This window comes from Thermobia domestica, chromosome 11, assembly GCF_964235325.1.
Source record: "Thermobia domestica chromosome 11, izTheDome1.hap1.1, whole genome shotgun sequence".
In the NCBI taxonomy this organism is placed as follows: Eukaryota; Metazoa; Arthropoda; class Insecta; order Zygentoma; family Lepismatidae; genus Thermobia; species Thermobia domestica.
The window spans coordinates 268,681,296-268,753,384 of NC_137464.1; the positions used below are offsets into that span (position 1 = coordinate 268,681,296).

The following is a 72,089-nucleotide window of genomic DNA, read 5'->3' on the forward strand; positions in this document are numbered from 1 at the left end:
ATCATGAACAATCATAGTGCAATTTTTCAGGTGCGGAGAAAATTTAAAAAAAAAAATTACAATACGTCATGTGCAACTACAATCAATACGCAATAAAACGATTAGTTACTGCACTCGCTTGCATGAAGTCACTTATTCTCAAAAATCCATTTTAACGGCCTTCCATACAGCGAAATTAAACTACCATTAATTTTAGTTATTCTGTAATAGCTTAACTTTTGATTTTATTGCAGCTGTTAACTCTGATTGTTCAGGAGGACCAAACAAGTTGGGGGATATAAAACTTTATATATACAGATACATGACAAATAATTCTGAAACACTCATAGAAGCCTACATAACGTATGTTCTCATAATATAAAATGCCACTCTAAGACCAACTTTAGGATGTGAGCTAAAAGTGACGATCAAGTATATTGATACGATATTACAACTGATGCAAAATAATAATAATAATAATAATAATAAAAAAATAAAAATAAACTTTGAGTTTTACGTCCTACAGTTATGTCGGCTAGGCTAAAGGAGACGGTGATGATGAAGACTGAATGAAATGGTGGAATGAAGAGAGTGGGAGAACCTCGAGGAGTAAACCCACGCACACTGTGTTTGTCCACCACAAAGTTCACTTTGCGGGGACTGGGATCATAACTGATGCAGGCTGATGTAGTAAGAATAGTTTTTATGGTATGAAACAAAGAACTTTCTAATAATAAAATAATATAGCTACTCATTTATCAAACACAACTAGACAACGATAGAAATTACATGTATTATCTTTCACTACTGCTATGTAACCCCCAAAATAAAGTCAAAATTTCGCATTTACATATCGTGACAGAACTGCGCTATCGGATGCAGCAATCTGACAAGCTGTACACAGGTGGAACTAACCAGAAAAGGTATCCTTCTACTGTGATAAGAAATTTTATCCTGATTGGATACGATTTGGTAAGTTAAATTTATGATGCAAGACGAAACATATATTAGCATTTCAAAATATGACAAAAAATAAAGTGAAAATTACAAACAAAATGGTGTATAACTTATGTATTCCGAAAAATAAAAAAATTGTGAGCAAACGCCCCCTCACTTGTTACTGGAGTATTTTTAAAAAATAAGACCTAGAACCAGAATTCTGTCACAAGCAGTAGGGTGAAAATCGTCACATTATTTGTTCTGAGCAGGGTTAGAAGTTGCGGCAGTTATTATTATTATTATTATTATTATTATTATTATTATTATTATTATTATTATTATTAATAATAATAATAATAATAATAATAATAATAATAATAATAATAATAATAAAAATAAAACTTCTCTTTGGTGAAAATTATATTTTACCCCTCTGTTGAGAAAAATATTTTCGGGAGGAGTACTTTTACCCATTCAAAAAAAAAAAAGCGCGAACACTATAACATGTGATACATTCCATAATAAAGCTTTGCTTATATATAAATAAGTCAAATAAAATAATTGCTGAAGGAATAAAAATTAATAAACAAGGAAATCTTTAAAAATCTAAAATAATAAATAAATAAATAGAGTGTATCTGAAGAAGACAAGGGTAGTTGCTGAAAGTTACACTTAAATAAAAATTGGCGCAGCTGTGGCTCGGTGATAGAGCGTTCACCTCTGGTGCCTGGGGCCTCTGGTTCGATCCCAGCTCACTTCAAGCGGCTTTTCTTGGAGTTCTCCAATTTTTTCCCATATTCTTCATTCCAGCATTTAATTCACTTCTCATCATCACCGACTCCCTTAGCCTCAGTGCCTGATCGTGGAACGTTAAATTGAATATTTCGTTTACATAAAAGTATTGCCTTGTTCAACAATTATTTTATTTTAGTTAAGTACTAATAAAATATTACTACTTTCTTTCTTTTCTTCTTACTCAGCATTTTTTTTTTTTACATGGGTATTATAAAATAACATGTCAAAAACTCACCTGTCGCAACTTTGGTATGTATGTCATCCTCCACAGTGATATTTCTAGAGCAGCTCGACGAGCAGAAAGGGGTCAGAGTTACGGCTTTCAAGTTCAGTTAAGAAAGATTCCGTGCTAGGTGGTCTGCTGTTGATCAATTCATCATTTGCAGGAGTATTGGCCACACGCTCTGGAAAGTGGGAGTACATGCAAGGCTTATTTTGGCAAATAACATGTATTTACAGCTAGGCTTATTACAACGACTAAATACATTTAACATGAAATGAAGCAGTTTAATTTCATGTAAACAGTAAAGTGAGTATTTACTGCATTTTGTATTTAAAAAAAAAAAAAAAAAAAAAAAAAAACAGAGCTTATAGAGGAAAATGAGTTGGCAGGAAAATATCAGCCATAAATTTCACATGCTTTCTGTTCTGGATATTTTCAGCGTAAAGGACGGTGTGATGAAGAGTCTGAAATCGTCTCAACCTCGGTGCAGGAATAGTCACTTCTTAAATGAAGGGTAAGGGAAAAAAACAAGGAATGTCCATGCATGTGCTTTACAGGGTGCTTTGTCCTATCTGTTGGTGACTCTTGGTACTATTTGATTGTATATGCCATGCACGCGTAGATGTAGAAATATCCATGTAAAAAGGGACGAAAGATTTAATAACCCTATTCTTTGTACGTGATTTTCAATATTAAAATGCCGTTTTCTCAAAAATGTAATTTTGTGACATTCCTTCTTTTTCCCCCTTACCCTTCAAATGGAAAGATACGTAAAATAAATATTGACAAACTTGTGGACAGATAGATTTTATGGATTATTGTCTGCCCGTTGTTAACAAGAACGAGGGATCGGAAAATCTTTGAGTTTTACGTCCCACGGTTATGCCGATTAGGCTAAAGGAGACGGTGATGATGAGTAATGGATGAAATGGTGGAATAAAGTGACAGGAAACGGGAGATCCCCGAGAAAACCCACGCACACAGTGTTTGTCCACCACAAAGTTCACTTGGCGGGGCTGGGATCGAACCCGGGACCCCAAGCACTAGAGGTGAACGCTCTACCACTGAGCCACCGCGGCCCCATAAGAAGCAGAGATCGGATTTGAGAACGGAGTGAGAGCGTAAAATATCGCATCTTGAACACAAAGAACACAAATGACTACCTGCGTTTTCGCGGGTAGTCAGCAGATATGTAAGCCCCGATCAATGAGGTATGTTTTTCTTTTTTTTTTTACTGATGGGGCTGCAGTGCCTGTGGTAGAGCGTTCACTTCTAGTGCGTGGGGTCCCTGGTTCGATCCCAGCTCGTGCCAAGTGGGCTTTGTGGTGGATAAATACCATGTGCCTGAGTTTTCTCGACATTCTCCCGTTTTCGCCCACTTTCTTCATACCACCATTTTTCACATTTCATTATCACCATCTTCCTTAGGCTCGGTGCCTTTCCTGGGGCGTGAAACTAAATATTTAATTTCATTTCTTTTTAATGATGAGGAATTGGTGTTCTACCTGAAAGCAGGTTTTTGACCCAAAGAGACTTCCATTGTTAATGCGCAGCCTCCAACCACGGTCCCTTAATAAGACATTTGGTTTCCTTTGAATCGTTTCACGCCTATAGTCATCTAAGGATACTTAATTGAGCTGGAATATATTTTTTTGAACTTCAGTGGCAACATTGATAAGTATCCATCATCACATGCTGGCACTGGAGTAAGTACTGTAATCTAAAATGCGAGGGAGCTGTCTACTCAATTAATGAACAAAATATTCGAACAGTCAAAAACCCGTTACATTATTGATTTCCACACCGAATTCTGTAGCACAGTTACAGTAGCCAAGTGTCTTGTGAGGGTGTGTAGGGCGATGCTTGCAGTTTGAGAGTGCTCTCAACTGGAGTAATATCCTCCCACTGATTATGCACATATACAAGGGGGGCACTACTTTAGCAAACGGGTCGACCAAATATTCATCGATTTTGTGGATTTTTTCACTAAATTTAAAACAGTAGTGCTACAAAAGGCTAAACAAACATAACTGAGTGAGCGAAGGGGTTAGAACTTCCATAGGGCTCGTTGTTTCTAACTCTGAAGTCATACACGATTGGCATTGCAACAATTGCCGAGGGTCATTTCCCAAAGGGGTTCACTCGAGCAGTCGATTCTACCTAACAGGAAATTCATAGGTAACATACGATGTGAAACATATTTTTATGAAGGAATGAAAGTGTGAATGTAAGTAATTAATGTCGGTACACAGCAAATTGAAATGAATTTTGGGCATTATTCCGGCAGACGGTTCTATCAAATTTTGACATATTTCTTACAGTTTCATATCAGGTTAGAACAATGCATTTCTTTTTGCAGAGCATTAACTAAATCAGAAGCTCCATTAGTGCTTGCAGATTGACTTCAGGCCTCAGTACAAATACTGCGTGGACGTAAAGCGTAACAATTTCAGTGAATAAAACATGAACCAATTTATATCAACTCCCCACTAAAAAGCAGGAATACAGCAACAGGGTCCGAGCGGCAGCGACGGGATGCGTCCGTAGGGAACAGGCGCGTCAGCGACGGGGAATATACGTCTAAACGAGAATAGTGGAAGAGCACACTTACATATACAATACTTTCACTGATCACTTAAAATTCAATTCAATATGCTGTACACTGACAGTAATTACTTATATTCACACTCTCATTCCTTCATGAAAAATGTTTCTTATAATATTTTACCTATAAATTTTCTATTTGGTAGAACCGTCTGCTCGAGTGAAGCCGCATTTTGAGTGATAGTGAAAGCATTGTAAACGTAAGTGTGCTTTTCCACTATCCCTAGGAACGCACCCCCTCGTCGCCGCTCGGGCCTTCTTGGTGTGCTCCTGCACTGATTCCAATAGAATGCATTTGTGCTTTTTAGTGGGCACCTAGCAAAAGTTGTTTCGTGTTTTATGCACTGTACTTAATATGCCACGCGTCGGGAAGGTTCTAGAACACAAGTCCCCCCATATAGGTTAACAGCTAGATTGGTTGTTTTCTGTACCAAAGTTTAACATTTAATTCACATGTATTGTTGAGCGAGCGTCAGCGAGTGAAGGCGGGTTAGAGCCCCGCACGGCACGTTCTTTTCTGTCTTTGTTACAATTAAGTGGGAAGGGGAACCTGTGTTCTAGAACCTTGCCCCATGCGTCTACTCTATATTTATACTAACCCCCGTGAAGGCAATCTGCAAGTAGTAATGGAGCTCCTCATTTAGTGCATATTCTGCGATAGGAAATACAATGCTCTAACCTAACCTGAAAATGTAAGAAATGTATCAAAATTTAGTAGAACCGTCTGTTTCAGTAATGCCTCCAAAAGCATACATTTACTGTCATCTCGTTGTTTCCTTGTATTTAGCAATATTTCGCCTTGGCAAATAGTACCACAATGCGTGCAGTTTTTATTATACGGATCCATAGTATAAGTAGTAGTAGTAGGAACGGGTTAGAAGAAACCCCGCGGAGGTTGGTTGGTCCTGTTCTCGACATGAAATAGGCAAACTTTTCGTACATTTTACAATCTATGGATCTGTATAGTAAAACTGCACCACAGAATGACATACTTTCCCATGCATACTCACTCCCATATACGGTTTATTGAGAAGAATAAAACATACATTATCATGTTACTACATTCACTACTAATATATTATATAGTATTCTACCTAAAATATTTGATACAGGCGTCTGCAAATGTTAACCTAATGGAGGTATCATCGTTCTTTCTACGGCATTTTAATACACTGTAATAAGAAACCATAAGCAACGCTGTATGAGGAGCTAATCTTCACAATTACAATACTCAATCTGCTGAATTTTACACAGAATGCACTTAGATAGGAATATGATAGGAATTTACTTACTTGTCTTAAAGCTGACCTTTGAAAAATGAAATGAAATCTTTAAGTTTATGGTCCAATGGTTATGCCGGTTAGGCTAAAGGAGATGGTGACAATGAGAAATGAGTGAAATGGTGGAATGAACAAAGTGGGAGGAAACAGGAGAACCCTGAGAAAACCCACGACCACGGTGTTTGTCCACCACAAAGTTCACTTGGCGGGGGCTAGGATCGAACCCGGGAACCCCAAGCACCAGAGGTTAACGCTCTACCACTGAGCCACCGCGCCCCCAAAAGCTGACCTTTATCACAGGTGCCTTTAACAAAACACATTATGTATATTCACACATAATACCATCGAAACACGATTCTGCAAATGGCTCACGATTCCCAGCATGCACTGCTCGCAGTTAGGCCTACAGTACGGGGAACGTCCGCGCTTTTTAGCACCTAAAAAAGACGTCTATTTTTGGTGATGTTCGACACGTGAATCTTTGTACCATTCTGGCACGTGATAAACACGTACAATTTAGGTCATGTTTGACACGTAATTTTTGTTACCATTTTGGTACGTAATAAAGACGTTCCAAATTTTCAAAAGACGTCATTTTGAATTCGAACCCCAAAAAAAGACGTGTTTATGACGTGACTGTGCTACTTGGGAAATTTATGATATATTATTTTATAATAAAAAACATTTTTCAAAGTTTATAATTTTACTAATTAACATGGTCACAACATAGCTGTTCTACATTATGTACATAAATATCGTATTGACGTGTTTTGAAAACTATTTACAAATTCGAAACATTCTTCCTAGAATCACAATCTATTTCTAACAACGAATTTGCACTGCAAACGATCCAATACATAAGCAGAGCTTCCAATTTTAACAACGAGTGTTATTATAAATAACACGAACGAATAAAGTAATCTCAATTAACGATTGTTCTGTTAAGAATCAGTTGTAGGATCTGTTCTTATGAGATTCCATTATGAATAGAGCAAACTAACTAACAAAAAAATTGAAAGTGATCTAATAAAATAATTTTAACAATGAGTTTCCAAGGAAACGAAATTTTTGAAAGTTCACAATCTATTTTAACAACGAACATTTTTTAATATTTTCACAATCTACGATTGTTCTGAGTATGTATAACATACGATCCGTAAAGATAAGAAACGATCCCATACATAAGCAGTTTCCATAGGAAACGAAACGTAAAACGAAAATACGATCCGTAAAAATATGAAACACGCAAAATTTTTAAGATACGCGAATGAAATCTACAGAAAGTTTTTTTCACATACACAAATTGTAAATCGTAAGAAGTTTTTTTTTCATATATGTCAATTGGAATTGCAATTTTTCATATGTTCATTTCATTACATGAAACTCATTGATTGCAAAATGCAATTCTTCTTCATATGTTCGTTTCATTACATGAAACTCATTGATTGTAAAATGCAATTATTCTTCATATCTTAATTTCATTACATGAAACTCTTTTATTGTAAAATAGAGAAATTTGTTTTTAGCATACACGAATCAAAGAAAGAAATACAGAAACTTATTCTTCATATACGTTATACTTTTAAACGCATGAAATAATTTTTCTGAAAATCTTTTAAGTATGATAATGTAAAACAGATTTACATATTTTACTATTTTTAAAATTATTTGTAGGTTCACATTTTTTAACATTTTCACAATCTATTTTTAGCAACGAGTTTGCACTGCAAACGAAATTTTTGAAAGTCCACAAATAAATTTGTTCAGAGTATGTATAACATACGATCCGTAAAAGATAAGAAAGCACAGTTTCCAATTTTAACAACGAGTGTTATTATAAATAACACAAACGCACAAATAATTAGCAAGCGATCATACAAAAGGAAAAAGGTATGAAAGGAAACAAAAAATATATAAATAATAATAAAAATTATTCACAAATTTTCATTAACATATTCCTTAAAATATTGTTTAATACATTCAAGATTTATATTATTATTATATGCACAATTACACATTGGCCAATTTAATGCTGAAAGTCTTTTACTTTTCTTTTTCTTAATTTACACAAAATGGTTTGAAATTGATTAACACAAGAGTTTTCATTTCCCATTACAACATTTTTTTAAAAAATGCATATTATATTGTAAATCTTTTTGTAAGAATAATTCAGTAATTAATTGAATGTTGTCTTTGTTTAACAATATGTTATATAATGCATATGTAAATTCCCAGTCTTCAATTTCGATATTACTATGTAATGTTGTAAATTCTTCATATAAAGCATGAAATGTTTGCATATTAACTAATACACGCCATGCATTATAACATATATATCATAGTCTAGAGTAATACATTCATGCTCATCTACATTACTGCGATTTTGAAAACATATATAGCACGAAAGTTTATTTTCTGGTTTCTATCTTGCAATACACATTAACACACATTGTTCATTTACAGAAAGAATTACAATTATATTCGCAATGGTCGTATGTATTTAGGGTAATACAATGAAGCTCACACTGACGATTGTTCATACACATATTTATCATGCTCAAGATTAGGGATAGCCAGATCTGGGTACGGATCTCGGATTTCGGATCTGGGTCCGGATCTCAAATCTCGGATCTGGATCCGGATCTCGGATCTGCATCCGATATCCGGATCTCAGATCTTGATTTTTATCCAAACCCACATCCCACCCAAATTGTGATAAACTTGAACATCAAAAATTCGCCAAAAGTAGTTTCACGAAGTCCTGACAGTGAAGAAGAAAACAGAAAATTAAGACGAATATTGGCAAGTCTATTTGTCTCCTTCATTCTACATTAAAGATCAAATGCTTGCCTTACTAAAAAATAATCTGATTTGACCCGGATGAAAGTTCGAATATTGCAGGACCGAGATGAAATACACACATATTTATATTTGAAACCAGAATACAAAACTCAAATATTTAAAATTCCTCAATACACCTATTTCATTGACAGTTAAGAAAACAAACAGTTAAGACAAGTATTGACTAGTTTTTACGCATATTTATCTTGCTCAGTCTGCTCAAAATATCAAATGTATACCTTACACTTTGATTTAATAATTATTTAGTAAATCACAATATGAGCACCGAGAATAAACTATGAATTTTAGTGCCCCTTATCTAGATTTGAAATTTTGGATTCATACATAGAATCAGACTGAAAGATAAATATTTGAGATCTGGACACCGAAACAAGTGGTAGTACCAAGATCATAGCCCTTTTACCTAGGTAATGCGAGCGGAAGGCACTTGCTAATTCCGCATGTACCGGTATTTTGGGGAACACGAGAAACTAAAAACAGATAAATATTCGTTTTCAGGGGCAAGTCGCGCTTTAACATGACTTTTCATGAGTGTTGTGTTCAAATACGAAAACTGTAATGGCGACTTGTTTGAAATAAATGCCTTTTTTTAAGCAATAAAGTTAGGTACTTCCACATTGAATAAAAATTAGCAAAGAACATTTCACTGATTAGAGTGCTGGTTCTTATGGAAGCTTTCACACTGAACCGAAGATTTCCTGATGTGGGTATCGGATTGCAACAATTCACCTTGCTGAAAGACGTGGTTTATCAGGAGGTCGGCCAAGAGTCTTTTGGACTTAGCCTGTAGACTGCTTCTGGTCTCAATTATTCCCATATAACAAGACTAACCATATACAAAGTTGGTTCGAAATGATTTAAAATATCACTAATTCACCTTAAGGGGATAATCGCGATTTAAGTATTCGTAAATCAGAAGAGATGTAAAAGTTAAGCGTTAAAATAAATCCGATATATCCTAATGCAACATAATGGTAGCAATAAAACTTTTTATGTAACATTTTCAAAGCTAAGATTAACAGTTATGTTCTTGAAGAGGGTTTATAGCAACATACAATATTATAAATCCAATTATCATAACTAGTACCTCTGACAGCCCCGCATTTCACATCACCATCGCCCTTCATCCTGAAGAGTGGGCAATTCACTAACCCACAATGACTTTTCAGGCATTCCAGTGACATCAATATCTCAGTTTGGGTTTGGGGTCATGTTTCAGTGAACCTTGACTATCACCATCAGCAGCTATTAGAGAATCAGAACTTATTTCTGTATTAGACAATGTGGGTAAATATAGCTCTTCGTTTATAGAAGACAGAGAGCGGGCCTTCGGTGTCCGTGGTCATGGGTTCAATTCCCGGAGAGGCACTCAACAATTTCGATGTTGACACAGCATCGTGAGGACCAATTGGGGAGTTATCTTAAGTAAAAGGTTACGGACTCCAGTCTAGAAAGCAGGCATTAGGGACTTCGGGTGTCGATGCATTGACTACACATCCCCACTTTGAACGTAAGCCCGCTGGTAGGAACCAAAGGACTGTCGTGCCAAGAATTTAGTTTGTTTTAATTATCATAAATGCCTTCTTTATTATTAAATTTTATCCAATATTTTCTTTTCAACTAGTTTGCGAAACACAGAACTAGCTACTTGTTTTCTTTTTAATTCATGTTCACAGTTAGCACAACTAATCGCTAAGGAAAAACAATATTTTCAATAAAATTCGCCTCGCGTCTTTCGTAGCTCTAAGTTTAGTTATTTTTAGTTTTTTTTTAAGTTGAAGGGCGGTGTATCATTTTTCCCTCGCTTTCCCTATTCTTTTTTCTAGTTTTACCTATGTTTCTTTGCACGGACATTGCGCCTGTACTCACGCGCTTAGTGTGTTCATTTACAAAAGCGGGCCATTTTCCTGCCACTATAGAAAGTAAGAGTGCACTGTATCAGAGAAATATTAATTGACGTATGTAAGTGAATATATCTGTGACGAAATCATAATTACTCAGTTTTTGCATCGTACATAGTTTCGTCATCCTTATTAATCTCTTCACCTCCGCTTCCTGAATTCCAGTTCTAGTATTCTTTCTTGATGGGGACTGATGTCTCATGCAGGCTTATTAAATATAACATCAGCAATAATACGGAGCGAGCTCAAGCTACTTGTTAAGATTCTTGCTTCGCAATTGGATAATACCGGGTTCGAATTCGGAGATCAGTCATCCTGACAGGATTTTCCAGGGTTGTTCCTCAGTTATACTGGGCAAATGCTAGGTTAGTACCTTGATCTAAGGCTCTGGAGACCATCATTTCATTCCTTTTCCAATGTTTTCATCTGTTGATTACTACAGTGTAAAGTGGCCTCTGAGGATGTATCTGGTAGCTTATAGTAAATAAAAAATAACGACGAAATATATCTTCACGAATCGTGTGGGTTAATTAACTACAGCCTTCAGTCCCAATAGATAGCTAAAGTTTTAATACCAATTTCCTGACTTTTATATACTATTTTCATATTGTTTCAGCTTTCAATTTTCTCATGTATGTTCCCTCCGAGAATTGAACCTGAGATCACATGAACAACTGCAAATATGTTAAATATTTTTGAACACTTTAATATACAAAACACAAAACGCTTCAATGATACGATGCATGGATTTGTTTTGGTTACGTCCTGCAATGTATGATTAAGGAGGCCAGCAGGGTAAAGAAAAAATAACAAATCTCTTTTATATTTACTCCTTCAACAAACTCCCGACTTCAGAAGGGCAAGCCATAAGTTAGGTAATAAAGTCATACAACGAACACAACCATATCGCTCTTATGAAATTATTGTGTATATGTTTAAAAATCTACTGTTGTTCCACGCCAACCAGTCAATATTTTTTGTTGTATATACCTTCGTTGTGAAATATATTCATTATTACATATGTCGGTGGTTGGACTCGTGAGTCAGAAACTACTATTAATAAAGAGTTTGTTTTGTCTACTATCGCTGCGATTAGAAGGGCCTTATCTGAAAGATATTTCATTTGTATATGAGAAAATAAGAAAGTTTATTTTCTAAGAATAAAATAAATATTTTCAATGTGAAGCTAACATTAAGTTTCGAAGAGGAGCTAAACAGAAGAATTTCTTACCATTTACATCAGTTTTCAGACAGTTGACTATACTCTGAAATGGGAAGAAATCAAACTTGGAAACATTTTACTAAACAAACTTCGACAGAAAGTGCAACATGTAAATGTTGCAAGGTTAAAATAAAATAAAGAACAAAGGTAACACAAACGTGTTATGGAAACATTTAAAAGCACAGCAATGTACTATATCAGTGAATCCTAAAAAAGTTTTAACGAACTTTAGATATTCAATTTTATCATCACAATTTCAGATGTAGGTTTGGATACGAATCAAGATCTGAGATTCGAATTTCGGATCCAGATCCGACATCCGGATCTGAGGTTCGGATCCGAGATCCGGATCCGGGATATCCGGATCCGAAAATTTTTGGCCATCCCTACTCAAGATATGTTTCTCTAAAATCAGAAATGTGATAATCATTAAATGTAATTTCCTGATATGTATAGTTAAATTTGTTTATAAGATATGCAATAATGTTGGTATCGATATATTTCACATGAATTTTTAGATATCGTTTTAATATTTGATCACGCGTTGATTTACTAATTAGGAAATTCCACACAACAGTATTTAATTCTTCATCAGTTTCACTTGCACATTTATGCACAGTTTCGTTTTTACTACGAATTGCACAACTTTGACAAAGTAAAGGTTCAGAAAGTTTATAATTTTCTAGTAGTTGTTTTACACAAACTTCACTTACTTCATTACGAGTACATTCACACTTTAGTTCGTTGAATATTAAAATGTCTTTATAAATTATATTTTGATCTACTACTTAACCTTCAAATGGTATTTCATTTGGATATCTGAAACTTCGCTTGCAAACAAAGGCTTTCATTGGCTCTTGCTTAGAAGAATAATTTTCTTTTGTTTTTCAAGTTCGAAACGTTTTTCACGTGGTGAAATATACTTAGAGTCTACACTATTACTTTTGGATAATAAAAGATTAGTTTGAATTTCACCTTTTCGTTTTTTATTATGAGAAGTTGAAAATGGTTTTATATTTAATGATGTATTTCTTTCTCGTTTTGCACTAACGGAAACAGACTGCCCTTGACTGTACATCTTATCACGGTAGAATCTGCTTTATATCAGTATTACCCATGACCTGATTTATACTCACAAACCTGCTCAGAAGACTGCGCATTACCATATTTAATTTTCTACGTACATTGGTTTTTATTTTCAATGAACTTTATGAATATTTTTTTGTGTGAAAATACACATTTTGTAATAAATTATATGATACTATTTTAGTGACACATAAATATTGTACTTATAATACACTAAACCATATACTATTATTATTAAGTTTAGTATTGTCAAGATACAACTTGCAAGGAAATTTTGTTGGAAGACAACATTAGAAACTCTGAGGAATATGTACATACATTTAGATGAGGAAAATATCAACAATTGCAAGAGTGATCGTGCCATTACTGACACATTCTGTACCCCAGAATTGCATAGGGCTATAAAATACTCCCAATAAAGGAAATGTGGGAATTCCAACTACTTGGTTGTAAGAAGAGAAAAACTCGGATAGTCTGTTTAAAGACTATGTGAATTCATTCCTCGGAATGAAGTACGATTCATCATTTTAAGATTAATGCCACAATAAAAGAGACAAAGAAAAATATATTGCAGAAAATTATTGTACTCATGAGGACATACAATTAAATGAGAAAAATATTGGAACAAATAATTAACACCGAGCTTCTGTTGAAGCGAACCATCAAAAGATACAAATGAACCAATTTAAAATAAATAACACGAACGAACAAATAATTAACACAGAACTTCTAATGAAGTGATCGAACAAGAATAGAAATATTTACCAATTAAAGTTACGAAATAAAAAGCAAAAGATAATTAAAAAAACGTTCAAAGCAAAGGAAAAACCGAACAAATAGCTACATAGCCAGAGAGAAAGATACAAAAATAGCTATGAAAAAATAGGTAGATAGAAAGAAAGGAAATACTTGTGTATGGTACAGGTAAAGAGCATTGAAGAGAAAAATAAATATGCAGACGAGAATAGATACAAAGGAAGAGAAGTAAAGAGGGAATACTACAAGCGGTGGAGAAGGAACAAGAGCAGAAAAGCCAGAAGATAAAAAAGGAAACAGATAAATAGCAGAAAACACAGAGCAAAGTTAGCTTAGTTTAGATTTAGAAGTTAATGAATCAAATAAATAAAGGGAGAGCAAACAAGAACAAAGAAATACCACCACATATTCATCCTAAACGCCTAATAAACAAATAACTAGATATGCAGGGAAATAAATAGATACATAGGAAGAAAACTAAGTAGCAGCAGAGGAAAGAGAAATAAACAGAATACACCTACGTAAAGAGAGAGAGAGAAAAGGAACTAAACAATGTTGGAAATACACAGATGATCATGTAAGAAGTAGAATAAAGAAAATCTCCAAGTTGGAGCGTCCACTGAAAGGAATTATTTACAAGTTCACAATGTAGCGAGACACAGACTGAAACGATGTTGTACTATAATAAAGATAGAGATTTTTTTTTGGTTTTCAGACCTAATAACTGATGTATATACTGTCTTAAATAAATCTTGAAATGCAATTGTGAAATCTAAGTATTAGCACTTTTCGTGTAATAAAATTCTGTTAAAGGGAGGAAATCACGTTTCATCATTACATGTTGGCTCACAATTGTGGTCAATTAATAGTTTTCATGTTCTACAGTATTGCTTTCCATACTTAGTTTATATTTGCAATTCTTTTCAAACACTAGCATATGTTTAATGAACCCAATAAGAAATGTTCTTTAGTTCGTTGATGGTTTGCATTCCAATACTACGACAGTGTCGTACCTCATTGCCTAACCCTGTAGGATAAAACCGTTGGACACATTTGAGTCCCTATAATCTTGACAAATATACCTGTAGGGCACTTGACATCCTCCCGCTGCAAAAGTTATTATATATCACCCATGTAACTGTACTCGCTCAATCAATTCTAAAACAAAACCAGTGCCAAGTCACAACTCCATCTTCACATGTGTCAGTAAACCTATTTTATTCCCCAACACTTTTTTTATCTTGCGACATCCCTGTAATTTACTTTCACAGGATAATAAATATTTAACGAGTGTTATAAATAACACGAGCGAACAAAAGGAAAAAATAAGAAAGAAAACAATCTTTTGCTACAGCTTAGTCGAGGATCGAACCCTGGACCTTTAATGCGTGAGTCAATCATTTTACTCGTTTTTCCACAACGGAGGCGAACGTGCTGAGTCAAATGTGTGCCGCGTACTTGTACAATAAATACGATAGTAAATTCCTTTTTCTTATTAGCAGCACTGTTCTATAAAAATTCCCTACTCTCATAATTTTTACAAATATACCTATAGGTCCTACCACTCCGAAAACATACAGTCCACTCCCTCATGTCTTTTCAACGTTCATAACCTACAATCCCGCTCTCACAAGCACAGTAAAAATTATATCCGTTTTCTAACATCGCCCACTAATCCTATTCCATTCTCAATTAACTTTATGAATCCTGCAAATTTTCTTCCGACATTCACCTGTAATTTACTTCTGTCACAAGTTTTCTCGTGTCTTCCGTGAAAAAACTTTTACAAACTTCTACCTTAATGAACTCATTTTCAATCCTTGAAATTATTTATCCACGGAATAATATATAGAACACAAAAATTTTGTTTCAAGATACAATTAGTAAAAAAGAAAAAGAAAAAAATTATCACAGCTTGACCGAGGATCGTACACCGGATCTTTAGTGCATGAGTCGAGCGTCTTACTTGTTACTCCACAATATGCCAACGGAAGCTGACGCTATCTCAATGCCACGCTTCCTGAGTACCACATGTTTGTATCAAGGTATCCAAGTTCAATATTTATTTTTACTACTGTTAGAATTGTTTCAGTATGCTAGTCGAATTATATATTTTTGCTTGCAATATAGTAGTACATCTGGTTTCTACGATATTTTCAAACATGGAATGCTCCATCTAATTTTTCATTACGATGCATTTAAAAACTTGGAAGAGAAGTTTGCACATTAAATATGTTTCAATTAATTTATTTTTCTCACCATACGCAAATTAATTTGATATCCTAGAAAAGGATACAGTATATTATTTAAATAAATATTATTAAGTTTCCCATCACTGTAGCCCACGCCCCCCCTTTCCTTACTTCTCATGTCTGAGTTACTCTTTTCATGAAATTGGAATTTATCTGTGTGGATATGTATTTTCAAACATGTATGTGTATATATAATACTGACACTCTAATGTGGTCGTCCTTCTACACTTGTCTAGTTTCACTTGCCTACAAAATTTCAATCTAGTTTATGTATGAGACAATTCATCTTGCTAACATGTAATGGATTTTAGCTATATGGCCTACAATATCCGTCAGCCGTAACATTGTGGTGCAAAACAGAAAAGAACTTCCAAACATTATCATTATGTTAGCTATAACACGCCACGGCTTTCAGGATTTCAGTTTCGATTAATTTTCGAAATAAATGTTGTAAGGTATCAAATTGTTATACAGAAAAATACGTAAATATTTAGGATTCGGGCGTAATAATATACTAGGCATTGGCCGTGTGCCCACCATCACTGCCGTGTTAAGTTGTGAACAAGATCATTAAAACCTGTAACAAAGTACATAAAATGGGATCCATATGCTAGTTCAACACCAGATGAGCAGTGGAATACAAAATAAATGTTTGGTTTGATTCACTTTAGAGATATTATAGCTTATTTAAATCCTGGATCAAGTGAGTACTAATTTAAGATGATATCTTTTAGCCACTAAGAAGAAAGCACGAGATTATTAAATATACATATGGTTGGATATTTTTACTTTCAAAAAATAAACATGATTTGTAGGTAAAATTTGTATTAATATCCACTTTCACAAAACAAATCACATATGACTTTAAAACAACACAATATTTTAAATATTTGCAATTTTCACTTATCAAGAACTTGGCCCATAATATAAACGATTACGCGACGATACCGTTGACACACACGATATTTGCGATCGGCGAATGTGGTGATTCGAATGACGATAAAAAATCACGGTAATTATTTTATTTCCATTAGGATGCGTAAAGATGAGTTTATTTGACATTTTATTATCTGGATTGTAGTAGTTCTCTTCTGAGTTTCTGCATTCATTTTAAATTCAAAAGATGTTAACTGAGGGTGTACGATGAAAACACATTGTTTATGTTACAAGATCACAACATATTAGAAGTATACTAATTTATCGTTCCACTATTAGGAAAAATACTTAGTTACATTTGAACTAATTTTATGAATACTTCCATTTTTTGTGTTCTCTGGTGCGTTTTCTTCCACGAGAGCAAGACTCCTTCACGTCTTAGTTTCTTGGAGTTTTGAAATAGCTCTGACGTTTTTTCTAATGCGTCACATAGTTGCCAGTTAAGCAGCGTAAGAATACACTACCAGACTGAAATATAGTTCGCATAGAACATTAAGTTTTTGCTTCATTGTTTTATTAATAATACATAATGGATAATTCACAAATTAATTAAAACCATATTGAAGACACTGATAATCCCAATAAAGTATGAAATCAATGATTATAGGTAAATTTTGCATTATCACGTAAAATCTGTTGTCACTGCATGAGTCTATACTGCGTGGGCGTTCAGCATGAGAGTAGCGGAATTCCTCACCTAATTTGGTCTGACGGGAGGAAGTAGGCCTTTTGGGTGACAAAATTCCTGCGCTTCTTTCTTCTCCAAATGTTAGCTGGTTGCGTTTTACTTCTAAGAATTGACGTTGGGAAATACGAGGGTTGATTTAAAAGTTTATATCTATCCATATCGTTATACTGGAAAAAAATAAGTGGACCTCTGATACTTGGGGTTACTGATTCGATCCCAGCTCACGCCAATTATTTGAACATTTTCATGACAAGCATCAAGTTTGGATTTTGTGGTGTGAAAACACTGTGTGCCTGTGTTTTCTCAGGGTCACTTTCTATTTATGTTTAAGAGCTTTTATAAAAGCTATAATACAACAAATTCCGTCTCCTTTAGCCTAAGTGTGGGACTCCATTTCATTTTTCAAGTTTTTTTCTTTAATTCAACTGGATAAATGTAATGTCAATTGACACACATGTTATAGTTTGTCCTTCTACACTGAAACCCTTCATGTATGACATCGATACTTTACCTTAGAAACCTGGATATTATCGTGTTTTTGCACATTTCATCTTAAAGTGATTTCATATAAAATAACCTGGGTCGCAAATCCACATCTTCAAACCCGAAAGAGATACCTAATTAATTATTCAAAAAATGAAAAAGCTGATCTCATTGTATGTTCCCTGTTACCAAGTAAATTTTAGTGTTCACAGAAGAAAAAGTTTTCAAATTCTTTAACTTGTCTGCATAAAATTTCTCGAAGTTCCCCGTTTCCTCCCAGTTTTCACTACCTGAAGTTCATTCATTCATCTTGAACTGATCTGGTCTGATTTAACCAAGAATTAAAAATCAAAGATTTCATTTTTTCCTTTCTTTCTATCAAGATTACTGTATAGTAAACAAAAACCTTGTTTTCCATTAATTATCTCAATGAGTTTGTTTCACCCTACAATTATGTATGTATGTTAATGAAGAAACTACATGAGAATCAAACTAGTTACTGCACACACTGCATCAAAATTTAAAAAAAAAAAATTGGTAACTGTTGGGGGTAAATTTTATTGGTAACTGTTAACTTTGGGTTAAGACAAGAACAGAAATAAAATATTTTCAATGAAGAATTAACTAACATCTAAAGAAGAATATATTCAATGAGCTAGTTTCACCCTACAATTTATATATATATATATTGGTCAAAAATATAAGGAAAACGAACTAGTTATCCTGAAAACTCAAGTGCAATTTAAGAACTAGAGGGAAATCAAACTAGTTATGGCAGACAGTACAGCAAAGCTGAAAAAACTGTTCCCTGCTGACTGTTAACTAAATAGTGCATCGTAATGAAAAAGCATGAAGATTTTTTAAATTCTAACGAGAATTCTTATTACTCTATTATCAAAATTTCCTGCAGTTCTTTAAAACTTTGTTGTTAATAAAAGACATCTATATGTTTCATTACACAATATTTAACGATATAAGCTCAATATGACCAGGAAGGAAAAAAGTTACACATTTATGAACTTTCTTAGGAAGGTCTAAAAATTCAAAGGAAAGAAAATTCAAAATTTCAACTTTTACCCAAAAAAACACATTTATTTTCACTTTTTAAATGTTTTCATGCGCTCTTCAAGCGCTATATATTTTAAAACTGCGCCAAATTGAATTGTGCGATTTTCTTGATTACAATATTTGTCAAATATAGTAAATATATTTTCAATGTCCTTTTTCGTTAATTTATAAGTTTTCGTTTTGTTATTCCTGCTCTGTTTCTTCTTCCTCCCTACACATGAAGTTGGTTGCTGTTAGGATACACTTTTTTCAATTTTCCCCACAGACAATTCTGTTTGGTGTTGAGATTCTATTTTCTTCTGCAAAATAAAGAATTAAAAATGTTATTAGTACAAATTATAATTAGTGTCTTCAATGTTCAAAATATCAATATATATACAGGGTGGGCCATTTTAATCAATCCACTGAAATATCTGAAAAATGATGAAACATAGAAGAAATTTTTGAAGTACACGTTATATATTGCTAAGGGGAAAAACCAGTTCCGCCAAAAGTACCCCTCCCCGCCCCCCGTAAATGGGGGTAACGGAGAGTAACTTTGAAATGTCAAATGGGAACATGGGTCAAGTTCTTGGAAAACTAAGTAACGCTGTACCAAAAGATGTTTCATATTGTGCACCAGTTTCAAAATGGCCGCCGTGATATGATTCGGAAACTCCAGTACCCGTTGTATGAAAACCATGGAAGGTAAATGAATTTTCCCTAGAAAATCCAAGAACTTTTTTGTCGCTACTAGTCTATGTTAAGCATCTCGAACTCACAGTTTATCATACTCACATAACGGCATTTAACAAGAAATGAATATAGAAAAAGCATTCAGAACTTACTTTGCTTTTTCCCAAGATAAGAACACAATCCTTGTTAAATACAAACGTAGCAAATCTAACATCAGGATATATACTTGTAGGAAATGTATCACATGGAAGTCCAACGAGGGGTTCGTTGAGACAACTACTTTGAAATAATTTCGAACTTGCAAGTTACTAAATAATAATGCACGTTAATGATGTGGATTTTTCATAGTAATAATAGTCAATAAATAAAATTCTCGATATTTTAATGAAGACTTCCGAAGGGTATTGTTTCAAGAAATAGGAACAAGTGCGTTCAATAAGCCCCTCCTTGGACTTCGTAGGGTTATATTACTTAATATTGCATAGTCTTAAACCTTAAAATGAGAAACTTACCTAATTACTTGAATTTCTCGTAGTCGATAACTTTCTGTAGCAGTAATATTAGACCTTGAAAAGAGGACAAATAATTAAGTACGAAATGAATACTAAAAACAGCACGCATTTTACTTCTAAATATTTAATAATTTGAAGATGATAATTAGGTTAGCTAATATGTAATGTTTAACGATTAATAGGAAGTACAAAAGATTTGATCTACACAAAGCTCGACCTAGGGAAAGGTTACTTCCAAATTAAATTAGCGTTTAAGAGTGAAAGTTGTCCTGTAGTTAGTACTATTATCTCCTATGAATATCTTAAATTATAGCAGTAATTAGGCTCTGCACTTCTCTAGCTGTGTGCGTGGAAGGTGTGTTAGTGGAATAAGATATTTGGGGAATATTCGTATAATTTTATGATATATTATCGCTAATGGAGATAGGACTATGAATACAAGAATGTTTCAGTTGAATCTTGGAGCAACTATTAAAATATTAATTCTTAGTTATTCAACATCTTTTCTCGTGACAAGCCGTGAAGGATTTATCTGAATTAATGAAAATTTTTGCATAATCTGGGGAAAGTGGCACGTGAAGTATAAAATTGGTTTAACCCTTTTACGCTTTCAACTTTTTGAGGTAAATTTTAGACTTTCACTCAAACAGCTATAGCCTCCTTAGTATCATGATTCATCTTCATTTTTGAGGATTGAACATACATTCCAACTTCACCACTCCCAGAAACGTATTATGCACTAGAAACGGAAAAATTGTGTAAAGCTGGGAGATGTATGGAAAAAGTTTGTCCGAAATTCTTTTCCCCAGCTTTGTTTTCTCCCCTCTTGCCCGAGCCTGGTTTCATGTAGGGACCTTTTTAAACAATACGTTGCTGTGTACATAATAGGTGTGCAGAATTTTGATCTTTTCTCTTGAAAATTAAAATCGTGGAAATTTTTTAAAAATCTAAAATTGTCCCGTTTTATGGATATATAAAAATATTTCAGGAATATATTGTATCTTTACTATTTGACATAGAGTCGTGGTTCAAATTCCATTTTGTCAGCATAACGAGTCCGTTCCAACGATTACATTTACATATGCGTAACATACATTTGAACCGGCAAATTCGGGAAAAACCAGGAATACTTTTAGAAAATTTCTTCAGAACATTTTACTCCTCTGGCCGGTTCCTAGTTTCACGTAAGGATTTGATTTTTTTTAAGGAAAGAATACTTTGTTATGTACATAATACGTGCACAAAATTTCATTCTTGTATCTTGAAAGCAAATTGCGAAAAAATTATTGAAATGGTGAATTTAGACCTTCTATACATGTATATGGAAATTTGTTTTAAAAGTATATTTTACATTCAAGTATGATTGTTAAATAAAAAGCTTTTCCTTCAACATTATGTTTTATAATTATTTTCTACTGTATTTCTTATTTATAATAACATATTTTCTATATATATTGCATTCTATGTTATACGTTTCTTATTTACATTTTACGTCTTACACTTAGAGCAGCAGGAACATACACAGAATGCAGGCCTTGGCAATACAGAGCTCCTGCCCCACGAAATCACTACTTTTCTGTAAATTATATCTAATTTTTGGAGATGATGATCGACATTTTAGTAAATCATGCCCTCAAAAAGCCTTGTCTACGCCCCTGCAAAGCAGTGAAAATTTTAGAGAGTGAGCAGTTAGTAATGTTTAACCAGAAGTTATATCTCCGATTTTTCCGAGTGTGATATCAGTATTTGTGCATTATCACTTTTTACCCGCAGTGTATTGAAACGTACTAAAAAGGAACTGTTCTGAAGTCTTCACTGGTTCCCCCTATGATCTAATGCCAATAGGGTCAACCTTAGACATATCCACATCTGAAATATCACATTTTATCTCAGTGATTCCGGAAACTATCTATTCGACACAAATAAAGGATATTTTACATTCTTTTTGCCTGTCACTCTCCCATTGTATTGTATTGTATTGATTTCGTCCTTTTTTCATACATTTAGCACTGTATTGCAATGCATATGAAGTGGACACGTCATTTATATATAAACACAAAAGTAAAAAGAACAATAATGATGAAAATTACACACACTAGGTTAATAATTAAGCATTACACCTTACATCTTATGCTTTACATTTTGCATGATATTATTAAAAATAAAGAGTAATTATTACTTGCAGTGTATGTAGAAATCCTTGAAGATATATCAAATGCTAAAAACTACCAACGACTTTTTGTTGTTGTTTGTTTGTTTCTGTTAGCAATTTAAGTATTCTTCTATCGAGTAAAAGCAGTGTTTTAATAAATATTTCTGTAGTTCTTTTTTAAACTTTAGCAACAGGTTCCTGAGTCTTTATATCTTTGGTAAGTTTATTGTATAGCATGATACCCGCGTATTTTACACCCTTTTTCATATAATACGCTTCTGTGTTCTAGAATGGAAAAGTTTTGTTTGTTTCTTGTATCATGATCATGTTTTTCTTCTACCCGCGTAAGGACACCCTCTAGATGTCTCTTTACAAATATCAGTAGATTTAAAATGTACAAACAAGTTACTGGGAGTATACAAATTTTTTTAAATATTGGTTTGCGGTGGTCTTTTGGTTTAGCGGGCGCCGTCATTTTTATTATTCGTTTCTGTATTGTAAAAACTACCTTGGCTTTGTGTGTATTTCCCCAAAATATAATGCCATATGTCAACTCTATGCCAACCAAGACTTGATTTGAACTTACGCAACATCCACAATGTCACTATTCATTTTTGCACATGAATTTGACACTAATATCGTTCGTATTTGACGTCTTCTACATGTCATCTTCACCTCTTTGTAGGGGTGGCTTCAGTGTCTCGCCCCCATAACTATGGAGAGATTTCAACTAACGTAAAGATAATTATAAATTATAATTTAAATATAATTAGAAAACCTATTGAGATGTAGTAAACACCAAGACTATATTAAAAAAAAATCAAACACCAGCATCAACAACACTAAACAACTTTGGTCTCTTATCAAATCTAGGTCTAAACTTTCTAGCATACCTCTTGTGACGTACAATGATGTATCAGGTGCAGGAAATGAAGAAAGAAGAGAAAATTTCCATCAATACTGTTGTAACAAATTCTCAGATGCATAATCAACGTACTTCACTGTTCAATCCGTTTGCTCGTCCATTTTATCTCATTTATCTTTCACTCCTCCAGAGGATGAGTTACTATTATTTTCTCTCCGGCATGAGAGCCTCTGGCCAGAACAATATAAGCTAGACCTTGCTGCGTTCGACATCATCCTTTTGCTTTTCTACTTTCGCTCATTTTTGATAGATGTTTCAAGGAAATCTGTTTTCCGTGTTCTTCGAAAACAGCCCGTGTCTCCATTTATAAATCTGGATAACGAAATTATGTCATCTTAAAGCAATACTTCGCTAGTCTCAAACATATGAATCTTTTGCGAGAAAATTATCAGACATTAATTATTTCCGGTTCAGTAATTCCAAATTTGGTAGTGGAGAGCGGACGGGAGATCTGCCGTCAGAGCGAGCCAAAATCGTCGCTCGGAATCGTCACTCAAACCTTTCTGGGCGTCAGCCATCTTTTCACTATGCAGCAATACCTGTGGCGGCAAAGCAGAAGCGCCCCTCGCAGAGTAAATGCGGAACGAATTTGCCCTAACATCTGCATCAAAATACGGACTTAACCAACTTTTCTACTAAACCTACATTCCGCTACCAAGGGCAGGTACGTCATTTAAAGGAGTTAACGTCGTCTGATCCGTTTAGTATTGAATACTATTGTAGACCTCTATTGCAGTATATATATATCGTGCACTTAAGATTTCTCCCAAAACTTAACAACTTGTGAGTGCGTCAAATTCCTTTTCACATGCTATGTCTAGTAACATGCCTTGCCAAAGCGGAATACAAACTAAATCCTTTTGGACACTCTCCGCATGGGCCTGGTTATTTACCTGTGTGCTTTAACATGCGATTTACCAAATGTGAACTGCCAGTAAATATCTTTCTACACTCTCCGCACGTTTGAGATTTCTGTCCTGTTTGGATTAACATGTGATTTGCCATGTGTGGGCTTTGAGCAAATGCCATGCTATGCTCTTCCCATTTTTTTTTTCATTTATGTGTATTAAAATGTTGTGCTAGGTTTAAGCGTAAACTATACCGTTTTCTACATCTTTTGCACGTGTGAGATTTGCTTCTGTTTGGATTAACATGTCCGTAGCCGAAATTAAACGTCAATTAAATGCCTTTTTACACTCTTGCCAAGTGTAGTACTTTTCTCCTGTGTGTAGCAAAATTTGGACGTTGATTAAATGTTCCACCACACTCTTGGCATGTGTAATGTTTTACTTTTGTGCGGAATAACATGTGAGTAGCCAAACTTAAACCTCGATTAACAGGTTGACTGCCATGAGCGTCATATGTGGTGCTCAGCTTATTTTTATGTGGGACCATGAGCACCATATATGATGCTCATGCTCGAAATCCAAATTGCTAACCTATTTAGGTTCTTGAGCATCATATATGATGCTGTCACAAATTGCTGTGAAACCATGAGCATGACATATAGTGCTTGGATCCCATTAGTAAATTTTTGGGAGAAGCTAAATATCGCGACAAAAATGTGACATGACTATCGATAATTGAGCAAACGTAAGAAGAAATTTATGGCCTTCAGGGAGCAGCACCTTCAACTCACCTAGGCAGTCAACCTGTTATATGTCTTACCACACTCTTGGCATGTTTGTAGCTTTGCCTCTTTATGGGTAACATGTGTGTAGTAACGTACGAACATAGACTAAATCCTTTACCAGACTTGGCATGTGTAACGTTTTGTTCACTGTCAATAAATGTGTGTAGCAAAATTTGAGCATAAATTAATTGCTTTCACAGACTTTTGGCATGTATAATGCTTTTCTCCTGTATGGACTAACATGTTTGTAACCAAATTGCACGTTAATTAAATGCCTAACCACTCTCTTGCCATGAGTAACGCTTTTCTCTTGTCTGGATTAACATATGTGTAGCCAAATTTGAACGTTGATTAAATGACTTAACACACATTTCGCATTTGTGGTTTTTCTACTGTGTGGATTAAGATGTGTGTAACCAAATTTGAACGTCGATTAAATGAATTACCACACTTTACATGCGTAATAATTTTCTTGTGTGTGGATTAACATATGTGGAACCAAACTTGGACGTTCATTAAATGCCCTACCACAATCCTGGCAAGTGTAGTGCTTTTTCTCTTGTGTGGATTAACATGTGTCTAGCCAAAGTTGAACGTCGATTAAATGCCTTACCACACTTTTCGCATTTATGATCTTTCTCTCCTGTGTGAATTAACATGTGTGTAGCCAAATTTGAACGTTGATTAAACGCCCTACCACACTCTTTGCATTTGTGATGTTTTTCTCCAGTGTGAATTTTCATGTGTTTAAGCAGATATGAACGTTGATTAAATGCCTTACCACACTCTTCGCATTTATAATATTTTTCTCCTGTGAATTAGCATGTGTGTAACCAAAATTGAACGTCGACTAAATGCTCTATCACACTCTTCGCATTTATGATGTTTTTCTCCTGTGTGAATTAACATGTGTCTAGCCAAATTTGAACGTTGATTAAATGCCTTACCACACTCTTCGCATTTATGAACTTTTTCTCCGGTGTGAATTAACATGTGTCTAGCCAAATATGAACGTTGATTAAATGCCTTACCACACTCTTCGCACTTATGATATTTTTCTCCTGTGTGAATTACCATGTGTGTAGCCAAATTTGAACGATGATTAAATGCTCTACCACACTCTTGGCATGAGTAATGTTTTTCTCCTGAGTGAATTAACATGTGTTTAGCCAGATATGAACGTTGATTAAATGCCTTACCACACTCTTCGCATTTATGATGTTTTTCTCCAGTGTGAATTAACATGTGTATAGCCAAATTTGAACATTGATTAAATGCCTTACCACACTCTTCGCATTTATGATGTTTTTCTCCAGTGTGAATTAACATGTGTCTAACCAAATATGAACGTTGATTAAATGCCTTACCACACTCTTCGCATTTATATTTTTCTCCTGTGTGAATTACCATGTGTGTAACCAAAATTGAACGTCGACTAAATGCCTTACCACACTCTTGGCATGAGTAATGTTTTTCTCCTGAGTGAATTAACATGTGTTTAGCCAAATATGAACGTTGATTAAATGCCTTACCACACTCTTCGCATTTATGATGTTTTTCTCCAGTGTGAATTAACATGTGTTTAGCCAAATTTGAACATTGATTAAATGCTTTACCACACTCCTGGCATGAGTAATGTTTTTCTCCTGTGTGGATTAACATGTGTCTAGCCAAATTTGAACGTTGATTAAATGCCTTACCACACTCTTCGCATTTATGATCTTTTTCTCGTTTGTGAATTAACATGTGTGTAGCCAAATTTGAATGTTGATTAAATGCTTCACCACACTCTTGGCATGAGTAATGTTTTTCTCCTGTGTGAATTAACATGTGTGTAGCCAAATTTGAACGATGATTAAATGCTTTACCACACTCTTGGCATAGGTAATGTTTTTGTCCTGTGTGGATTAACATGTGCTTAGCAGAACATGAACATACACTAAATTCCTTTCCACACACTCCGAAGTTGTGGGCTTTCTCACCTGTTTGTACTGACTTACCGCTCGAAAAAGTTGAACTTTGACTAAACCGTTTATCACTCTTTTGGTACGTATGACGCTTTTCACTTGCCTGTGTTAGCGTATGTCTTGACAAACGTGATCGATTAAATCCTTTGCCAAACTGGTTCGAAGTATAAGATTCCTCGTCTGAATAAGAAATGGCTTCTTTTAATGTAATAAACGTATTCCCTTCTCCGTGAAAAGCAAATACGCTATCACGCCTGCAACAATTTCAACAAACAAGAAAATGTGAATGGAGATAATAATTAAGTACCAACAAAGAAATGAAATCATTCGCTATATTTCTTGATAAAATTAAGTTTATTTTTGTTCTCTTAAATGAAAAATGTTAGAAATATGAAACGGAGTAAGATTGCGAAGTATCCATATATCTCTATTATCAAAAAAGAGGATGTAATTTGTTTTACTATATCAAATTGAACAACCATTTGTATAGTGGCGGACATAAGTCTTTGGCCAGGTAATGGCGACTGCTTCCAAACATGTGCAGAGTATGAGAATTAAATCTGCCATATCTGTAGTTTCGTGGGAGAAGAAACACAATGCGAACCAAAGGTTTAAAAACAACTCAAGCTTTTAATATAAACTCTGCCGAAGATTACTCACTCATATCATTAAGAAACACGAAAGACTTTTTGAAACGAAGAAAAGTAACGTATACCTTCCCAAGCGCAGGCACAGAAACATAACGTAATCGACTAAGGACGAATCATTTACCGCATAGTGATCGTGGTTCTGTGGTCAAGGTGCTTGACCTGTAAGCTGGATGTTCCTGGATCGAATCCACGTTGGGCATTATTTTTTACTTCAGGAATTTTGATGACGGCGACCGCACACGTTTTATTATCTTCAGAAATTTGAATACTCGGATGTTACAATACTTGAAATATCAAAGCTACAGGAATAATAATACTAATAATAAGAATTATCTCGTAGAAGATTAAAAATTAGAAACTTATTATCGCTCAGGTCATACCATTACAAACAGAAAAGTGACATTAAGGAGAAAAAGCATTTCGGTTTGGTTTAATGTTGATCATGACAAGAGGAATTTCTCAACTCGATTCTAAAACAAACCAAACAATATCGGGATGAAACTTAACATTTTACATTCTAGACGGGAGAAGGCTAACTCAAATTATCGTCACGCTTTGGAGATGAGAATCGAGACGAGACAAAAAGAATCGTAAACATTTATCGTTTTATCTCGATTCTCGAAATAATGTATGCCACTTTTTAAGTAACAATTGCTCTCTTGACTCAATCTTATACATTATTTTGTTACTTTGTATTTCAGAGCTCACTGAATTATGGTCTGTTTATATATTTTTGTAGCAAACCTTTTATAATTACATGTGTACACCCTAAAACTTAGTACATTATATCACTTACTCTTCAAACATATTCAGTTTTTTATAGTTATTTTCCTTATAACCTACAGTGGAATGTTTTCTATATGAAAATTTACTGCAAAGCTTTCGTTTAAATTTGAGTAGCTGCAGAGGTAGCTCATGAAGGTATGGAATCCGTTCCCCGAAATCCCTACATTTAAGTAAGGTTTGCAACTTAAAAAGTGTTAGTACCATTATTATTATTATTATTATTATTATTATTATTATTATTATTATTATTATTATTACTGAAGTGTTGTCAATTTTATGGTTCACCCAGCTCCCGGGTAGTGGATATTGTGCTGAACAAACAACGCGTGTATAGGTTTTCCCCGGGTTTTTCTTCCTCCCACTTTCTTTATTCCAATATTTCTTTCATTCTCATCATCAACGTCTTCTGTAGCTTGTGTCCTCATACCGAATTTGTCGTCTATATTATTACTATTATTACTGAATATTTCAGACCTAAATATTAAGTACTGTTCCAGTGCAAATAAGCATACGGAAGATAAGGAAATGAAAATAATGTTTTTGGACCCTCTATCAGGATGAATTGTCTTATAAGAGATACTGTGGAAAGAAATCAGGAGTAAAAGAAGGTGTCAGCTACTGGATAACATTAAATCGAACCTTCGGAAGCCTTAACAGAAACTAAGTAGGATTTGTCTATCACGATACCCTTTCGATGTAACACCCATTCTTTAGGTAAGAGACATTAGATTATGTATGCTTTATATTGATATTTTAACATAATATACAAACAAATATAAAAAGAATAGTTCCTGTTTACTAATTTATGTTGAACGAATATATGGAACGTATCGATATTGGCGAACGGAAATATTAATATTATTTTTAATAAGAGTAGAAGAACACAGTAACAATTCCAGAATGACGTTTCATTCCAATTCATGACTCATACTAGCCCTGATTGATTAGCCGTTTTTATCCATGAATTGTTTACGAAACACGTGAAGTTTTCAAACAGTAGGAATCGAGATTGTAGACTGTGACGTCATGTTGTTAGTTTTCCCTGGAAAGAAGTCGTTTGAACTCTAACTTTTAAGAACGAGAGAAATTGACTCTTATTAATTTCATTATACATCAGAAATATCAACATTTAAATTATAATTTTTATCTGAATATCCTCGGAGAGAATCGAACCGCGGACTCCTAACTCACGAAGCAAATGCTCAAGCCATTATCCTAGGACCGCTCTTTTTAAGTAACAGTCAAGAAACACTCGCCTATGTAGGAAATTGCAAACGTATACGATTCCAATATTTTATTAACGATGAAACACTGATTTCGGTCATGATAAAATACTGTAGTCTAGAGAATTCAAGTTTAAATTTTTAAAAAAAGGACCGAAAGTAGCTCCGTAATGTATCTCTTTATATTCGGTTATTATCGTTTTACAGCTATTTCCAGTTAACCTGAATGGCAGGGATACGAACAGGGATACATCGAAGAAATGTAATATTTCAAAGACTTTCCCACCGGGAAACGAAACTGAGAAACTGCCTACTAAATTATCTGATGATTGGAGTGCCTACTTCGTTCCCAAGGCAAGTAAGCTTCAGACGAACAACATCGAGTTCGTGGGTTTTCTCCGGCCACTCGCACAATTTCATTTCACCAATTCGTTCATCATAATTCACTTGCATCAATCATAGTCTTCCTTAAGCTAACAGGCATAACCGTCGGACATTAAACGTAACGATTCCATTTTCAAGTTGTTAACCCAAACCAATCCAAATCGAAAAACAGTTGTATTTTATATTCCCTCTTAACGTTTTTTCAAAAATAATATGTAGAAAAAATCATGGCGAAACGTAATTCCATTCAAAAGTGAAACAGCAGGCTAATAAAACATTAATCTAAATTAAAACCATTACACATCGTTTGGAACTTTTCCAAAATATGTACGGATATTCTGGAAAGTGCTAGAGTTGTTGTAAGTCAGTGAGTCGGCGGGTCAGTGGTCGTGGGTCAACAGCATGTGACCCTCTGCGACCCATCACTCACCATGACCCACTGCGGCCCACCACGCGCCGACCCACTCTGCTCACTATATTGTAGACAGCATCGTCTGAACAGCATGTTTAACACTCGAGTCTAACCATAGAAACTAAAAACACGTTTCTGATTCCTTGCAGTTTGTGATTCTCCAAACCAGGCCCGCAATCAGAGGTGGAGAGGGGGCGTGAGCCCCTAAACGTTTCGTGGCCCCTGCAGACCTCCACACAGGAAACACAATTTTGATGTGTAAGATCACTTGTTCCCCTCTTAATATATTCATGGATCCTATAAATCTCTGTGGCTGGTTGCGGGCCTGTTCCAAACCTTCTGGTATATGTATTGTGTATTATAGTTGTAACAGAAGAAAATTGTCATCTTGTTGGGGTTGAAGAAAATCGAAGAAGCAGCTGAGGTAAAATTTATATCATGGCAGCCAAGGTGGAACAAAATGAACCCTGCGGGGCTTCTAATCTGTTCTTACTACTACTACTACTACTTCTTCTTCTTCTACTTATACAGTAGAATCGTATAGCAAAACTGCACGCATAACGTAAGTAAATCACAATTTGAGTATTATTTTACTTATAAAAATAGAAAAATTCTTGGCCCGGGTTTGAACCCACGCCAAAAGAAATTATAATTTCTAGCGCATTGCGCCAATACGCACAACTACGAAGACCTACAGTAACAGTTATTTTATTTCTGCTGTATTTATATACCCTACGTGGCGAGAATCTGATAACTTCAACTAACCACCTCGTATGACTGGGATTGAGCGTGATTTAAAAATATGCTTCTGAACACTGGTGAATTTGTCTACGTTTTACTTTCAAGGCTTTCATTGCCCTTTTTCACTTGTTTTTGTTTATTTACCTGAGATGAGTATCTCTACATGAAAAAAGAGCTTGGATATTGATATTTGTAATTGTAATAATAGAATTAGGACTTATACTACTACTCGAACTACTTCAAAACTATGAGTTTTTAGAGGAAAAATACATTTTTGAATCACTGTGATATATAAATTAATATATAAGAAAAGGAGTAACTAGTGTGCCTAATCCTTACGGCCAAATTGAAGTCAAATGAAATGAACTTCGGTATATAGTTAGGCCTTGATTCAAACTAGGATGCTATCATATTGCTTTCATTATAATAATATCCCAAAGTACAGTGGGAATCCGAATTTTTGCGAAAAACAAATTGAGTATCTTACAAGCCGTTCAACTTACGGAGCTGAAATTCACTATTAATTCTTTATTGAAAATTAACAGAACGTCTCCTATCATTTTCTATTACTTCTCCTTTATGAGGTATTCTCTACTATTCTATTACTTCTCCTTATTACTTCGGCACTCTCTAAATATGGTAAATTGATACAGGGTTAGTTTGTAAAAATAATCGAAAACGATCGATATTAGTTGAGACACAAACAATACAGTGCATCATATATCCATATATGCTTACCATCAGGGGCGGATCCAGGGCGAACTTCTGCTGGGGCGGTGGGATGTAATACTGATACTTAGGGCTACATTTAAGAGCTCCAAACTCTGGGATTTATTTTTATATACAAAATAAGGAAATTTTTTGTTCTGAAGAGCTTTTTCTCTTTTGAGGGGCGTACTTCCCCCAGGATCCACCCCTGGTTACCATGCGGTTTATACTACAATAATTGCTGAAGCTTGTTTTGTGTTTAAATGGAGTGCTTACAGCACAGGACAATCACCCATAAAGCTGTGAGAAAAAACGACATAAAAGTTGTAATATAAGCTTATGTGCGTTGGTCTACCGACCTTGATTTGGAACTTAAAAAATTTCACCAATTTTTCCACTGAAAAGTATCGATAATTCAACAAGGAAATAATTAGACCATGACAATTTAATTGAAATTCATCGTAATTTTACCCACGACAAACACTTTACCATTTTATATCGTAAAGGTCAGATCCATCCTTATTGTAACAGAGTGGTGTTGAGCGATTGACGGTAGAAATTCAAACCCGATTAGTTAGAATTTCACAACTTGGTTTCACAAGTGTAAACCCTTTAGTCGGTAAGGCCGTGCATCATGTGTCAGAGTTGAGGATGATGCGTTTTGATATGTCAGCTCTTCATGGTGATTGGTGGGTTGGAGTGGGTCAGAGAGGTTCACGGTGAGTGGTGGGTCATGGGTCTTGGCGGGTGCTGGGTCAGTTGGTCATGGGTGAAGGTTTCATTCACCAACGCCATCTCTAGCTTAACTGGTTTGGGTTCGGTTTAAACTTGAAACAGAAAGTGTAATTTTATTTCAGAAAACGAACAGTAATTTCGTTCAGTTTTGTTTGAAAACAGACACTATATTGCCACTTTTAAGAATATCTGTATATATTTTGAAAAGTTCCAAACGATATATATAATGGTTTCGTTTTAGGTTAAGGTATTATGAGTCTGCTGTTTCATTTTTGAATGGAATTACGATTCCCCAAATTTTTTCTGTATATATATATATATATATATATATATATATATATATATATATATATATATATATATATTGTGAAAACACGTTAATGAGCAATAGAAAGTATTGCTAGAGTGTTATTAGCATCGTGAAACACTCAAGTCATTATTGTTTGTTACATGAAAAGTAAAATGGGCGTGTGCGTGTGACGATAAATGCTACACTTTGAATTCCGAAAAATTGAAGAAATTTGTTATGCATCACATTATAAAAGACAGGAAGCTGAACTGTTTGAAATACATTATTTAATATGTTGAATGCCTACATGTATGTGGCATTTTATTTTGTTACGTTCATTCAAATGGGTATCATAAAGACGGGAATACGATTAAATTTGTACGTCAAAAATTATAATCTGACTGGTCTCTCTTGTTAGAAAAAGGGCAGGTGGCACACTAGCTTTGTTACTTTAAAAAATTGTCGCGTGCAGCAGTGTTTTCGGAAATACAACATTCAAGACGAACAATCTGCATATTATACCTCAGTACAGAAATTTGACATCAACCTAATCTGGCATTAGCTAAAGAAATGGCTGAATCGATTGAAATTAAATTTTATACTGCACTTAGCCATTTACTGTATCTCATTTAGAAAACTTTTTTCCTTTCTTACGTTACTGTCACTAGAATGAAGATCCTACGAGTAACAGAACAGATTTAAATTTTACGTATCTGATGAGTGGCTCATGTTTAGGAGGTGAAATTTGTCATTAAAAAAATCTTTACTCAATACCAGTAAGTGATCTACGCCTTACAAGACAAAAACGGGCAACTTCAGCAAATTTCTTAATACATAAATTTACCATATGGTATAAAATTAATATGCAATGTACAGAACTCCAAAACGCATTCTCTGATGCACTCAAGTGATCACAATTTTGCTAGCATACTAGAAATTTGAGGAAACCTACGTTTTCAAGTAGATAATGTGAAATTAAGCTGTAAACTTCAAATCAACTTATAGACTTCTTTAGCTCCTTCAGTGTGGGTGGCGAGTTAACTCGTGTCTTCAAAACGCACCTGTTGTGCAGTTGGCGTATATACACGCTTTCATTTTGCTTTGGCTATTTTGTGTTGCGTATGGCGAATATACTTGCCCATAGTATGAGTAATGTTATCCCGACAATATTTAGCGAGTTTGCGCTCAGCTGATTTCAATTGTTGCTTAAATAAAAGAAGAAGAGAAAAAAGAAAGAAATTAAAATAGAGTTTGGGCTTCGTCAAATACAGTTTTTATTCTTTGTTTTGTTTGAGAGCAGACAGCACAGTAATGGGTTCAAAACGATATTTCAACGATTCTGACATCGAGGAAGATTTATTAATTATTGACTCTGATGTAAGTGATTTTGAAACAGATTTAGAATCAACATCCAAAGTTTTCAAAAAACTACACTTTTTACAGCGGTTCGCATCTGAAAATTACGCACTGAAGGGGTTAGATGTTTTAACAAGAGCAACGTCAAAAACAGCAAAATAGCTTGTAGTATACGACTTAAAAACTACTTACTGGGAAACAAAGTATTTTCATCATTTCTCTTTGAAGCAACGCCTTTATCCTTTCCGAAAGTGCTTCTTTACTTATATGGAGAAGTATATCCTCATACTTTTTGGAAAAAAATATTGAAGAATCACTATTTCTTCCTCCGTAATTCACATTAATATTACCTGTTTCATTCTCGCGTTACTACAATACAATACTCACGGAACAACACTTATGGACACTCTTCACTAAGTATATCTACGTACTTTTGACGGCGTTAAACATAATATACCTTCTTTAAACACAAACTTGGAGGAATAAAAAAATCAAAACACTATATATCTAATGTCATGAACACTGGACATTTATAAACCCTTACAACGTAAAAATTACAAAATAATAATAATAATAATAATAGTAATAATTAATATTTAAAATAAATGTTGAAGAAAATTTTTTCCCGACTTTACCATTGCATTTCGAAGAAAATATACATTTTATTTATACTATCTCAGTCAAGGTCTATTTTCTTCGCATAAATTCGTCTTGAAAATAGTCCACATCTCATTAAAGTACGAGTTAAGATCAAGATCCTGCACAAATTGTGAACCAGGGACAATAAGCATAAGCTTGCTCCCGGTTCGATTTACTGAACGATCTGTATAAATTTCGAAGTTGAAGTTAAGCATTGGTTTTCTGCACATTCTGATGCAGAGGTAGCACCCTCGCGATCAGGTGTTTGTTTCGCTGGTTACAAGCCGGTACAAGATAGTGAGCACACGTTCGAGGAATTGTGAATGAGAAAGAGTCAATTAATTGCAAAGAAACGTGACCATCATTTGAAGTTTTCATAGTAATTTTCACTGTGTAATTTTAGCAGCAAATATTAAAGGCTCAAAACGTAAAATATTTACTTCTCTTTAAATTTTAGTATACATTTAAAAATATACGAAACTCATTCACTCAGTGATTAGCCAAACCCGAAGTGCCACACATCATATATTTAACTTCTCAACTGGATACCATCCTGCATTAAACCATGCCAACTTGGATTAATATCAGCCATTCTTAGGGTATCGTATTGTATAATATTATCTTATCCTTTTTGACATACCAACCTTTCACAAAAGTTTTTCAGTTCACATGAACTGACGCAAACGACGTGACCCGCCTATCGTAGACGTATCAATTTCGTTATTTGTGTAAAAATATGCGATGCCTTCCTATTGTAAATGTCAACCATATACATATAGCACGTAAACTTTCTTTCCGTTCATCTCACGTTAAATAAGTTATTCAAAATTTAACTTCTTTTTCCTGCTTGCTAATAGCAATCTTTAACCCTTTCAGCCCTGACCTACACAATTGTGCAGCTAGATAGAATAAAAAATATATATAATACCGGCCGAACATGCACAATTGTGCAGTTAAATTTTTCCGAAAGCTACTACTTTAAAGAAAATATAAATCATGTTTATGGGGTTTAGTAGATCAAACTAGGTTATGGAAACCACTACTCTTTTTTTTTTCTTTTTTTATGCCCATGATTATGCCCGTTAGGCTAAGGGAACTGAGGATTAAAGCAAGTGAATGATGATTGAATTGGTGGGATGAAGAGTGGGAGGAAACGGAAGTACCCCGAAAAAACCCATGGACACGATGTTGTCCACCACAAATGAATTATCTCTATGTTAATTGATTTAAATTCATTTTCGGGAAAGAACCGCCTTGCTAGTGCTAGAGAAATTCCCGTAATTGAAAACGCAAAGTATTGGAAGTGAACTTCAACAATAAAACGATTTATTTTAAGTTCGAAAATATTTACCATGTAAGACATTTCGAAACATTCATTTTATAATACATGAGTTACATCTTTGTTTTAAATAATTATACTTGATATTCATATTCGGCAAACGTTACTAAGGCTCCTGGAATGACTCGATCTACATTTGTTCGTTTTCCTATACCTCATACACATTACTTTCGGTCTTTAAGCTTAAATTTTCAGGGTAGAAGCACGAGACACTCTAAATTAGCTGTATATATATTTTGGCGGCGATCAAACGTAAAATTTCAAAATGGCGACTACTTTTCAACTAGTGGGTAGGTTGCAATTTTCGGACTTTTAAGTTGAAATTTTGAGGGTAGAAGCAGAGACATTCTAAATTTGCTGTATAAATTTTCTCAGCGATCCAATGTAAAATTTCAAAATGGCGGCCATTTTTTCAAAACAGTAGTGAATGGAAAATTGTTGCAAGTTGCGACAATGACAATCTTGAAACATAAATCACATTTTAACACCTTTACCCCAAAGACATTGATATATTTTGAAAAAAGCCAACTAAACCTGAAAAATCTGAATTAAACCCGAAAAAGCTCATATGGGTCCAGGTGTGTTGGGTTTTTTCAAACCCTGATCACAACACGATTTGCATTGTTCACTTTGCCATAATTCACTGTCATGATTACTAGGGGTACGCGCGTTTATATTATCCTGACAAATGACCAGCTCTTCTCTACTTTTCGCGATAGCACTCCATGATCTGCTTCAACTCGGGTTAATTCTTGTTGCATAATTGTCATGTCATTGTTTCCCTTATCTTATCGAATATACTGCCAGAATGAATTCTGAAAGTGATTCCCTGGATAATGAAGTTCCAAATTCCGACATACTAAAAAAAGCTTCCCATGCAGATGGCGAAGAATTTAAAGCAAGGACTGATAGAGCCTATCAGAAAAAGTAATGTGCAGGAGAGGAATCTCACGGAAGCAATGAGCACACAGCCAGGTAACATATCAGTAAAAAGCGATGCACAGGAGAGGAATCTCACTCGAAAAATAAACATGCAAGTAGATAACTTATCAGGAAAAGTAAATGCGCAAAAGAAATACATAAATATTCAGGTAAATGTCTTAGTAGGAAAGATAAACCAACAAGAGAAAGAAATGATAGAGCAGATAAGAACGAGTGGTATTTGTTTCATCAACACGTTGGGATAATTGTTGAGTTACCTTACATACTTGTTTATTCATATTGCTTATATTCTTCAGTAACTCACTTTCTATACTCCAAACATGTTCTCACCTCTTGAATACATGTGGTCACTTCACCTTTTATTTCATCCACTCGCTTAGTTTCTTCTTACTTCTTTATCTACTTTACTATTTCTTCCTCTTGTTGGTTTGTCTTACCTGAATATGTATTTATTTCTTCTGCGCATTTACTTTTCCTGATAAGTTATCTACTTGCATGTTTATTTTTCGAGTGAGATTCCTCTCCTGTGCATCCCTTTTTACTGATATATTACCTGGCTGTGTGCTCATTGCTTCCGTGAGATTCCTCTCCTGCACATTACTTTTTCTGATAGGCTCTACCAGTCCTTGCTTTAAATTCTTCGCCATCTGCATGGAAAGCTTTTTTTAGTATGTCGGAATTTGGAACTTCATTATCCAGGGAATCACTTTCAGAATTCATTCTGGCAGTGTATAATGTTCCACTTCTATACAAAATTTAGGGTAAATATAATTGTGTTGGCTTGTAAAGAAGGGTTGCCACCTGATATGGCGGTATCAAGGAAGCTTGTAGACTACAGTAAGCTACCTACACTCGCTATCATCTGTAGGCATTTTCAAATATTTTCTCGAATGTACTTCCGTACTTGGTATCCTGCTACTTTAAATATCCCATCTTGTGTTCATGAGTTATTTACAGTAAGAGCCTCATAATCTTTATGTATATATGTGACCAATTGTTTATAAGACAATGTATGTACTACTGAAGTAAAGGTTATGTCCGTGAGCGAATAACTAATTATGCATTTAATAAGATCAACACAATATGCTGTTATGATCTTACTTTTATATTCTTTATTGACTATCAGGACTACTGAATTCTATTAGAAGTGATATAATATTTGTGTTATTTAGACTTTTACATTTATTAGTAAATAAGTAAGTATTTACGACGTAGTGCTAAATCCAGTTATAAGAGTGTGATCACAAAAAACGTCAAACATTTTTCTGGTGTTAAGTAAAGAACCGATTTCATAACAGGCGTGTAAAATAAATAAACGGTAACGACTTGAGACCAGCATCATAATAAATATCGATTTAAGTAATACTGCTACTACTTTTAATATTAATAATAATACAGAGAAGTTGACTAAGTTAAAATGTATGACACAGGACTGAAAATAATAAAATGAACGAGAAAAGAACTAGATTAATGAGGGAAAAATTCACATAGTAACGTTTACAGAACTTTGTATCATTAGAATTTATACTGAAGAAACTAAACATTTGAAAATCCATATTTCTTGAGTTATAAATATATTTTTAGAATCCAGAGTTAGTACTAGAGGCGCACAGTAGAGAAAAATATATCGCATAAAAATTGAAGCTTTCCTGGCGGGTAATATTATAAATATGTTCTCGGGATATCAGCCAGGTGAACTGAGTGGAATTTGAGTTTAACGTCCCGTGTTATATGAGCTATATGAGACATGGACCTACCGTTTAAGGTGGAATCTAAACCACATGAGCTCCCACCGGGAATCGAAACCGCGTCTCCCACGCCAAAGGCGCGTACGCTAACCGCTTAGCCACGGAGGAGCTCATCAGCCAGATGAAGTCCGACGATAGAGTCGACGTTTCAAGAATTCTTCGTTCTCGCCTTCAGGGCGATTATACTAACTACATATATTGTTTGTGTGTACTATATATAGGAGAGTTTTAAGAATCCGTGTCTGATTGAATAGTCTATAGCTTGACGCTGATTGGTCGTATTCATATATGCTTTCTTTATACCTGATTTCTATGCCTGAGTGAGTTGAAATCCTGTATCCCTGTTGATATTGTTGGTTTCTTGTATTATGGCAAGGGATTGTTTAATTATCCTATCCGAGTGGTTTGAGATATTCGAAATAATTTTAGTGTCTGAAAATAAAACTCTATGTCCTTCCGTTATACTGTATGTCCGCCTGGGCTGATATGGCGGGATGAGAAAGCTTCATGCATCTCTCATACCCATTGTCCGAAATGGTTGTTGCTTGAAGTGCAGCGTGCTGAAGACTTTATTCTGCTGTGATCTATGGTGAAAGATGTTTCCATTAAGACAAAGTTGAGTATGGGTAAGTTTTCTGTAAACACTGTGGCCCAAACTTCCATCAGGTTTGCAACGAATGAGGATTTCTAGAAATGGTATGCAGCCTTCTGTTTCTATTGCCATGGTAAACTTGATGTTGTTGTGTTGATTGTTGAGAAATTCAAGAAAAAACGATTCCAGTGGCTACATGACAAAGGTATCATCAACATATCTCTAAAAACACGATCGGTTTAATGGTGCTAATTCTAGTGCTTTTTGCTCGAAGCTTTCGATGGAAATGTTTGAAACTGCTGGTGAGGGAGATGACTCCATGGCAACGCCGTCTGTTTGTTCATAGTACTGTCTGTCGAAGAGGAAATATTTGGGAGTTACAGGGGTCTTGAATAAATCAACAGTCTCCGGCGGGAAATGCTCACTGAGTAAATGTAACGTGACTTGTACTGGGACTCTTGTATACACAGAGACGAAATCAAAACTGACTACGATGTCGTCTGGAGAAATGCGTATTGTGTTCAATATTTCCACGAACAAATGAGTTCTTAACGTGGTGTGCATACTATTCTACTAGCGACCTAAGAAGACGGGTGTGATATTTAGCCAGACGGTTAGTTGGCCCTCCAATCGCACTAGGAATGGTTCTCATTGAAATGTCAATCTTGTGTACTATCGGGAGTCCATACAGTCTTGGTGGTTGGCAATTATGTGGCGTAATTTTCTTACAAGCAGCACAGCCTAGCGGTACACCAAAAGAAGCAAATGAAATGCGCCAGGACTTATGTTTGGCCCTGAAAAGGGCCAGATTGCCAAAACCCATGCCCTAAAAAGTGCCAGAAAACCAATCATCACAAAAGAGAACAAAATTAATTAAGAAACTTCGTCAAGGCGCTAGCAATACTGTACAAAACAAAAGCAACGCAACATTACTCATACCCACTGAAGTCTACAGGAAGATGTCGGATTTACTTAACGACTCGGATTATAGACAACTTAAGAAACAGCCCACATGCATTAATGAACGTAGAATTATCAACCTTCTGAAGAAGACCAACATACCAAAAGAAACACGCATCAAAATTACGCCACATAATTGCCAACCACCGAGACTGTATGGACTTCCGAAAGTACGCAAGATTGACATCCCAAATAGACATATTCTTTGTGCGTTTGGAAACCCAACTTACTGTGCGGCTAAGTACCTGATTACTCTTCTTCAACCGCTGGTAGGACAGTGTGAAGAACACGTCAAGAACTCATATGAATTCGTGGAAATATTGAACACGATACACATTTCTCCAGACGAAATCCTAGTCAGTTTTAATGTGGTCTCTCTGTTTACCGGAGTCCCAGTATAAGACACGATAATTTAATCAGTTAGCACTTTTCGCCGAGGACTGTTATTTATTCAAAATCACAATAACTTCCACATAATTCCTCTTCGACGGACAGTACTATGAACAAACGGACGACGTTGCCATGGGATTACCAGTAGCAAACTTTTTCATGGAAAGCTTCGAATAGAAAGCGCGAAATCAGCACAAACAAAGACAACGTGTTTCCATAGATATGTTGAAGATACCTTTGTCATCTGGCCTCATGGGAGAAATGCATTGCGATCGTTCCTTGAATTTCTCAACAATCAACGCAGCAACATAAATTTACCATGGGAATAGAAACAGAAAGCTGCATACAATTTCTAAACATCCTCATTCGTCGGAAAACTGATGGAAGTCTGGGCCAAAGTGTTTACAGAAAACTTGCCCACACTGAACTTAATCTTAATGGAAACAGCTTTCACAATACACCAAAGCGCAATAAAGTCATTAGCACGCTTGCGCTTAGAGCAAAATCATCCCGGAGCAAGAAAATTTCTCCAGTTAACTTGCACATCTCACGAAGACCATACTGGAGAATGGATACAAGGAAGATGACATTCGATTGGTCCTAAAAAGGACCTTTTCCAGTAAAGAAAACACTTCAGAATTTGAAGATCCAATCAACATGGCAGTCCTGCAATAGACTGGGAAACTATCTGGAAAAATTGCAAGAAACATGAAGAGACACATCAAAATCATACAAAAAACCGCCTAACATAACCTACTCCGTCCAGTTAAAGACGATTTGGGTCTTAAAACACCAGGAATATACTGCATTCCCTGCGAATACGGGAAAACTTACATAGTACAAACAGGACGAACAAAAGAATATCGATGCAAGGAGCGTGAGAGACACATTAAGCTGTTTCATACGGAGAAATCAGCTCTGGAGGAACACAGTACAACGGAAGTACAAAATTTTATTTTCAGACACGAAAATTATTTTAAAGAGCTGAAACCACTAGGATAGGATAATTAAACGATCTCTTGCTATAGTACAAGAACCCAACAATATCAACAGGGGTGCAGTATTTCAACTCACCCAGACATCGACACCAGTTATAAAGAAAATATATATGAATATGACCAATCAGAGTGATGAATGCAAAATTGCAAAAAAGTAAAATTTCAAATTCTAATCAATTTCTGCCATGAATAAAATAATAACCAATTGAACGTAAAATACACATTTTAAATTTGGCACAATTAGCCGGCATCCCACGTAGGAAGGCTAACTAATTTGGACACGAACAAAAAAAATTCCCTGTCATATCATCATATAAGTCGAAACGGAAGGGAAGAAAGAAGTAGAAACAAGAAGAACACAACGCATGGATGAAATTAAAATTATAAAATTGGGAGTTAAAAGAGGAAACTGAACACCGAGAAACAGAAGAAAAATAGAGAAAAACATTTCATTTGTTGTAGGACTGTTAGAAGATGGAATACTTAATACCTAATCGTAAGCGTTCCAGTCGAGAAGTTTTCTATCTATTCTTAGTAGCTATGAATGATCAGGGCTGGAACGCATAGAGTAATATTGTGTTAAATATAGGTGGGTTACACGTTCAATTAGTTATTAGTGAATCCACTGAAATGCCATCATTACAATGATAATAACCAACAAAGAGCTTAAAACATCCCAGTGTAAGGAGTTCGAGAATTCCATCCGAAACATTAGACATTACTCATCACTAGCGTAACGTGTAATCTTAATATTATACTTCTATTGAACATTTTAAATCCGACATAAAGAAAATATTAGAAAATAGTCAAACATTTCATTACAATATATTTCAGATTTGAAAAGGTGATGTTGTATCCGAAAAGCATGAATCAATAAAAACTTCATCTATGTAACACTCACTACTTCACACCACGGTCCACTAAGCCCACTATGTACCTTAACCTTAGTAAATTACTATGATCTACCACTCTTAGCAACCACGGTGGTCAACCGTCACTTATTATGTTCGACGTCTAAGAAACACTTGATGAAAATGAGCATTATATATTATCATTTCTTATCTGTATTTACTTAAATGTAATACATCATTGAATTAAATTTTACGTGGTGAGAAGGAAGAAAACACAAAGAACTTTCACATTTCGTTTCCAATCTGAATGTGAATCTATATGGCTAATTCCATAACCTACCTTTCCTCTACAGTAACAGTACATCACGCCATTATGATATATGCAGGTTGAATATTGGTTATAGCTTGCCTAAAGGCAAGAGTCAAAACTGCATAAAACAAAGTTTCAGTGAGGGTCAAATGAAGTCATTTCCTACATCAGTCAGTTACTGTAGGTGAAAGCCTTAAATATTTTCGTTCTTCATTCTCTGGATTATCTTGCACTTTCTATCAAAAGTAGTCTACTTGGAAATCTTAAAATTTTGAGTTAATAAATTTCCTACAGTCAGTCACTGAAATAATTTAATGCTTACTTATTAAATAAACGTACAACAGCACACATTATGTTAATAGTGTTGTCCCTCATTTCATTAAAAAATTACAAAGTACCAGTTTCAATATTTCTCATTAAACGGTTATGTGACTAATTATTATTAAAATAGAAAGAAAAAGCCCTAAAGTTATAACTTGATAACATTTCGTTATAGAATAGGTATTGCTGTCTATACCTAAGCAAAATGAAGTATCGAAGTAATGTATTTCCTTGAAAAAGTTGAAAGAGAGTAGATAAGTTTTCATAACTTCCTTCTCTTTGTAATGTTATCAAATCCTATCGATTTCAATTGAATTTTAATCCTCTTAGATTCTCTTACTTTGGGCTACTTAACTGTCAACATTTATTTGTAGAATGGTTATTTTAAGTTTAAACATCCTATGTTTATGAACCCAGGCTAACGGGAAAGATGAAACGCATAACAATAGTGCAATGAGGAAAGTGAGAATCACATCAGAACTCCAAGAAATCGAAGAAATCTATTGCGATTTGGGACAGAAACAGTAGTCCCAATGCCAAAAGTGATCACACTTCCAGTGAGCAAACTTGATCCCGTAACATGGTCAGTGTTCAAAAAAAAAAAAAAAAAAAAAAAAATGAAAGCGCTTTTTAACAAATCACATTATTTTGCCTGCTAATGTCATATAAAATTAACAAGATAAACCTTTTATCTATAAGCTTTACCGGCGGTACAAGTGCATATTATGAGACACTCCATCTAAAGATATAACCTTCTGAGAAAAGAACTTTTACCAGTTAAGTTAATGAGACATATAATAAAATAGGCTACTTCTAAAAGAGGAAAAGGTGAATTTATGGTTGGTCTAGTAAGAGTTCGTTTGTGATACATCAATATTAAAGCAATCACAATAAGTGAAGTGATTCTGTAACGTTAACAATCTTAGAAAAAAAAACATAATAATTCCTTCCTGTGATCCACATTTGGTAGTTTTAATTACTAAGGTGTTTTGTATATAAATTAATGTTACAGTTTCAAAGCCGATATATAAATGAATATTAAAATATGATTTTTATATCATGAAAACTTTTTGAGTGAGAGGGGAAAGATATAAATAATTCGACGAGGTACTGTTCCCTGTAATAGGAAAAAAATTACCGAGTATTGACATTACTCAGAAGCGTGTAAATATTCAATCTTGATATTCAAGCCCAGGTGAAAGGTGGTTTATAGCAATTTACCATTATCTTTGCATAATTATCTCAGTGCCGAACTGTCTTACCTTTTACAACGCTGCGCATTAGGTTGAATAATTTACGTTCAAACGTTTGCGATTTCAATAACAAAGTTTAAGGTAAAGGAAAAAGGAATAGTTAATGAAGTATGGCAAGTGTTGAAAAGAAATATTTATATAAAACATATCCAAGGTGAAATAAACGCATTTAAACGTACCTCAGTGCCTGTGCATTGCTACCAAATTCTCGATTATTGTTTTCTTGAACATCCTCTTCGTCATCGTTCTTGTTTCCAATAGTGGCATACATGTGACTGCTTGATCCTTCTGTGATGTTTGTAAGATCGGAAGATGTTGGCCTGATGTTACTGCAAAAACGTTCGGCACTTGCAAATACATCAGCCGTTGGTAAGCGCTTCACCAAACATATTGCTTTCGAAGTTAGTTTCCAATCTGATATCGTTTCATCTTCATTCCTTTCTAAAGCGATATTCTCTCCTTCCGTTGCAGTTTCTAGTTTCTTATATTCCACATGTACTGCAAGAGGGTCTGTATGGTCATTAGTGTTACTAGTACATAGCTTATAATTACATTCTTCAAATGACTCATTTTCTGTTTTTATTTCACCTTTAATACGATTGTTTTCTGTTTTTATTTCAATTTTATTACAGTCAAAGTTGAAATAATGTGAAGCCATTTCGGTCATATAAAACTGTTCACGTCGGAGATTTGAAACCTTCAGCAGTTAATGTTCGAGAGAAACCAATAGATCTGAAACCAATAAGAAAAATATTATTCGCTTTAACAAAATTTATGAATCGGAACGGAAGAAAACAACGGTAACTACCGCATCAGGTGAAATTTGTAGTGGTTGGAATTGTTTTTGGTCTACTGTGTTTCAAAGCAGTACTTTAAAATATCCGAAATTTTGCTACTACTTATACCAAAATAACGATATAGGGGAGGGTAGTCCACAGTGAGACATTTACGTTTTCTCTGTAGCTTTTCGAGTTTGACGCCAGGTGTCTCGCTTAGTTGGAACCCTATCAGTTCGCAGTCAATTGCTTAGTCGGCTTGTGCATGGTGTGGACGAGTGAGGAAATACAGGTATTTTTTTTATTTTTTCACTTCTAAAGTTACGACTATTGTTGATTTAAGGCAATTGTTGCAAAATGCCGTCACGCTCCATTATATTATTGTGATGGTACAACTGAAAAGAGGCATGATTTGTTTCGGTTCACAGCGGCTGAAAGCAGTCACTCGCTCTTGTTAATTTAGTCGACTTGTTTTGTTAACCTTCTGAAAAGTACACAATGAGACACAGACATGCAGTACACAGTCAGACGGCGTCTCACTGTGTACCATGCATGAATAAAAAACTTGTCACTAAATATATTTGAGAGTAGGACTCCAGAAGTGTGCCTCTTAAAAGAATAAAGCCTAGCCTATAGCTACAAGCAGTATGCGAATTAACGGGAACTTTATAGGAGGATGAAGTGTACATATATTTCAGAAATTAATATAAAAAAAAACAAATTACGGATATCCAATCCCTGTCAAGTTTTACAGGGGGTTCCGCCTCATCCTCGATAATTCGCACACCGGCTACAACACATTACTAATATTGCCATCGAAATTCTAGTAAGTGCGTTAAAAGAGATGCGCTTTTTAGTAGATTATTGGACTTTAGACCTACGTTTCTTTCCTATTGTTGAGTCCGTTCCCTTCTCTCCCTATTTTCTAGATGAGTACTTGTTCAGGTTCATGAAGTTTGTGAACATAATCTTGATCACTTTATTAAACAAGAGAATTTAAAACAAAATTGGTAACGTATGGAAACAAGTGGCTGGACAACCAACTGTTTTATATTTGTTCGAATGTGATCCAAAGCAATATTTTCGCTCACGGCGTCATTGTCACGTCTGTGTCAAACGTTTACGCACAAGCTCTGTGTTACTTTACGGGATAGTGCGTGCAGGGCCGTAATCAGGATACGTGGCGCCCGGGGCAAGCATTGTTTCCAGGTCACCATTAATATGGATTGAGTGAAAAACATTGGATGTAACGTTTGAAAAGTATCTACTTGAAGCCCTGCTAACAAGGCGCCATTACACATGCAACTATTGTTTTCCCTAGGTTTGGTGGTCTGGTAATAAAATGCTACTGTTCTCGTGGTTTCTTAACTTTGGAGAAGAAATCAAAGTCAAAGCCGTACAAGCACATAGGCCATTCCGAAGATTGCAATAAAATATCATCTTCGACAAAACATTCATTTCGCAATATAGCTGAATCCATATCTGTATCTACATTACACTAGCAACTACTCAGTGTTGAATAGTTTTTCCTTTCCACGAGAGGCCTACCTACTAGGAACAGTACGGGTGTGTTAAAGCACTACTCGTGTTCCTCTGTGATAGGGTAACAAATCTTACATATAGGCCTAACTTTTCCCATCCTGTGCAGCCTTTTTTTGTATGCTTAGTATGCTAATGTAGGGAACTTACTTCCTCGTTTTTTAACATGGTATCTTTATTTTTAGGTTCATTATGGTGAGGCGGTAAGGTATTCCAAGAAAGATAGGAAATAGTGATCCGCAACGAATGGAAGAAGCAGTGAAATTGGTACTGGAACAGAAATACTCATTACGAAAAGCAGCAAGGGAGAAGAAGCTGTCCTTTCAAACACTATTTCACTACGTTAAGAAGAAGAGAAATAATCCTGACGTCCCAATCAAGATGCAACCGAATTATAGTGTTCGCAAGATATTTTCTGAATTGGAAGAGAAGAGTCTAGCAGAGTACGCCGTTTCGTGCAGCACGTTAAGCTATGGATTGACAACAAGAGCACTACGTGAGTTGGCATACAAAATGGAAGTTAGAAATGAAGTCAAAATACCGGAAACATGGAAAGAACACAAATGGGTAGGTGTAAAGTGGATTGAAGGGCTTTTGTACCGAAACCCAAACCTTAGCGTAAGACAACCAGAGCGCTGTAGTGTATTTAGATTAACAGCTTTCAGTGAGGGAAATGTCAATGCGTTTTTTGAAAACTTAAAAGGGGTGTATAGTCGTTTTCCTCACTTTGCTGATGGATCGCGTGTTTTCAATTTGGATGAAACAGGCGTAACAACAGGCCAAAAACAAACAAAAAAAAATCATAGCACAGAAAGGAACAAAACAAGTGAACAAATGTACTAGTGGAGAGAACGGAGATTTAGTGACAGTGATAGCAATAGTCTCAGCAAGTGGAACATTTCTTCCTCCTGTAATGCTCTTTCCGAGGAAAAACTTTAAACCTCACATGCTAAATAAAGCTTCTCCAGGAACCTTAGGATTACGAAATCCCTCAGGATGGATGACAGCAGACATATTTCCAGAAGTTCTTCAACACTTTATTCAATATTCACACAATTCTAAGGAAAATCCGTCTTTGTTAATTTTCGATAATCACAAAACCCACTTTTCTATCCGCATAATTGATATGGCAAAGAACGCTGGTGTTGCCATACTTACGATACCTCCACATTGCAGTAACAAGTTACAGCCTCTAGATGTCTCCGTGTTTAGACCTTTAAAAGTGTACTACAACGCTGCAGTTGATTCTTGGTTGTTGAGAAATCCAGGTGTTCCCTTGCCTATTTACCAAATTGCAGCATGCGTTGGCAAAGCACTTACACCAACTAACATCGTTGCAGGATTCAAAGCCACAGGAATTTATCTTTTTAGCCAACACAATCTTTGACCACTCAGATTGTTTTACCTTCAACAGTAACGACGACACCGGAAGCATCAACATCCTCCATATTCAGCACTCTAAGTGACACATCAGCGAAATCAACACCCCGCCCCCAACCGCTAATCAACGACTCAATGTTATAAGGATTCCGAGCAGTGCAATATCTACCAAACTTCAAAGGAGGGTTCCTCTGGAAAAACATTTGTTTCGCCAGCTGAGTTTCATATTTTTCCGACAGAAGAACGTAAGAAAAACAATACTGGAAAAAGTTCTATTTAGACAGACACTTCGGAATGAGCTCTACTCAAAAGCAAAATCCAGAAAACAAAATCAACAGGAACAAGAAAAAAAAAACACATTGCTTGTAACTTGCTTGACGAAACCGAAAGTAACCAACCTTCAATTAATGACAACATTGACACCATCCTGAGTGGTTCGGATGATGATAATGACGCGTCAGATCTTCTTTGAGAAAACTACCTAAGTGAATTCGCCGATTTAGATTTTGTGCCAGTTCCAGGTGAGTTTGTTCTCGTGTGTTTCCCAAGGGATGTGTTCCATGTCGCCGAAATGTTAAATACATCAAGAAAAGGTGGATGTAGTTTCCTATTTAAGGAAAAGTGCCAAATTGGATGCGTTTGTGAAACCTATCGTAAAAGATATGGCAGTCGTTGGTCCATCTGATATTGCTACGGTTCTGCCTAAACCGCTTGCAATGCAATCTAAGAGACTGTAAGGTTGAATCAAGTTCCCTTTTAGTTATGGAAGCATAAATTTGCGCTAAGACATTTTTGCTCATGTTTGCGAATTGTTGACGTTGTCGATATCATATTACTCTTAAGCCTATGCTATAGTTCTTTCAGTAGAGTAGCTTAGTTTTCTCTGTTGTACCTTAACAGATCTAAATGCAAACTAAGAGACTGAAAGGTTTCATAGTTTCCTTTTAGCTTTTGTAAGCATAGGTTTCCGTTAAGACATTTTGCAGATGATTGTTTATAGTGCAATATCGATGTCACATTTCTTTTTACTTGAGTAGCATAGGCTTTGTGCACAAGGAAACATTTCCACTGTTAGGCTGCTTAATTAAAATTTTTCGTCTCTTCAGGCTCTTTCACAAGAGAATATCAGTGCATGCATTAGTTTGCTTTGAAAACATAAATCTTTTTCAATGGAAATCAATGCATGCACTGTTATACGTTTGTAAAAAAGCAGGAAAACACGAAGAAAACTTGGAAAGCCTGAAAGTGGGAGTGTTCGCTTGTGTACATAAACTTCTATTTGTTGTTATAATTAGTCTAAACACAATATTTAGAAGCATAAATGTATTTACTAACTTGTGTCTCACTGTGCACCACTATTGGTACAGAGTGAAACATTAGGGCCTAGCTCATATTTCGCTTCCTCCCAATATACCATGAAACCATTTTTTAAAAAAAATGTATCTAAAATTGTAGCTGAGATATCTTCTCAAAAATGGCTACTTTACTTTTTTCGTTCTTTTAATATTATAATAAATACACGCCAGAAATGAAATTTTGTCTCACTGTGGACTACCCTCCCCTACCTAAAAGCCGAAAATACAGGACTATACAAAAATATGGAAATACTCATCAATATACGATTTTTTAAATTTTACCCCATGTCAAAGAAAAACCTAACCTATTAATTTCTTCTACTTACATACGAGATATCATAGGCCTATATCTTGTTTCTTCCATATCATTATAATTTTCTTATACATTATTACATTTTATCGAGATACGATTCTTGCTTTTTTCTCTTTTCTTTAAATATACTTACCAATACTCAACGTAGATTACTGTTGCATGAATACAGAAAACGCTACACTAAAATATTTTCTACTATATTACTACCTTATATTTTTTAAAATAAAACATGACAGCAATGCTATACAAATTTTAGCGTATCTGGAAAATAGAGATAATCGAAAAAGTTGTCATTACGTCACTTCGCATAACTATGCGTTACGTTGAGAAACTATGCACACAATTTGTTTAAGAACAGTAGGGAATGCTCTTGAGATGTTTGGTTAGACTGAATATGGTTACCTTAGGTTAGGCGAAGCGGCAGCAGCACCGATAGCCAGTGGGATTATTTCCAGTGGGACGGAAAATAAAAGATGATGATATTTCAGGTTTTGTTCCCTGGCATATACCCAGGTAGATTGCTGGGACCTGGGAGGGAATTTCCCTTTCTTTACTTTGTTTTCTAAATTATAAGAACCATATAACTAATTATTTTGATTTATTATCATTTACTTCTAGATTATAAATTACTTGGGGGTTAAAAAATTAAAATTCGTTAACTGTACTTTATATAACAAATTAATAATATGACTCTTTAAGTTCCATTTCCGTTTGCACTAGAAAAAAGCAAGTAAGAACAGATGGTGAAAAGGAACCAGTTTGTAAAGTAATGTAGAAATTCTGTAGAAATAGAAATGAAGTACCACGAACCAAGTTTAGTAACAGACGTCCCCAGGAGGAATCTTTCCCAAGATATGCAATTACTAGGACCCACACCAGAGCACGAGATTCGCAGTGTTTGAATCACTTACAAGGCATTCGTGTTGTTTGGTGGCACCTTAGCACAAATTGGTTTCTTTTTCATTGTAGGTATTTTGTCGTACCGAGTATTTACACAGAAACCATGAAAAGAGTTACGTTTTAAACAAGTATTCGTGCAGTTATACTATACAAATTTATTGTATAAGTAGTTATAGCAGTAGGAGTAGTAGTAGGAACGGATTAGAATACTCACATGGCACTATCTGTTCTCGACATAAAATGAGCAAATTTAAGAATTGGCCAAAGTTTCCGTTAGATGCATATAGTAAAATTGCACCAACATTATTTCTGGTGAATCCCGTGAATTCCATCTATGCTAAGTAGAATTTTGTGATGAGAGCGAAACATTCTGGAGGATACGAAATACGAAATTTTTACGTGAAATACTAACTCAGAGTAAACTTTAATATACTCGAGCCACCTACGCATCAACAAGTAGGACGCTTCAGTATAGTAGTGTAAGATAGAGATAAGTAACATAGAGGTAGGAACGGGTTAGCTTAACCTTTGGGTAGTTTTGACCAATTTTCAGTTTTTTTTTTTCGAGTGAGTATACAAGCTGGTGCAGGCACTGTAAAGTTAACCCCTAAGTTGATTGGCTTAAGTTTAGAGTTGCCCCTCCAGTCTGAAGTTGCCCTTGGACTTTGCAACATACAAAAAACAGTGCTTAAAGTATTAAACATTGTTATATTTCACTTAATTTCAGTACTCCGTGTGTTTCACAAAAATTTAAAAGGCTTTCTTCATTATTTTCGCGCATCCGTTACTCCTGTTCGCCATATTTTACAACTATCATGCTGCTGAAACCTTCCGCAATGCTTCCGCATTAGGGTGCATCGAATTTCCACTTTTTTGAAATCAGCTTACCCTTAGCGAAATTTTTTTGCGAAATGGTCTCTATATGTCATATAGAAAATTGCAGGCCGATTAGTTAAATTCTTTAGGTGCCACTAACGGCCTAAAGTTTCAAAAATCTGTTAAGAAATACATTTTTTAAAAAATATATTATACATATTTACTTTTACGAAAACATTTTACCCTTAGTAGTTATTTTCGACACAAATGTACATATTTTACGTGAAAAAAATTCAGCTTGATCGGTCAAGTTCTTCAGGTGCTACCGGCTTCTTAAAATTTGGACAAAACCTCCCAAAATATATTTTATTCAGTGTTTTGTAAAAAAAAAATCGAGTTTTCGTCTCTTATAAACAGCTAATTAGGTAAAAAAAATGGGGCAATCAAGGTTAAAAAACAGACTTTACAGTAGATTGAATGTTATCAAATAAGATACATACCGGTAGTTGTCCAGCTTATGTTCGCAGCGCAAAAAATGGTGTTTGATGTGGAAACTGTTTACGTTGTTGATTGTGTTTAAGTGAAAATACGTGTGCATTTGTGTGCGTTTTTGAAGGATTGCGTCCTACTTGTGCTTGTCGGCAGTCATTGAAAGTGTCAGTTCGTCATTCCAGTGGTGCGGCAAGTTTGTTGAGGTGCTGCGTTGACAAAAGTGTCTAACTGTTCAAAATTGTTTTCGGTGAATAAACTATTAAGTGTCCGTAAAGATATCGCCTAAAAAGAAGTCACGTTTGAATGTAAGAAACTTTGTCCATAAAGTAATTGGATCCCCTGTGGAATTCACTTTTAATCAGCTTCCAACAATCTCTGGTGTTCTTAAGCAATTCTTGTCGGAAAGAGAGAACACGAAATGGGAAGCAGCATCGCAGAAGGACCACCCTGCTAAGGTGCTAGCTCATTCAATAGCAAGGAAAGTAATTAAAATTTGGGAAAATGCATCAATCAGCGGTGCAGCTATTTTGAGCGACCAACGGGTTATAGTGTTGATTTTGCATTATCAAAAAAAGGTCCGTCAGCTGCAAAAGTTCAAGGACAACCCGTTTTTTTTTCTTCCAAAGTTGCAGAATTCCAGGAGTTCGCCAGCAAACCTTTGTTTGATATCGCTTCTTGCAAATGCATCGATCCGGTTGCTTGCACTTCTACGAGAGAGAAGAAAGTGCCTGAATTGAAGGTTTAAATTTAATTGACCAGAGAACCACCTGACAGATGGGTAAGGAGACACAGAAACGTGTCAAACATTTATTGCGAAAAAATCGAGGTCAGAAAAATCAACCAAAGCCCAATGAAATTAGTAGTTCCAGAAGACAACACGATAGTGTACCTTTACAAAATGAATCGCGAGAAGAGTCAGTTTCCACTGTCGAGTTTCTTCTTGCGCTTAAAAGAAAGAAGACTAGCCCTTCTAAACAAATGATAGTTAGATTGCCGACATTCTCCAATGCAGTATATAGATGTAATATATCAGACCGCAATCATCACTTCGTCGCTTTTGGCAGATATCGGACTGGTTACCCCAGTTCATAAGCAGAAGGTGATCGACAAAAGCAAGATTCGGATAGAGAAGAAATCCTTAGGAAACGCCATCGTTGTTGAGGCGAGTACATCGCTTGAATCGACCAAAGTAAAAGCGTTATACTTCGACGGAAGAAAGAATCAGACTCTCACCCTTGAGACTAAAGACGGCATCAACCATCGAATAATGAAAAAAGAAGATAACTACGTACTACTACAGGAGCCAGGATCGAACTATCTTGGCAACGTCTCTCCTTCATCTGGAAGAGGAGAGAGCATACGGGCTGCCATCACAAAGTTCTTTGTTCATCAAAATATCCCGCTGTCCGATCTGTTTTTTTGGGTTGCGACGACACTGCTACCAACACTGGTCGGAAGAATGGCGTGATGGCATATATTGAAGTCTTCCTGAACGAATCCCTTCAGAGAATCGTCTGTATGAAACACACGAATGAGCTCCCATTTCGACATTTCATTGAATTTATAGACGGCAAGTCTACTGGACCAAATACATTTAGAGAACCAATAGGATCAACACTTCCAACCTGCGAAGAGTTGCCACTCCAGAATTTTCAGCCCGTTCCATAGACTGGGACCTCAACTTCACTGAGGATGCATTAAGCACGGACCAAAAATATTTGCTGAATATCTGCCAAGCGGTTTCTTCAGGAGAATGAACCGTTGGGTTAGCTCACATGAAGCCTGATAAAATTCATCAAGCCAGATGGCTAAATAGAGTCTTACGTTTGTACGTAGGAACAAAAGAACCCACTAATGAACTTAAAACCATCGACCAGTACATCATGATGGTCTACGCGCCACTCTGGTTTGCTGTGATCCGTAATCCATCGTGTGCAGAAGGAGCTCGTCATTTGTGGCACCTTATCACGACTTCTCGCCACATGGAAGCAAAATACAGGAAAATTCATTCAGTGATCCGTAGAAATGCGTGGTACGGCCATCCTGAGAACCTACTTCTATCAATGTTAACTGACCAAGATGCTGAAGTACGAGAACTTGGCTGGAGGAGTCCTAAAAGCAAGACAAACGACCCAATCTGGTGATCGCGTACCGGTACGAGAATTCGTCGTCCCTGAAATCAACTTAGAAGCGACAAACTATGTTGATATGATTAATTGGTCAACATGCACGCTGATGGAACCACCACTGATAAAACACTTGAACCTGAAGAAGCTAAGAGAAAATGTAAAGACGGCTCCAATGGCTGATGAATCTATTACATCCTTACCCTGTCACACTCGCACTGTAGAAAGAATGGTGAAGTTGATGACAGAGGCGGTATCAGCGGTATGTGGGCAAGAAGTACGATATAGATTTGTCCTAGCAACACTGCAATCAAGAGAAAACACACCAGAATTTAATACAAAAACAATTTGAGGTAAAAGAGTAACGATATGAACTTGCACTACCCTATGCAACATTAGTATATACAGGTGGGCGGACCTCAAACTGCTACCACCTTCTCGTCGTGAGTTCTGGGTTATATCCAACATTAATGTTTGGAAATAAGCAAAGAGCTGCAGATGTAAAACAAAATATTTCTTATCTAATTAACGATCCAGATGAATCACAAACAATGCAACTTAATTTTCAGAAATGACCATATTATACCACATTTGACCATATTTCAAGCCACAGGTGGCACCTGAATGACTTGACTCATCAAGCTGAAATTTTTTGCACGTAAAATATAGACTTTTTACAAAAACAAAACCACATAGGATAACCATATTTTATAAAAGTACATATTTTACATTTTTTAAAATAACATTTATTTTTTAACAAAATTTAAAAATTTTCGGCCGTTGGTGGCACCTAAAGATATTGACCAATCGACTTGTAATTTTTTACACATTATATGGAGCCCATTTCGCAAAAAAATATCACTAAGGGTTAGCTGATTTCAAAAAAAGTGGAAATTCGATGCACCCTATTCCGCATCCGGCAAATAGTACTAACTTCCACATATCTTTTCTCGTATTAAACATAACTCTCCTGCCGAACTTACATTGCTAAACATCAAATAAAAACTTCAAATTATCATTTCTTACCTCATTTCTCCTGTAAATTTTCTTGATTTTTATAAAAAGCGGAAGGGTAACTCTAAACTTAACCCAGTTGATTTATAAACATGTATAAATTCACGTTGCTACATTGTGAATTTTATACCCTCACGTAGTGATGGGTAAATTCCCGGGAATATATTTTTCGGGAATATTCCCTGGGAATATTCCCGGGAAGATTCCCAAAATGGGAATTTATCCGGGAATTTATGTACAATCAGAAAGAATATTGCATTCTATTACTATATTATGATTTCAAAGTGGAATTAATTTTTATATCAGAAATAAAAATTCTGATATAATCAAAAGGGACAACATATTATTACTGTTGCCCACAAAGGATACTTTAAAATGTATATTCTGAACGGTACTATGTTACTTTATTAACACTTTATTATATTTAGAGAGTACCCATAAATGTATATTTACTTACAATATGTTCTATCAATTAAATATGTGTGAAAAAATCATATAGTAAGTCCTAATACTTTTAAACAGCTAAGCAGTTTAAATTTATATGTAAGTTGATTTGCTAAACTTGACTCTACTACTGATATTATAAACACATTAAATTTATAAATGTTTTAAACCAATTAGATTGGGTAAATGCCAGAAGATACATGTCTCACCAATTTAACGACATTTGTGCATACAAATTTATGTTCACAAAATTTGCAAGATATTTACTTATCTTTATATTTTAGCACGTAACACTGCCATACACGACCTTTCATTCTACCTATTTCTCGAAATTCACATGTAATACGTTAATTCACATGTAAGAGAAGTCCGAGTACCTTTTCAGAAATTAGTGTCAGAGATAGTGATTGGTAAATTTCCGGGAAGATATTTTTCGGTAATATTCCCGGGAAGATTCCGAAAAATGGAAATTTCCCGGGAATTTATGTACAATCACAAAGAAAAGTGCATTCTATTATTATATTATGACTTCAAAGATAAATTCGTTTTCATATCACAGTATTAGTGTTGTCCCCAGAGGAGTCTTTAGAATGTATATTCTGAACGATGTTATACTATTTTATTAATATTCTGTTATATTTAGAGAGTACGCATAAATTGATATTTATTTACAATAGGATCCTAAAAAAGTAAATATATTTCAAAAATAAATTTACATGTAAGTGGCTTTTCTAAACTTGACTTTACTACTGATATTATAAACATATTAAATTTTTAAATGTTATAAATAATTTTGTCAACATTTGCGCATAAATATGTATGTTCACAATATTTGCAAGATACTTTCCTGTCTTTGTAATTTTGCATGTTACATTGCCACACACGACCTTTCCTCCTGCCCATTTCTCGAACTTTCATGCGTTAATTCACATGTAAAAGAAGTTCAAGTACCTCTTCAGAAATTCGAGTCAGAGAGAGGAGACAGACCGACGTCTATTACTAATGGTTGTTCAGGGTTTATTAATAGTACTTCATCTCTATTTCTATATAAGTTTACTTAATTCTAAATTACTTTACAAAATGGTTCCTTTTCATCATTTGTAAATTAGTACTTTGCTAATTTTGGCTGTTATTTAGCATTGGGGGCCAGCTTTTGCACCTAGTTTTTTGCTATATTATATTCCGATGCGGTGTTTTATCGTTTAATAGTTTAATTACGTTACCAACATTAAATTGAGGCAGCATTGCAAAGCGAGCGTTAGCGAGTGAAGGCTGGTTAGAGCATCGCATGGCACGCTGTTTTATATTTTCGTTACCAACAATTCACTTTCTTTTCTCACATAAACCACAATCCCCTACTGCCTTAAAAAATTGTGTTCGATACTTTCATAACTACTTGATCATCACTATCAACTCATTTCTTCCGTAAATCATCCTACTTTTTGCTAGTTTTGGCCCCACAATATAGACAATTAGCTTACTTTTTAGTGCAAATTCAAATGGAACTTAAAAAATCATATTATTAATTATATAAAGTACAGTCAAAAAATCTTAAATTTTTACCTCCAAATTCTTTAAAACCTGGAAGTAAATCATAATAATTTAAAATAAAGTAATTCGTCATATGGTTCTTATAATTTGGAAGATAAAGTAAAGAAATGGAAATAAATTCCTTCCCGGGAATTTATAGGCGAGGGAAAAAACCCGGGAATATTCCCATTTTTAAATTCCTTCCCACCGGGAATATTCCCACTGCCCTTCATTACCCTCACGTTGGTATATTTTCTTCTACAAACACACTAACAATTTAAAAAAACAATAATGGCTCAGAGATACTCGCCGGACCAACTTCAAAATCGTAAAAATGGACCAAATTGTACTGCATTCAGTTACACTTGGTTGAAATACATTAAGTTACGTTACATTATGTTATTAGGCACGCAGTTTTACTATACGGATAAACAGTATTTATAATAGTAGTAGTAATAGTAGTAGTTATAAGTAGTAGTAATAGTAGTACGAGTAGGGGTAGAGTAGTGATGCGCAAATTCCCGGGAATATATTTTTCGAGAATATTCCCTGGGAATCTTCCCGGGAAGATTTTTAAAAATTGGAATGTTACGGGAATGTATGTACAAACAAAAAGAAAACTGCATTCTATTGCTATATTATGATTACTACCGTAAATAAAAGTAGTTTTTTATCAGAGTATATTTGTCACTGTTATCTCCAGAAGATTCTTTAAAACGTATATTCTAAACGCTATTATGTTGTTTTATTATATTTAGAGGGTATGCATATATATATTTATTAGAAATATGTCTTATACGAGTAAATATGTTCAAAACACTTGATATAGAAAGTCCACAAACTTTTACACCGCTGAACAGTTTAAACTTACATTTTAGTGAATTTTCTAAACTTGACCCTACTACTGATATTGTAAACACATTAATTACTTACGTTATAAAGAAATTAGGTTATGCAACTGCCACAAGATACTTAGTCTGTCGAAAAATTCGTAAGGTTGCCCAGTGTAAATAATGGCCTATATATAGAATGTTGATTAAAGTACACTGTGCTTTGTTACTGTGTACTATTAAATCACTAATTTAAGATTATTTACAATAATTACGGTGTTACAAAAATTCTGTAACAACGCTTGGCACATGTATACACAGGTAATGAAAAACAAAACAAATCCTAATTAACATAGGTCCGGAAACGCCAGAACTAACGAAACATCATGAGATGCAACCCTAATTTTGATAACATTATATTTTAAATGCATATGTATTTACAGCTACAGAGATTCACTTATTCCATGTCTGATTCTTCCTCAGACAGCGAAATTCGAGTGAAGGACTATGACATGTATTCCTAACGACCGGACTGAAGTTACAAAACCACAACGGAGAGCAGTCACAAACAGGTTTTTAAAAACAAAAGCAGGGTGGCAGTGATCAAAAACTAAATAATCAAATCTCAAACATCCCATTCATATTAAGGTTTATTACTTATTTTAATAAGTTTCCTATCAATACTGATGATAACAAACACACTATACAACAAAAAACTACACATTCCAACAATTTCAAGAACTCAATACCAATTCTAAATTACTAATTTATATTTTAATCATTTTCTATATTATCAAAAAATACGTTTAAAATAAGCAAAATATTAACCTTGCTATTACTCCATTTCTTGTTGACTTCACATATAGTCAATATCACACACTATTAACCTCGCATGCCAACTATCCAGCTTTTCACATTGCTTTAGTTATCGGAAGGCAGCAAAACAGGAAACCACACTCAGCAGTCAGCATACGTTAAAATTAAAATCGACCGGAAAATCGTAACTCACATAAATAGCTCTGGCTCTCAAATTTTCTTCTTCAGTCCAAATATAAAATCAGTTTCGGTATCAAGGAGAATCAATCAAGCGTAAAAGCAAAGAAAAACACATTTAATATTGCACACATTTATTCAATTTAATTTAAAATTTAAATATTCCAATTTTTAATCATGCTCTAATAGAAAGATAAATACAGGCTTTCTATTATTCCATTTCTTGTTGACTTCACATATAGTCAATATCAGACATTATTAACCTCGCATGCCAACTATCCATCTTTTCAAATTGCTTTAGTTATCAGAAGCCAACAAAACAGGAAACCACACTCAGCAGTCCGCATACGTTAAAATGAAAAACGATCGGAAAATCATACCTCACATAATTAGCTCTGCCTCTCAAATTTTCCTCTTCAGTCCAAATATAAAATCATTTTGGTATCAAGGAGAACCAATCAAGTGGAAAAGCAAAGAAAAACGCATTTATTATTACACATATTTATTCAATTTAATTTAAAATTTAAATATTCCAATTTTTAATCATGATCTAATAAAAACATACACTACAGGCTTTCTATCATTCCATTTCTTGTTGACTTCACATATAGTCAATATCAGACATTATTAACCTCGCATTCCAAGTATCCAGCTTTTCACTTTGCTTTAGTTATCGGAAGGCAACAAAACAAGAAACTACACTCAACAGTCTGCATGCGTTAGAATGAAAAACGACCGAAAAATCATAACTCACACAATTACCTCTGGCTCTCAAATTTTCCTCTTCAGTCCAAATATATAATCATTTTCGGTATCAAGGACAATCAATCAACCGGAAAAGCAAAGAAAAACGCATTTATTATTACACATATTTATTCAATTTAATTTAAAATTTAAATATTCCAATTTTTAATCATGATCTAATAGATACATAAACTACAGGCTTTCTATTATTCCATTTCTTGCTGACTTCACCTATAGTCAATATCAGACATTATTAACCTCGCATGCCAAGTATCCAGCTTTTCACTTTGCTTTAGTTATCAGAACGCAACAAAACAGGAAACCACACTCAGCAGTCCGCATATGTTAAAATGAAAAACGACCGGAAAATCATAACTCATAATTAGCTCTGGCTCTTAAATTTTGCTCTTCAGTCTAAATATATAATTATTTTCGGTATCGAGGAGAATCAATCAACCGGAAAAGCAAAGATAAACGCATTTATTATTATTATTATACATATTTATTCAATTTAATTTAAAATTTAAATATTCCAATTTTTAATCATGATCTAATAAAAACATAAACTACAGGCTTTCTATCATTCCATTTCTTGTTGACTTCACATATAGTCAATATCAGACATTATTAACCTCGCATGCCAAGTATCCAGCTTTTCACTTTGCTTTAGTTATCGGAATGCAACAAAACAGGAAAATACACTCAGCAGTCTGCATGCGTTAGAATGAAAAACGATCGAAAAATCATAACTCACACAACTATCTCTGGCTCTCAAATTTTCCTCTTCAGTCCAAATATATAATCATTTTCGGTATCAAGGAGAATCAATCAACCGGAAAAGCAAAGAAAAACGCCTTTATTATTACACATATTTATTCAATTTAATTTAAAATTTAAATATTCCAATTTTTAATCATGACCTAATAGATACATAAACTACAGGCTTTCTATAATTCCATTTCTTGTTGACTTCACCTATAGTCAATATCAGATATTATTTTATTTGTACGCCATGGAAGGTCTAAAATATTTTGGTGTGTTTTGAATCCCCCCTCCCCTTATACCCTACGCGCATCTGTACTGTGCTAATTTTGGGTTGCTCACATGTAATAAGTGCCGCTGTTTTTGTCCTGACTAGTATTGAATTACATCTTAGGTACTTTCTTTAATTATCTAAATTAACTTTTATTGTCGCTAGTTTAGCTCTGGTTCGTAATAATTTTGTTTCAGTTAGTTGGTGGTTTTACATCATACATGCGCACGTAGTCCACGTATTTCCCGTGAGGTGTCTTCTTTTGTAGCTGGCTGTTCACGTGTGCGCATTGTATCCATCTCCAGAGCTTAGTCTCTGTTTCGTCTTGTTTTTAACGTTTAATAATAGATGTAGCTACGGTGCTTGGCTATTGAGAGAAGTCCCTTTGCTAAACATTTAATTTTTTATACTATAACTTAAGTGAATACTAATTATTCTTTGCAGTTTAACGCTCACAATTACGCCCTTTGGCATAACTGAGGGAATGACTGAAGCCAGTGAATCATGATGAGACAATTAGTGAAGTGAAAATGTTTGATGAAACTGGAGTATCCCGAGAAATGGTAATTCTTGTATACACCTGTCTAAAAATCTTATTGTACCTTGTGCTAAATATTAAAGTTTATCTATTACCGATTTGAATCCCCTCAAGAGCCGACATTGTACTGCAGTATCCCTTTGACACATGGGTAGTGATTGTTACACTGCTTAAAATGACGTACATTTGTGTTAAACTTTTATACTGATTTTTGCTTTCATTTGCTTCTAGAACATTACAACAATAGTTTTTGGTGGTTTTAATTACCTAGGTACACTAAGCCGCAGTTACAGTGGACAGTGCAATTTTAGACGCATTATTATTCTATTGCTAATATTATTCGATCTCTATTGCACAATAGACTTTGTGTTTATCGAAATTTAAGTGTGTGTTTATTACAGTACATTTCTCTCATTTTGCTACAGTCAATAGTTACTATTTATGTAGCGTTTATTATTCTATTGCTATAGTATTCAATCCGTGTTCAGGATAGACGCTTATGCCAGGTGTTTTATATTGCTCCAGTTTCGCAGGAAATATTTTCACTATTTGTGAGTTATGAGAAAGTAAAAGAAAAAGGTTTTAAAAGAAAACGACTAAAGAAAAGAAAAATAATCGCTAAACATCACAGCCACTTCTTGACGATTTTGAAAGACATAACTCAACGTGGTACAAACATTCACGGACGGATATTTCCCAGCGGGAGATGTGTCCTGTTGACGTTGTTTGAGTGCTGTTTTGTGGTTTACTGAGGAAAGGAACCGAACCTTTGAGTTTCTTAAACTGTACTTGAGAAAAGCGAAGGAACCCTACACAAGGTCCGTAATTGGACTACGGTTATTTATAACTCATATCATTTCGTGTATAGCGAAGGGTTATTATTATTATTATTATTATTATTATTATTATTATTATTATTATTATTATTATTATTATTATTATTATTATTATTATTATTATTATTATTATTTAATATAATTCACAAAGGAAGCAAAGAAACAAGCTCTGACGCATTGAAACTGTTTAAAAGGCTTACTGATAACTTAACATAACAGTATGAAAAAACGCTCGCTAATTTCCAAAATCAAAAACCTCAATTATAAAACTCTAAGTCATCTTCAACCTTGTGTTTATATATATGTCATCATCATCATTATAGGTATTCTGCCCTTATTGGCAGGTCACTTGCCGTAGCTGAGAACCTTCCATGCTCCACGGTCTTCCACTAACTTCTTCTTCTTCACGTATGAACTTTCTATTTATATATCGTCGATTAATTGTAGCCTCTTTTGTCCTCTCCCTCTCTTTCCTGCCACCATACCCTCTAGCACGTCCCTCATGATACGGTTAACTTTAAAATCTTTAACGGAAATTTTTGTGAGTCCTGTTCAATTTCGCTAGGTAGCTGTTATTATATGCTTATGCCAGAAATGTTTCTCTGAGTATATTTATTCTTTATTGACAGATACTAGGCGCATTCTTTTTATTTGTAAATTTATCTATATTAATATTATATATAAATTAATATTATATAGTGTGTAAGTATATTTTAATTTCACATACTGCCTGTGAGCTGTTTCAACCCGAAGAAACCAAATGTACTCAAGAAGCTTTGGAGGCTTACGGAGCTGAAAATATTAAAAGCGACCTTGCGTTTATCAATACTCATTTCAGTTCATGGGGTCTGCAGTGGCTCAGTGGTAGAGCGTTCACCTCTGGTGTTTGGGGTCCTGGGTTCAAACCCTGCTCCCGCCAAGCGAACTTTGTGGTGGAAAAACACCGTGTGCGTGGGTTTTCTCGGTGTTCTTCCGTTTCCTTCCTCCCACTTTCTTCATTCCACCATTTCATTCGTCTCTCATCATCACCGTCTCCTTTAGCATAACCGTCGGATGTAAAACTCAAAAATTTCATTTCATTTCCGTTTTAGTTCAATTTCAAAAATCATAACGAGATTAGAAAACCGATTATTAGAACTTTGTAGTGCATTTGAGCAGTTTGATTCAATAACGAAACAGACGCCACCAAGACCAATCGGACAAGAATTCCTTCGAAACGCACAGTCAATAGAAGCGAAAAATTCTGGCATAAAATTATTGTCTGATGTAAATAAAGTGTTCCTGGGAACAACGACTCACGAATTTCAGATTTATCGGCACCTTTTTTCTCTACGTATAATAAAATTCCACATTTAACTTTAACTTTTGAATGGTGCATATTTACAATTTTTAGTACATAGGCCTATTTGCATATTTTCGTAATTTTTAACGCATATTTGCATGCATTTTTTGCCGTTTTTTAGTGCATATCTATCCGAAGTCTACTTATAAGTGACGGGCTTAAGATTGTAGATGCCGACAATGTCCACAAATCTGTATAAATAAATCAAAAATTTATAATCACAGAAATACCTTGAGGATGGGGAAGTCAGGTACATCATAAGCAAAGTTAAATCTTTAATTATATTCTTGTATTAATGTTAATAAAAGGAGATAATCACGAAATAGCACAATTAATTTGGAAGTTTCCTGGAAAGGAGAAAAAAATATTCTGTACTTTACAACATCTAAGTGGAGTGTAAAGTTCGACGACGGTGCACATGAAAATTAGCGATGAGTGCAAGAGTCCTGGTCTTGCAGTTTTTGCAACAGTCTTGCATGTAAGACCAAAACCAAGACCAAGACCAAGACCAGGACTCAGCAATCCGCATACGTTAAAATGAAAGACAACCGGAAAATCATAACTCACATAACTAGCTCTGGCTCTCAAATTTTGCTCTTCAGTCCAAATATAAAATCATTTTCGGTATCGGTATCAAGGAGAATCAATCAAGAGGAGAAGCAAAGAAAAACACATTTGTTATTACCAGTGGCGTATTTACGATTTTGTTTCGGGAGGGGCTTTGCTAACTTTCGGGGGGGCTTTGCCTGGAAATTTAAAAATTCTGCAAGATATTTCATTTACTTTACTATACTAAGTAAGATTTCGGGGGGGGGGCTTAAGCCCGGAAGTCATCCCCCTAAATACGCCACTGGTTATTACACATAATTATTCAATTTAATTTAAAGTTAAATATTTCAATTTTTAATCATGCTCTAATAAAAACATAATCCACAGGTTTTCTATTATTCCATTTCTTGTTGACTTCACATATTGTCAACATCAGATACTATTAACCTCGCATGCCAAGTATCTAGCTTTTCACATTGCTTTAGTTATCAGTAGTGATGAGCGCAAAAGTCTTGGTCTTGCAGTTTTTACAAGAGTCTTGCATGCAACGCCAAGACCAAGACCAAGTCCAAGACAGGAATACCGATGCAGGACCAAGACCAAGTCCAAGTCCAAGACCATACCTGCAAGACCAAGACCAAGACCAAGACTCTTGCGCAAGAGTCTTGCATAAGTACTGGTCATTGGCGGATTAAACCAAACGTCTAGGGAGGGGCTCTTGGTTGTGGAGTGGGATATGTTTCCCGAAATCCCCCAAAAAGAAAGAGAAAACGGATTCAGGAAAAGAGGGTAAAATATATAATTGCTGCGGAATTTTCGCCACAATGCCCCCTCCCTCGAAAAGATTTTCTGTCTACAGGTCTGGTCGTGGCTGTGCTTTACTAAATATTTTGCTAGAAAAATATCAGGTTAAATATTTTTTAGAACGCTCATAATGTTTCTGTATTTTAGTAAAATGAATTAAACAAAGGGGCAAAAGAACTTAGAAGCTACACTCAAAACACGCTTTTCGATGAATACCACCCAAGGCGTATCTGTCGATATAATATTGTCGCGATCTACGACAATGTCCCTATGACAATGTCTCTATGACAAAACGCTTTTCGCCAGAACGAGATCGCAACCATGTTTTCAGTCGGTGCAATGTGGATTAAGATCGTTCTGCACTGGCCATGCTCGAATGCAGGGTTACAAGTTGAGTTGATGAGTTAAACGTCCCTTTCAGCAGCAAAGCTGTATGAGACCTACTGATTTACGTGGAATCCGTACCACAGAGTTACAAGTATGCGCAGCAGTTTTCGAATAGTCACGTGAAGATCTTCGTCGCTGGTTGGCAAGGCCTCCAACGCAATGCGTGATAGAGTTCCCCCTTCTTCTTTAATTCTCTTCCATTTAGAAGTGCAGATTGCAAATTCAGAACTAAAGAGGGAAAACAGCATTTTTCCTTGAGTTCCGATAGTTTTGTAAAATCTTTCTGCTAGAATGCGGAAGTTGTTGCTCAGAGTTTAATCAGTTGCGCGTGTTGGCAATAAAATGTTCAGTCCGTATACATTGAAAACTTCCTGTCAAAACGAGTTTTGAGATCCTCAACAACCGACTCTATAAACTGAATGTAGACAGTTCTTCAGTAGTAAAATGTCGTGTCATCTGCCCTGAAGTTCGTACGATGTGTTTGTCTTTAGTGAGATGAGGAGTTTGAATCTGCACGTCGACACTAGTAGCCATTCTGGATATTGCTTCGAGAGTTGCCTTGAATTCTTTGCTGTTTGAACGCTTCTTGTTTAATGCTGCGATAGTGTCCTGAATGGCATCTGGCGTTACGTTCATGTCTAAATTTGTCTTCTGCAAAAGTCGATTGAGGGGAAGGTTATCGTGAGTACACCATGAAGACAAGTAATAGTTACGATAAACTCGCTGTCGTGCAGGCAGAAGAAAGTGCCCATGCTTTGGCTGCTGTATCTAACTCGGACCACTTGGAACACACTGTAGAGCCTCACTTATTTATTGAAATTTCACGTGAAATTGTAATACCGCGTCGTTCCATTCAACCCATCTCGTTTCACACAATGCCTCCAACTGGCCACTAACCGTAATCTTAAGTACAATATTACGTTTTGAGATGCGGAGGAAAACGCAATGATCTCTTTCCAGACAGTTCCTCACGCACTATACTGACGACGACCTGAAGATGGACAAGTTGAGGCTGTGACTACAATATGAATAGTGCAGCGCGTTTGAAGCCTCCTTCTGGATCTCCTGCGCTGTCCGGCGACTTTGAGAGGTTAGGTTAGGGTAGGTTAGGTTAGGTTAGATTAGGTTAGGGTTAGGTTAGGGTTAGAGTTAGGTTAGGTTAGGTTAGGTTAGGTTAGGTTAGGTTAGGTTAGGTTAGGTTAGGTTAGGTTAGGTTAGGTTAGGTTAGGTTAGGTTAGGTGCATATCTATCCGAAGTCTACTTATAAGTGACGGGCTTAAGATTGTAGATGCCGACAATGTCCACAAATCTGTATAAATAAATCAAAAATTTATAATCACAGAAATACCTTGAGGATGGGGAAGTCAGGTACATCATAAGCAAAGTTAAATCTTTAATTATATTCTTGTATTAATGTTAATAAAAGGAGATAATCACGAAATAGCACAATTAATTTGGAAGTTTCCTGGAAAGGAGAAAAAAATATTCTGTACTTTACAACATCTAAGTGGAGTGTAAAGTTCGACGACGGTGCACATGAAAATTAGCGATGAGTGCAAGAGTCCTGGTCTTGCAGTTTTTGCAACAGTCTTGCATGTAAGACCAAAACCAAGACCAAGACCAAGACCAGGACTCAGCAATCCGCATACGTTAAAATGAAAGACAACCGGAAAATCATAACTCACATAACTAGCTCTGGCTCTCAAATTTTGCTCTTCAGTCCAAATATAAAATCATTTTCGGTATCGGTATCAAGGAGAATCAATCAAGAGGAGAAGCAAAGAAAAACACATTTGTTATTACCAGTGGCGTATTTACGATTTTGTTTCGGGAGGGGCTTTGCTAACTTTCGGGGGGGCTTTGCCTGGAAATTTAAAAATTCTGCAAGATATTTCATTTACTTTACTATACTAAGTAAGATTTCGGGGGGGGGGCTTAAGCCCGGAAGTCATCCCCCTAAATACGCCACTGGTTATTACACATAATTATTCAATTTAATTTAAAGTTAAATATTTCAATTTTTAATCATGCTCTAATAAAAACATAATCCACAGGTTTTCTATTATTCCATTTCTTGTTGACTTCACATATTGTCAACATCAGATACTATTAACCTCGCATGCCAAGTATCTAGCTTTTCACATTGCTTTAGTTATCAGTAGTGATGAGCGCAAAAGTCTTGGTCTTGCAGTTTTTACAAGAGTCTTGCATGCAACGCCAAGACCAAGACCAAGTCCAAGACAGGAATACCGATGCAGGACCAAGACCAAGTCCAAGTCCAAGACCATACCTGCAAGACCAAGACCAAGACCAAGACTCTTGCGCAAGAGTCTTGCATAAGTACTGGTCATTGGCGGATTAAACCAAACGTCTAGGGAGGGGCTCTTGGTTGTGGAGTGGGATATGTTTCCCGAAATCCCCCAAAAAGAAAGAGAAAACGGATTCAGGAAAAGAGGGTAAAATATATAATTGCTGCGGAATTTTCGCCACAATGCCCCCTCCCTCGAAAAGATTTTCTGTCTACAGGTCTGGTCGTGGCTGTGCTTTACTAAATATTTTGCTAGAAAAATATCAGGTTAAATATTTTTTAGAACGCTCATAATGTTTCTGTATTTTAGTAAAATGAATTAAACAAAGGGGCAAAAGAACTTAGAAGCTACACTCAAAACACGCTTTTCGATGAATACCACCCAAGGCGTATCTGTCGATATAATATTGTCGCGATCTACGACAATGTCCCTATGACAATGTCTCTATGACAAAACGCTTTTCGCCAGAACGAGATCGCAACCATGTTTTCAGTCGGTGCAATGTGGATTAAGATCGTTCTGCACTGGCCATGCTCGAATGCAGGGTTACAAGTTGAGTTGATGAGTTAAACGTCCCTTTCAGCAGCAAAGCTGTATGAGACCTACTGATTTACGTGGAATCCGTACCACAGAGTTACAAGTATGCGCAGCAGTTTTCGAATAGTCACGTGAAGATCTTCGTCGCTGGTTGGCAAGGCCTCCAACGCAATGCGTGATAGAGTTCCCCCTTCTTCTTTAATTCTCTTCCATTTAGAAGTGCAGATTGCAAATTCAGAACTAAAGAGGGAAAACAGCATTTTTCCTTGAGTTCCGATAGTTTTGTAAAATCTTTCTGCTAGAATGCGGAAGTTGTTGCTCAGAGTTTAATCAGTTGCGCGTGTTGGCAATAAAATGTTCAGTCCGTATACATTGAAAACTTCCTGTCAAAACGAGTTTTGAGATCCTCAACAACCGACTCTATAAACTGAATGTAGACAGTTCTTCAGTAGTAAAATGTCGTGTCATCTGCCCTGAAGTTCGTACGATGTGTTTGTCTTTAGTGAGATGAGGAGTTTGAATCTGCACGTCGACACTAGTAGCCATTCTGGATATTGCTTCGAGAGTTGCCTTGAATTCTTTGCTGTTTGAACGCTTCTTGTTTAATGCTGCGATAGTGTCCTGAATGGCATCTGGCGTTACGTTCATGTCTAAATTTGTCTTCTGCAAAAGTCGATTGAGGGGAAGGTTATCGTGAGTACACCATGAAGACAAGTAATAGTTACGATAAACTCGCTGTCGTGCAGGCAGAAGAAAGTGCCCATGCTTTGGCTGCTGTATCTAACTCGGACCACTTGGAACACACTGTAGAGCCTCACTTATTTATTGAAATTTCACGTGAAATTGTAATACCGCGTCGTTCCATTCAACCCATCTCGTTTCACACAATGCCTCCAACTGGCCACTAACCGTAATCTTAAGTACAATATTACGTTTTGAGATGCGGAGGAAAACGCAATGATCTCTTTCCAGACAGTTCCTCACGCACTATACTGACGACGACCTGAAGATGGACAAGTTGAGGCTGTGACTACAATATGAATAGTGCAGCGCGTTTGAAGCCTCCTTCTGGATCTCCTGCGCTGTCCGGCGACTTTGAGAGGTTAGGTTAGGGTAGGTTAGGTTAGGTTAGATTAGGTTAGGGTTAGGTTAGGGTTAGAGTTAGGTTAGGTTAGGTTAGGTTAGGTTAGGTTAGGTTAGGTTAGGTTAGGTTAGGTTAGGTTAGGTTAGGTTAGGTTAGGTTAGGTTAGGTTAGGTGCATATCTATCCGAAGTCTACTTATAAGTGACGGGCTTAAGATTGTAGATGCCGACAATGTCCACAAATCTGTATAAATAAATCAAAAATTTATAATCACAGAAATACCTTGAGGATGGGGAAGTCAGGTACATCATAAGCAAAGTTAAATCTTTAATTATATTCTTGTATTAATGTTAATAAAAGGAGATAATCACGAAATAGCACAATTAATTTGGAAGTTTCCTGGAAAGGAGAAAAAAATATTCTGTACTTTACAACATCTAAGTGGAGTGTAAAGTTCGACGACGGTGCACATGAAAATTAGCGATGAGTGCAAGAGTCCTGGTCTTGCAGTTTTTGCAACAGTCTTGCATGTAAGACCAAAACCAAGACCAAGACCAAGACCAGGACTCAGCAATCCGCATACGTTAAAATGAAAGACAACCGGAAAATCATAACTCACATAACTAGCTCTGGCTCTCAAATTTTGCTCTTCAGTCCAAATATAAAATCATTTTCGGTATCGGTATCAAGGAGAATCAATCAAGAGGAGAAGCAAAGAAAAACACATTTGTTATTACCAGTGGCGTATTTACGATTTTGTTTCGGGAGGGGCTTTGCTAACTTTCGGGGGGGCTTTGCCTGGAAATTTAAAAATTCTGCAAGATATTTCATTTACTTTACTATACTAAGTAAGATTTCGGGGGGGGGGCTTAAGCCCGGAAGTCATCCCCCTAAATACGCCACTGGTTATTACACATAATTATTCAATTTAATTTAAAGTTAAATATTTCAATTTTTAATCATGCTCTAATAAAAACATAATCCACAGGTTTTCTATTATTCCATTTCTTGTTGACTTCACATATTGTCAACATCAGATACTATTAACCTCGCATGCCAAGTATCTAGCTTTTCACATTGCTTTAGTTATCAGTAGTGATGAGCGCAAAAGTCTTGGTCTTGCAGTTTTTACAAGAGTCTTGCATGCAACGCCAAGACCAAGACCAAGTCCAAGACAGGAATACCGATGCAGGACCAAGACCAAGTCCAAGTCCAAGACCATACCTGCAAGACCAAGACCAAGACCAAGACTCTTGCGCAAGAGTCTTGCATAAGTACTGGTCATTGGCGGATTAAACCAAACGTCTAGGGAGGGGCTCTTGGTTGTGGAGTGGGATATGTTTCCCGAAATCCCCCAAAAAGAAAGAGAAAACGGATTCAGGAAAAGAGGGTAAAATATATAATTGCTGCGGAATTTTCGCCACAATGCCCCCTCCCTCGAAAAGATTTTCTGTCTACAGGTCTGGTCGTGGCTGTGCTTTACTAAATATTTTGCTAGAAAAATATCAGGTTAAATATTTTTTAGAACGCTCATAATGTTTCTGTATTTTAGTAAAATGAATTAAACAAAGGGGCAAAAGAACTTAGAAGCTACACTCAAAACACGCTTTTCGATGAATACCACCCAAGGCGTATCTGTCGATATAATATTGTCGCGATCTACGACAATGTCCCTATGACAATGTCTCTATGACAAAACGCTTTTCGCCAGAACGAGATCGCAACCATGTTTTCAGTCGGTGCAATGTGGATTAAGATCGTTCTGCACTGGCCATGCTCGAATGCAGGGTTACAAGTTGAGTTGATGAGTTAAACGTCCCTTTCAGCAGCAAAGCTGTATGAGACCTACTGATTTACGTGGAATCCGTACCACAGAGTTACAAGTATGCGCAGCAGTTTTCGAATAGTCACGTGAAGATCTTCGTCGCTGGTTGGCAAGGCCTCCAACGCAATGCGTGATAGAGTTCCCCCTTCTTCTTTAATTCTCTTCCATTTAGAAGTGCAGATTGCAAATTCAGAACTAAAGAGGGAAAACAGCATTTTTCCTTGAGTTCCGATAGTTTTGTAAAATCTTTCTGCTAGAATGCGGAAGTTGTTGCTCAGAGTTTAATCAGTTGCGCGTGTTGGCAATAAAATGTTCAGTCCGTATACATTGAAAACTTCCTGTCAAAACGAGTTTTGAGATCCTCAACAACCGACTCTATAAACTGAATGTAGACAGTTCTTCAGTAGTAAAATGTCGTGTCATCTGCCCTGAAGTTCGTACGATGTGTTTGTCTTTAGTGAGATGAGGAGTTTGAATCTGCACGTCGACACTAGTAGCCATTCTGGATATTGCTTCGAGAGTTGCCTTGAATTCTTTGCTGTTTGAACGCTTCTTGTTTAATGCTGCGAAAGTGTCCTGAATGGCATCTGGCGTTACGTTCATGTCTAAATTTGTCTTCTGCAAAAGTCGATTGAGGGGAAGGTTATCGTGAGTACACCATGAAGACAAGTAATAGTTACGATAAACTCGCTGTCGTGCAGGCAGAAGAAAGTGCCCATGCTTTGGCTGCTGTATCTAACTCGGACCACTTGGAACACACTGTAGAGCCTCACTTATTTATTGAAATTTCACGTGAAATTGTAATACCGCGTCGTTCCATTCAACCCATCTCGTTTCACACAATGCCTCCAACTGGCCACTAACCGCAATCTTAAGTACAATATTACGTTTTGAGATGCGGAGGAAAACGCAATGATCTCTTTCCAGACAGTTCCTCACGCACTATACTGACGACGACCTGAAGATGGACAAGTTGAGGCTGTGACTACAATATGAATAGTGCAGCGCGTTTGAAGCCTCCTTCTGGAT

The 72,089-nt window shown here is 35.5% G+C and overlaps 2 protein-coding genes across 6 annotated transcripts; one reads left to right on the plus strand and one right to left on the minus strand.

Annotated features, from left to right (window-relative positions):
- Window positions 1–18,750: 18,750 nt before the first annotated feature.
- Window positions 18,751–58,642, minus strand: LOC145665080 (uncharacterized). 5 transcript variants are annotated; one of them, XR_014127551.1, is made up of 5 exons: window positions 58,184–58,636; window positions 44,745–45,297; window positions 23,000–27,192; window positions 20,262–20,315; window positions 18,751–19,373 (listed from the first exon to the last, which is right to left on the minus strand). XR_014127551.1 is itself a non-coding variant. In XM_081732350.1 (4 exons), exons 2-4 carry the CDS (start codon window positions 45,230–45,232, stop codon window positions 19,364–19,366), a joined length of 552 nt encoding a protein of 183 aa, XP_081588476.1. In that variant the 5' UTR covers window positions 45,233–45,297; window positions 58,184–58,636; the 3' UTR covers window positions 18,751–19,363. The 5 variants fall into 5 exon arrangements, 2 of the variants coding, with proteins under 2 accessions (XP_081588476.1, XP_081588475.1); XR_014127552.1 differs by having other exon boundaries at window positions 18,752–19,373; window positions 23,307–27,192; window positions 58,522–58,642; XR_014127550.1 differs by having other exon boundaries at window positions 18,752–19,373; window positions 23,307–27,192.
- Window positions 47,827–48,267, plus strand: LOC145665539 (uncharacterized). The gene has a single exon (XM_081732843.1). The coding sequence runs from the start codon at window positions 47,827–47,829 to the stop codon at window positions 48,265–48,267; it is 441 nt and encodes a 146-aa protein (XP_081588969.1).
- Window positions 58,643–72,089: the final 13,447 nt, after the last annotated feature.

What these genes read in the sequence shown, in the direction of transcription:
- LOC145665539 (XM_081732843.1), top strand. Translation starts at nt 47,827, where the DNA reads ATGCTAAATAAAGCTTCTCCAGGAACCTTAGGATTACGAAATCCCTCA.
- LOC145665080 (XM_081732349.1), bottom strand. Translation starts at nt 45,232, where the DNA reads ATGACCGAAATGGCTTCACATTATTTCAACTTTGACTGTAATAAAATT. An exon ending in AGCAATGCACAGGCACTGAG is followed by an intron (nt 27,193 to 44,744) that starts GTACGTTTAAAT and finishes AAATTGTTGCAG; the next exon opens with GCGTGATAGCGTATTTGCTT.